At 37.0% G+C, this 72,089-nt stretch overlaps 3 protein-coding genes across 3 annotated transcripts in view; 2 read left to right on the forward strand and 1 right to left on the reverse strand.

The window, feature by feature from the left end:
- Positions 1-13,342: 13,342 nt before the first annotated feature.
- Positions 13,343-44,054, forward strand: LOC140169458 (ankyrin repeat domain-containing protein 61-like). Its single transcript, XM_072192719.1, is given in 3 exon segments — positions 13,343-13,551; positions 43,035-43,569; positions 43,572-44,054. Coding segments are annotated over 3 exon segments (1,227 nt in total).
- Positions 44,055-49,046: 4,992 nt separating this feature from the next.
- LOC140170202 (uncharacterized) lies at positions 49,047-57,035 on the reverse strand. The gene is made up of 4 exons (XM_072193534.1): positions 56,907-57,035; positions 54,396-54,643; positions 52,121-52,327; positions 49,047-49,976 (listed from the first exon to the last, which is right to left on the reverse strand). The coding sequence occupies exons 2-4, from the start codon at positions 54,618-54,620 to the stop codon at positions 49,815-49,817; spliced, it is 594 nt and encodes a 197-aa protein (XP_072049635.1). The 5' UTR covers positions 54,621-54,643; positions 56,907-57,035; the 3' UTR covers positions 49,047-49,814.
- Positions 57,036-58,176: 1,141 nt separating this feature from the next.
- Positions 58,177-72,089, forward strand: part of LOC140169055 (serine/threonine-protein kinase Chk1-like) — a 16,266-nt gene continuing 2,353 nt past the window's right edge. Inside the window, exons 1-11 of the mRNA XM_072192336.1 lie at positions 58,177-58,276; positions 60,429-60,514; positions 61,137-61,236; positions 62,421-62,544; positions 62,959-63,093; positions 64,821-65,009; positions 65,963-66,067; positions 66,979-67,065; positions 68,198-68,297; positions 69,692-69,872; positions 70,646-70,777. Of these exons, the coding sequence (XP_072048437.1) occupies positions 60,450-60,514; positions 61,137-61,236; positions 62,421-62,544; positions 62,959-63,093; positions 64,821-65,009; positions 65,963-66,067; positions 66,979-67,065; positions 68,198-68,297; positions 69,692-69,872; positions 70,646-70,777 (1,218 nt within the window). The 5' untranslated portion in view covers positions 58,177-58,276; positions 60,429-60,449. The remainder of the gene's footprint in view (positions 58,277-60,428; positions 60,515-61,136; positions 61,237-62,420; positions 62,545-62,958; positions 63,094-64,820; positions 65,010-65,962; positions 66,068-66,978; positions 67,066-68,197; positions 68,298-69,691; positions 69,873-70,645; positions 70,778-72,089) is intronic.

The raw sequence follows: 72,089 nt of genomic DNA on the forward strand, positions 1-72,089 counted from the left end.
CAGTTATCAGAGAAAACCCAATCAAATATCTTTGCGAATTCATTCTTAACCGCGATGTTGGCAGATGCGAACAAATATTGAAAGAGATGAACTGGCCAGAAATGGTAGCCATCGAAAAAGCTCGCGCCGGAGGAGTGATGGACATGAAGGAGTTACCTATGCACGCCTTATTCAACATGTTCCAGTTATTGAAAAGACGGGACCGTGGAAAATACTATAACAAATTCCACAAGATTTTCAGCCTTCTATTGAAATATGGGTAAGTAATGGTCAATGAATGAGTTCCCACATTTACATTCCACTAGCGGGACACCCGCGCTACGCGCGGGTCCCCGCTAGATGAGTAAATGGGAGCGTTCACTAAACAGGAGGAATTACTGAACAGGTAGAATCATTGAAAAGGTAAATTTTATTTATCTGAACCTGACCCTCTTTAAGCCTACGTTTCCATTTTAACTTCTTTCTTTCTTTTTAGTTTTTTCTACATGGGCCAATTTTGTTCCATTAAAAAAAAAATTCTGCTGCTAAGCTTCCGATTTTCCGTTACCATGTTTTTTTATTTATTCAACCCCGTTCCTGTTATTTTCTAAATCTGTCCTTTCTTACATTTCCATTTTAGCTTCTATTTTATTTGCTGCCAGAGGATGTTTAAAGACATTCCCACAACACAATGGGGTTTCTGACCTTGTATGTCTGGCTTTTGTACACATGAGACACAGTTGACTGTACCTTGCATTGGGACTGTGTGCAAATATCTGGTGTTTTCATTCTATTATTTTAACATTCAAAACATCGAGACTTAGGAATAAAATTAATGCAGTGGGACAATATGAATGTTTCCTGTAAGAAAATCAAATATCAGTCCTAAGTCTCAACTATTAGCTTGTTGGCTGCAGTTTTAAAATGACCATTTTGTGTGTGTGGCAATGGGGACTTTGCCTTTAAAATTAGGTTATATTGATCAAATTTCCCAATCATAGTGCATTGTAGGAATGCCTTTAAGCCTCCTCTGATTTGCTGCATAGCTTGTGATTTCCCGTTTTCATGTTATTTATTTAATTCTTTCCTCAGTTTAATAGCTTTTTTATTTAAACTTCCTGATTTTATTATAGCTTTTTTTCCCCTTACATTTCCTGAAGAGTTTCTTTCTTTCCTTCTTTAGCCTATCATTTTGTGACTAAGTATAACCCACATACTCGTACAGCCTGTTTGTCCTCATTTTGTTTTCTTTTTTATTTATAGTAGGCCTACCTCTTCATGTTGTTTGTACTTTTTAAAACACATCTGTTTCCCGTATTTATTACGCTACGGTCGTTCACCCGTAATATCATTCATTACGTGACTCTGCGTCGTTTACGCGTGCCATGGCGTAGTGCTGCGTTACCCGCGCGGTATCAATGCGCTACGCGAGCGGCTAGGCATTAGATACGCCCGTGCGACGCGCAGGCCTAGCTTAGTAACTGACTCGTTTTTTTTGTTTACCTTGGATAGCAACGGACCACATTTTCACTGATTTTGAGGCCAATTTTTGACCGTTTTCAACCAAATAAAGTTTAAACACGTTCCCGTATATTCCTCGATCTCCCGTATGAATTTGGCGACATTTGGATCGAAACTGACGGAGCCTTTATAGTGATACATAGATACATACAACATTTGCCTATTTATAGTAAGACTAGCGGGACACCCGCGCTTCGCGCGGGTCTCGCTAGATGAGTAAATGGGAGCGTTCACTATAACAGGAAGAATTACTGAACAGGTAGAATCATTGAAAAGGGACATTTTATTTATCTAAAATCTGTCTCTTCTTACATTTTCTTTTTTAGTTTCTTCTGCTTAGCTTGTGATTTTCCGTTTCCATGTTATTTATTTATTTAACCCCGTTCTCATTATTTTCTAAATCTGTTCTTTCTTACATTTCCCTTTTAGCTTTTATTTTATTTGCTGCTTGTGATTTCCCGTTTCCATGTTATTTATTTAATTCTATTCTCATTATTTTAGTTTCTTTTTTCTTACATTTCCTGATTAGTGTCTTTCCTTCTTTGTTTCGTTATCATAATCCCGTGACCCGTCCATGTACCTTTTTGGTCTTTATTTTTCCTTCATTCCGTATTGTCATGTCCACTGGTCTCTGGCTCGCAAGTCGTGTGGCTCTGCGTCGTTTACGCGCGCATTGGCGTAGTGCGCATTACGCACGCGGCGCCGACGCGCTACCGGCCAGCTGCAGTGACGCGTAGGCTGACAACCGATTTTCATAACAAAAACCCGTTTTTTACCCATATTTTCACTGTTTTTGCAGCCAATTCTTGACCGTTTTCAACCAAATAAAGTTTAAACACGTTCCCGTATATTCATCGATCTCCCGTATGAATTTGGCGACATTTGGATCGAAACTGACGGAGCCTTTATAGGCATACATAGATACATACATACATAGATACAACATTCCCCTATTTATAGTAAGACTAGCGGGATACCCGCGCTTCGCGCGGGTCCCCGCTAGATGAGTAAATGGGAGCGTTCACTATAACAGGAAAAATTTCTGAACAGGTAGAATCATTGAAAAGGTACATTTTTATTTATCTAAATCTGTCTCTTCTAACATTTTCTTTTTTAGTTGATTTTTTAGTGATTTTCCGTTTCCATGTTATTTATTTATTTAACCCAGTTCCCATTATTTTCTAAATCTGTTCTTTCTTACATTTCCCTTTTTTAGCATATTTATTTTATTTGCTGCTTGTGATTTCCCGTTTCCATGTTTTTTATTTAATTTTGTTCTCATTATTTTAGCTTCTTTTTTTTTTTCTTACATTTCCTGAATAGTTTCTTTCCTTCTTTGTTTCGTTCCCGTTTCATTTAGTTACTTTAACCCGTTGGTCTAATTACTTGTACCTTTTTGTCCTCATTTTAATTTAATTTTTCTTTATAATACCGCTTCATCCCGTGACCCGTCCATGTACCTTTTTGTCCTTTATTTTTCCTTATTATCATGTCCACTGGTCTCTGGCTCACAGTCGCGTTGCTCTGCGCCGTTTACGCGCCCATTGGCGTAGTGCGCATTACGCACGAGGCGCCGACGCGCTGCCGGCCAGCTGCAGTGACGCGTAGGCTGACAACCGATTTTCGTAACAAAAAACCCGTTTTTACCCATATTTTCACTGTTTTTGCAGCCAATTCTTGACCGTTTTCAACCAAATAAAGTTTAAACACGTTCCCGTATGATTCATCGATCTCCCGTATGAATTTGGCGATTCTTGACCGTTTTCAACCAAATAAAGTTTAAACACGTTCCCGTATGATTCATCGATCTCCCGTATGAATTTGGCGACATTTGGATCGAAACTGACGGAGCCTTTATAGGCATACATAGATAGATACATACATACATAGATACATAGATACAACATTCCCCTATTTATAGTAAGATGATAGGCCTACAGCTAATTTAGTCCGCACCAAAAAGTCGTGCGGTAGACTCTATGCATGCTCTTTCACCTGTGTAGAAACTGTCTTCCTTCCTTCATTCCTTCCATATACGTGCTTACCTCAAATGGCTGAGTATGATCAACGCACGGGCTTTACGTGCACAGTTTACCTATGCACGATCCTGGAACCTAGGATTGATTGCAGATATCAGAACCGGGGATGGTCCCCTTCTCTTTTCGAATAGCTCCGACACTTAACGTGCACAGGGTTGGACTCTTCCTGTACACGGGACCAACGGCTTTACGTGACTTCCGAATCACGGACGAAGCACATACACTACCTATATCTGCACGTGATAAGTAGTGTATGGGGGCGAGAAGAAATTCTTCAATTAAATTCTGAAATTAAATTTCTGAACTGAATTGAAGGATTCCTGACCATATAGGAACTTTTTGGGAGGGAAGAGAATTTTCACCTAAGGCAAGCCCAAGGCTCGAACCCTCGTCGATCGTATCTCCCGGCCGGCAGCGCAGCGCAACGCCTTAACCACTCGGCCATCTCGTCTTGACCACGTGAAATATTAATAGGGAAAATGCCTTAGCATAACAAAGAGTAAGCCCGAAATCTCAGTGAAAACATGAAAAGCTACGTAGCGTAAACGGTCTCGTTTGCATAACAATGAACAACTTCAATAAGAGGCAACGCCCTTTATATCAATTTAGTTGATACCTGGTTTCTCATGAACATAAGATATCAAAACACGAGAGTACAAATTGGCTGCGCTGGGCCGCCCGCTCTGGCTGAGCTGTAACCTGAGTGGCACGGAGCCAGGCGAACCAACTCAAGCCGGGTCCTGCAGCCTGAGTTTACCTGCGTTTGGCTGTGCTAACTTATATGTGACCGTCCACCACGAAACGCTCGTAAAGTCGGCATTGGTCAATTTGTTTTCTTCCGAGTTTAGAAAATATCATACATAAGCTTTACAATGATATATCATTTGACTTCAAACGATATCCAGAAGCGGAGTTATGGTTTGTTAAACTTTGCTCCTTCAGCAAAAGGTACACTATTTCGGTGCTACATTATTTCTCTATTTCCACATTGCTGGTATTAAATATCAAATGGTCATAATTATTGGCGGTCACTTCAAATCATCCCAAGTCAACGAGGTTCAGGAATGTCCTCTCATTGTTAAATGTTCCCAGATGATGCTTGTGGGTTTATAAGAAGTTGCGATCCCAAAGAACTTCAGAGTATTCTTGATACTTTCTGACAAGCCAAATTTGTACCTAGGTACCCGTTTTGATTATGTGTGTGCTCTGTGGTATTTTAGCTTTGGTGAAAGCCCAGTTAAGGTAGCCACAGACAGCAACCCAGCCGTTTCTGAATGTGACTTTGTTCTCCTGAAAGGTCCTCTTGGTCGCTGATGATGGTACAAGTTCGATGTTGCAGGGACCTAATCACCCCGAGTTTTGTATTAGGGATGATGAGAGTCAAATTCCGTATGAGTTGGTTTCCTGTAAACCGTGGACTTGAGTGACTTGAGTGACAGTCCAAAGCTCTCTTGTTATCCACACACCTGGGTAAACTTGATATTTGAGTCTACCTCGTTGATGAATTTGTAAAATGAGGCAACCTCGTTCCTATCAATAATAACAAACGTATCATCAACGTATCGCAGCCACAGTTTAGGAGGGTTCCCATGATTTATCTAGCACAGTCTGGTCAAAATTCTCTATATAGATGTTAACAATATAATAGAAGAATTTCAATAAATTATGAGAAATACGTGGTCTTGAGACAGATCGATAAGAGTTCAATAATTTAGTCCACAGATAAATCCGTTCGGTCATGATGTATAAGTGGAAAAACAAAGGTCCACACATTAGACTAAAACCTATTTCAGGTCAAAATTTGCAACTCATTGATGAATCGATTTTTTATATCTTTTATCCATGCAGGTACGATATTGACCTACAAGATTCCCAAGGCAATTCTGCTCTGCATATCGTATTAGCAAGACATAATAACCATGATCAAGATGATGATCAAGATGATCAAGATGATGATCAAGATGATCAAGATGATTTCAAACATTACGATGATTATGCAGTCGAATTCGTCAAAGGCCTTTGCGAAAGCGGTGCTCAAGTCAACGCTGAGAACCACCGACAGCAATCACCTCTCCACATGGCTGCTGCGTCTAACATGCCGTCTTGTATTGAAATTCTGATCGAGTACGGTGGCTGTATTAACCAGACAGACTACAGAGGGAAAACCCTCTTATCGTGGCCCTGGAACATGGATGTTTTGAAAGTTCTCATTGTATTCTACGCCATAAGCCAGATTTACATATGCGTACATCGCAGCAAGCAACAGCCTTACATTTTGCTGTTAAAACTGGGCGACTATTCCCGGGACTAGACATATTTTACAATGATGACGTCTCAGCTGCATTATTAAAGAGGTTACTTGAACTTGGCGCGGATCCAAACGAACAAGACATCGAAGGCGATACACCACTACACATAGCGGCACGGACACACGCATCCGCTCTTATGATTAAATTACTCCTACGATATGGAGCTAACACCAAATTGCATAACAAACGTGGGGTCACTGCTTTCTATGAACTACTCTCCAATAAGAAAATATTCAATCTTGAAGCACCGTCTGATGTATACCGGAATTGGCATGATCGGGTCCGGTATGAGATTTTGCAGCGCGCCAATACAAAGATACTTCGCATAATGAGAAGATACGCTAATGACGAATTTAATACGGACACTCCCCTACCAGAGACTCATCAGTTTAAATATATAGGGTATGCACCACTACTCATAGCCAAACGTATCGGGAATATAGAATGTTTCGAAAGGGGATTTTTAGAACTTTTAAAGTACGTTTATCCGGAACAAACCATAAATTTTCATCTATTTTTCCCGCATTTCTTAGTACATTTACCCCGTAATAGACCACGAATTTTACAAGACAGTAATATCAAACCCCCATGGGTTCTACAGACAGAGAAAGCAAACATTAATGATTTACTAAAAGAAATAGTTGGAACGGAAAACAACCCCGATACATTGCAGACACACTGCGTTCAGAAGATTAGAAGTTGTATCGGGATTCATAAGTTTGTGGATAGTACCCAGGATAGTAGGGCTACTGTGGCGACACTGGGCTTGCCAAAAGCATTAGAAGACATTATATGTAAACACACCCGTACTATCCCGGACCCACCAGTTTCAAGATATACCGGCATTTTTCTTTGCGCTTTAGGGCCATCTTAGAAGTTTTGAAGCACGTACAGGGTGTCCCAAAAAAAGAGGCCCCTCGTTGCGCCCTCTTTTTCTCTTATTTCAGAAAAGTTGATATTTTGCTATGTAAAGAAACCTTGAGTTGTTAGCTTTAATAAACCAAAACAATTATATCAATCGGCTCTTTTAAAGAAATGTACCCGTTTTCACTCTTTTGGGGTTTATGGGCAATGGATTTTGTTAATAGTGTCATTAATTTGTGGGTAAAATGGATGCCGAATGGGACTTCTTTTGCTTTAGGGTTCATACCACTAAATCCGCGTGTGAAGCGGTTTCCGGTAAAAGTTTATCACGACTATAGTCCCAACTTTGCATAACAAATGTGCAAAATCGGTACAATATTAACAATTTTAGTGTTGCAAATCGTGTTTTGCTAGAACTTGTGAATGTGATCTCTACTAATTTGAACAGAAAACGCGAAAATTTGAGTGATGTTTACGATGATGAGCGCATGAACACGCGAGGCTAAAACGCGGTTAGCAGTCAGACGTAAACACGGGAAAATCGGGTCTTTTTATATAGCGCTATTTTTCTCAAAAAGTTGACCTAAAATATGGTGTCATTTTCAGATATGTTATGCAGAATTTTGTTCTGATTAAAATGATATCAAATATATATTTCAAAGTAAGACGTAACTCGACTTATAGCCTAAAACGTGACCCCTGTTTTGCACGTAAAGTCTATGGAAAGCTATTTGGTGGCATGTACCCTTTACTTGCAATTACTTATTTTTTCTTGGTTATTTATGCCTTTTTGTTTTATTATGTTTCTTACTTTCTTACTTTGTTGTTTCTTGCTTTCTTTTTTTATTTACAACATAAGTCATTTCTCTTTTTAGGATAAAAGGTATAGCCCTAAAAGGCTGTTTGGTTTGTCTTTGGTTCTTCTGAAGTGAGTTTACTGTGATGCTCTGCCCTCTACCTGGTTGCCTCCATGGAGAATGCAGGTTTCAGCCCTGGTCCTCATTGCATCAATTGCGTTGCGTACCATCCTTGTGCGCCGGATACTAGCAAATACATTCAGTAATACGTTTGCGAAGATCTTGGATTTTGCCACAAAGGAAAAAAAATCAAGTGGTGTGAGGTCTGGTGATCGTGCAGGCCACTCCACAGCATGAGCCATCCCAACCACTCTGTTTGCTATCCGTGGACAGAGTGAAAACGGGTAATTTTATTCAAAAGGGCATATCTTCAAAAGTTGTGAACCGATTGAAATAATTGTTTTGATTTATTAGAGCTAACGATTAAAGGTTTCTTTACATGCCAAAATATATTTAATCAACTTTTCAGAAATAGGAGAAAAAGAGGGCGCAATGAGGGGCCTCTTTTTTTGGGACACCCTGTATATCCCGAACAGATGTGTATCTGATCTAGCCATTGAAAAATCAGTGCTAACAACATCGGCTGACGACAAGAAATTTTCTCGAAAGCGTTCCCGTTATTAACAGAAATAAACAAGTAGTGTTGAATTTAAAAGGGCATTTCGTGATCCACAGCCTCATCCCCCACTTTTCTAAAAAAAAGTTGAGATTTTTATATCACTGGAAACCTCTGGCTATATAATGTTTATGTACAAAATATTTCTTGCAGATTAATTCGTTTAGCAAAGATATCGTGAAATTTGAATTTCGTTCTGGTGCACCAGAACGAAATTACAACGCATTGTCTATGGAGCAGTGTAATACACATAATCATGCATAACTCGCGAACGCAAAATCGGAATCAACTGACATTTTGGTAATATGCTTTTTTCGTGGATATGTAATGAAAAATGACATAAATAGAGGATGCTAGGATCACGAAATACTCCTTTAAGTTTGAATTACTTTCATCTGATGATTAAAAATCGTCACTCTGCTACGATAATTGCAACTCATTTTTCAGTCAATTTTTAAAAGCCTTTTGCCCAAATTATGCCACTAATAGCATGTGCCGTTGTAACAATGCCTAAGTCATTTACCAATCAATCATAAAGGAGATTTTTAGGTTAATTGGGCAACTTTTACAGGTTACAAATGACGTGTTAGGCATTTTAACGCTAGGAACTCAAGTGTTTGTGGAGTACCGTAAAATGGGGTAACTTCGGTCAGCGGGGTAACTTTGGTCGGTCAAATATATTTTTTTAAATGGTCATATTTTCGTACAGCAATATTGTTTTTAGTCATATTTGGTGTCAATTTGTTAAGAAATATGTTTGGAAGAAATAATAGTCGCTCATGTGTAATTTCCTTGAAATTTACGAAAAAAGCGGGATTTTTGACCAAAATCAGCAGTTTTTTACATTTTTTTTCAGAAAAAAATAAAATCGATATTTGTGAGCAAGGATGTGTGTTTGATTAATTTTGCAAGGTGTCAAATGTCACAAAAAACAACAACTTGCCCATATTCAGCGAAGATCAATTTTTTTGATTTTTTTTTCTTCATGGAATGTAATACTGTGACCAAAGTTGCCCCAAAGGCGGGGTAACTTTGGTCAGGTCATTTTTAACCCCTAGGGCACCCTTACAAAATTATTTAAAAATCTTTTTCAACTTCAAGGTGTAGAAGGGAACCCTAATGTCACAAAAAAGAGTTAATTAGAAATATAATTGGTTTTGTTTGGAAGCAGTGGTTTAAAAACTCTGAAAAGTGCCCAAAGTTACCCCATTTTACGGTACGTAGTGACAGGTCAAAGTCACTGAAAGTCACGTAATCACCATAAACACAAAACGTTTTAAAAAAGGTTTTATACAGGTTATATTTTTGGTTTTTGGTTTTGGTAAGAACGTTTTAATAACATTAAATGTCGGGTTATACAAAGGTCATGAAAACGTTTAAAACGTTTTGTTTGAAAACACACCACACAAATATTCAAAAGTATTTGTAAAATGTTTTAAAGATGTTATTGTAAAATATTTTTTGCAAACATTTTTTTGCCAACATTTAAATAACATTATGTTAGAATATTTGCAGTAAGTTATCATAAAATGTTTTTGAATGTTATGAAAACGTTTTATAACCCAATATTTAAACGTGTTTTGGCAAACTTTTCTATCCTTTTGCGAATGATGTCGAAAACGTGTTGTGTTTGCTGGGAATCTGATTATTCCTGATCTCCCGATGTGGACCTCATCTTCATTGAATGAAGTAAGGCTTTTGATAAAGTAAGTCATCCTCCTCAGGAATAAGTTGTATATTCATGGCCCTTGTGACATTAGATTTCCTCATTTTACGTTCAATCACTTTCAGTGTGTCCAATTTAGAGAGGCCTCTTCTTAAGGGATGTGGTATGAACGTTTGGACAGTATTTAATGTGGGACATTAGAGCACATCAGACATATCGAATTGCATTCTGAATACGAAGAATGTCCTTCTGATATCAAATAATTTTGATTTTTGAAATTCGCAATGTAATACACATTTTATGGCAAATGATTAAAAATTGATATTTTTGATATATAACAGTCCTCGAAGTAAATTTGATAAATCTAATGATATATTCTTAAAGTGTATGTAGCTGGGATGAAAAGCCGACGATCAATTGAAAATATTGACCTTTCGTATTGAAGATAGAGATTTTTTTTCAGTCCCAAAACACCAAACAAAATTAGGTCTTTTTGGGAAAAAACCCATATCTTCAATATGAAAGGTCAAAATTTTCAATTGATCATCGGCTTTTCCTCCCAGCTACATACACTTTAAGAATATATCATTAGATTTATAAAATTTACTTCGAGGACTGTTATATATCAAAAATGTGAAAAATATCAAATTTTAATAATTTGCCATAAAATTTGTATTATATCGTGAATTTCAAAAAATGAAAATTATTTGATATCAGAAAGACATTCTTCGTATTCAAAATGCAGTTCAATATGTCTGAAGTGCTCTCATGTCCCACAAAAAATACTGTCGAAACGCTCAAAACGCTCATTGCAGATCCCTTAAGGATGGTCTTAACCCTGGAACTATGGAATCTTTCGGGCTAAATTATTAGTCTAAAGAATATAAAAGTATACATTTTTAGACTGGAAATGACTTGCTGAATTCATCTGTGAGGTCCAATTTGGGCCAAAATGCTCATTTTGGAGAAAATCAAAAAAACGGGTTTTTTGCCCAAATTTTTCGTGTAACGTAACAAAAAAAATTGTTTGGCCAAAAATTTTTTTATTAATTTTAAAAACTAGATAAAAATATCTAGGGACCGTTTTTTATTTTTTGAATTTTGACCAACTTTGAGAAATTAGTACGAAAAAAGGTCAAAAAATGCAAAATTTTCAAAGAAATCATAAAAAAGCCTGATTTTCGCCCAAATTTCAAATATTTTTGTTGAAGTTGGTCAAAATTCAAAAAAAATGAAAAAACGGTCCCTAGATATTTTTATCTAGTTTTTAAAAATTAATAAAAAACATTTTTTTGGCCAAACAATTTTTTTGTTACGTTGCACGAAAAATTTGGGCCAAAAACCTGTTTTGGGGGATTTTCTCCAAAATGAGCATTTTGGCCCAAATTGACCTCACAGATGAATTCATCAAGTCATTTCCATTCTAAAATGTATACTTTTATATTCTTTAAACTAATAATTTAGCAGTTATGAGGCCCGAAAGTTTTCATAATTCCAGGGTTCAGACCAACCTTAATGGTTGCTTGTTTTATTATTAGGGCTCCCTCAGGGCTCGATTTGAGGCCCCTTATTATTCAGTATATTTGTTTTTGATTTCCTAATCATGTTCAGTCCTTTCTGCCCCATACGCTGATGACACTCTAATAGAACTATAATAAGTTTGGAAGATGACACCAATATCCCAAGATGCAATTCAAACATGTGAGTGGTTAAAAATGGTAAGTATTGTATGACGTGAAATCGTGAAGTCAAATCCAAATAAATGTACGTCTTTTAGAAATAAAAGTTTTTGTATGTCATTATTTTACCATGTTGATGGGCTATTCCGCTTAAAATCCTTACACCCCTGTGGAAGACATGATCTTAATCATCCACGCATATTTTGGGTCCTTTTCATATCTCGAAATGCAAAGAAGCTATGACTCCCCGGGTGTTGTCAAATAAAAGAAAAAAAAAGTAAACAAGTAAGGTAATTACCCACCGAGGTGACACTCCTCATAAGATTAGTAGATAATTAAATCTGGTCAACCAGAAAAACTCACTTTTGGTCAGATGGAATCACCGACGTTTCGGCCAAAACCTTTGGCCTTCAGCTGGGTGGATGATTTAGGGTCATCCGAGGTCAATCGATGAGGAAGTTGCTTGATGACCCGATCCCAACCATGTCACAGATTAACTCTAACGCCCCCGCTCCTGTTGAGGGACGGTTGTTCGGCTCGTACCGTTCAAACCAACGGGGTTCACGGTCCAAAATGACAACGTCGTCAATGTCAAAACTGTGACCACTGCCCATCAAGGTGTTTGTAGACAGCTGAATCGTTGCCACTTGAACTGGTGCGTCTTGTTGGGACATGCGACTCTGCAGTGGTTGGCCGGTTTCACCAATGTAATGTTCTTGGCACACCTGATCTTCAGCGCACTGGACACCATACACAACTCCTCATAAGACCTCACCCGGGCCAATATTCATATTTTGGCCCTCTCTCGAAATGTAAAAAATTTACGAACTCCCCGAGTGGTGTCGAATGAAAGATAAAAAAGTAAACAGAATATAAAAAAAATTATTACACAACGGGCGCGGGGTGACGCTCCCGGGTCAATATTCTATTTTGGGTCCTTTTCTTATCTAGAAATGCCAAGAAGGTATACCCCGAGTGGTGTCAAATGAAAGTAAAGAATGTATTAAAAATTAAGATCATTTGCACACCAGCATGGGATACATTCGTCAGAAGACCTGGGACTGGGTAAATATTCATATTTTGGGTCCTTTTCATATCTTAATGCCAAGAATGTATGACCCCGAGTGGTGTCAAATAAAAGAGAAAAAAGGTAAAGAATTGAATAAAAAATAATTTCTCCACCGGGTGATAATCCTCATAAGACCTGGGTCAAAGTTTTGTATTTGGGGTCCTTTTTCATACCTCGAAATGCCAACAAATATTGATTTCATAGTAAGTTCTTATGGTCCCAATGGCTTGCCATACATTATACGTAGGCCTACGCGATGACGACGCATAGTAAGTTCTTATGGTCCCAATGGCTTGCCATATACATTATACGTAGGCCTACGCGATGAAAACGCGTCGCGTGAAGCGGCCAGTAACTTTGGTTGCACAAAAACAAACTCAGTCGTCGCTTGCATGCTGCGGCTAGCCGCTGACAACATAAACATTATATAGGCTAGGCCTAGGCCTATAATTAACATACAGATTGTTCAGTAACGGCTAAGCTTGAAATAGGCCTGGGTCTACCTAGACAGGGAATGTTGCCGGCTGGTATGGAATAAACGCAAGAACAAGCCGCGGTCACTGCGGTACTGTGCCATGGGTTCAGTAACTTCTACCAATAATGCCTCGGTCATGCCGATCGGCAGTTCGTCGGCATATAAATTACGCATGAAAAAAGACCCAATAAAATGCCTTTGCGAATTAATTCTTGACCGCGATGTTGGCAGATGCAAAAAAATATTTCAAAAGATGAACTGGCCAGAAATGGTGGCCTTCGAAGAAGCTCGCGATGATTATCGACGGAATGAGGACCCTCAACTATGGCTTTCGATAAAACTGGATACTGCATTCAGCCGTCTTGACGGCAGAAAAGGAGTCATGGACTTACCTATGCACGCCTTACTGACAAGCAGTCACACCGGAAAATATGATAAAAAATTCTACAAGCTATTTAAACTTCTACTCAAACATGGGTAAGTATTTTCACTACGTAAACTATGTCACTATGTGGCCGGTCAAGCAATAAATACAGTATAAAATTAACTTGAAAGTGTTTGATGTTATTTACAAGTGCGGTGTGTTGCTATCTGCTGAAGATGGCATGAATGTGTTGCTATATACTGAAGATAACATATATCTGTGTTGTTATCTGCTAAATCTGAATTTGTGTTGCTATCTACTGAAGATATACTTGTGTTGCTGTTTATTGCAAATATCATGAATTTGAGTTGCTATCTTCTGAAGATAGCATGATTTGTGCTGCTATCTACTGAAGATAGCATAAATTTGTTGCCATCTACTGAAGATAGCATTAATTTACTTTAGTATTGCTATCTTCTGACTATTGCAGGAATTTATGTTGCTATCTTATTGAAGATAGCATGCATTTATTGCTATCTACTGAAGATAACATGAATTTGTGTTACTGTCTTTTGAAGAGAGGGTGAATTTTTGTTGCTATCTACTGAAGATAGCAGGGATTTATGCTGCTATCTACTGAAGATAGCATGCATGAATTTGTCTTGCTATCTACTGAAATAGTATGAATTTGTGTTGCTATCTGCTGAAGATAGCAGGAATTTGTGGAGCTATCTGATAAAGATAGAATGCTGGTGTTCTTATTTATTGAAGATTGCGTGAATTTCTTGAAAATAACACGAATTTGTGTAGCAATCTACTGAAGATGACAGGAATATGTGTTGGTATCTGCTGAACATAGAATTTGTGTTGCTATCTGCTGAACATTGCTATCTGCTGAAAAAAGCACTATCTACTCAAAATAAGATTTGGGTTGCTATATACTGAAGATAACATGAATTCATGTTGCTATCTACTGAAGACAGCATGTATTTGTGTCTTCATCTGCTGAAGATTGAATGAATTTGCGTTGCTATCTACTGAAGACAGCATGGATTTGTGTTTTCTTCTGCTGAAGATTGAATGAATTGCATTGCTATCTACTGAAGACAGCATGGATTTATGTTTTCATCTGCTGAAGATTGAATGAATTTGCGTTGCTATCAACTGAAGACAGCATGTATTTGTGTCTTCATCTGCTGAAGATTGAATGAATTTGTGTTGCTATCTACTGAAGACAGCATGGATTTGTGTTTTCATCTGCTGAAGATTGAATGAATTTGTGTTGCTATCTACTGAAGACAGCATGGATTTGTGTTTTCTTCTGCTGAAGATTGAATGAATTTGCGTTGCTATCTACTGAAGACAGCATGGATTTGTGTTTTCATCTGCTGAAGATTGAATGAATTTGCGTTGCTATCAACTGAAGACAGCATGTATTTGTGTCTTCATCTGCTGAAGATTGAATGAATTTGTGTTGCTATCTACTGAAGACAGCATGGATTTGTGTTTTCATCTGCTGAAGATTGAATGAATTTGTGTTGCTATCTACTGAAGACAGCATGGATTTGTGTTTTCATCTGCTGAAGATTGAATGAATTTGCGTTGCTATCTACTGAAGACAGCATGGATTTGTGTTTTCTTCTGCTGAAGATTGAATGAATTGCATTGCTATCTACTGAAGACAGCATGGATTTGTGTTTTCATCTGCTGAAAATTGAATGAATTTGCATTGCTATCTACTGAAGACAGCATGGATTTGTGTTTTCATCTGCTGAAGATTGAATGAATTTGCGTTGCTATCTACTGAAGACAGCATGTATTTGTGTTTTCATCTGCTGAAAATTGAATGAATTTGCTTTGCTATCTACTGAAGACAGCATGGATTTGTGTTTTTATCTGCTGAAGATTGAATGAATTTGTGTTGCTATCTACTGAAGACAGCATGAATTTGTGTCTTCATCTGCTGAAGATTGAATGAATTTGCGTTGCTATCAACTGAAGACGGCATGGATTTGTGTTTTCATCTGCTGAAGATTGAATGAATTTGCGTTGCTATCTACTGAAGACAGCATGGATTTGTGTTTTCATCTGCTGAAGATTGAATGAATTTGCGTTGCTATCTACTGAAGACAGCATGAATTTGTGTTTTCATCTGCTGAAGTTTGAATGGATTTGCGTTGCTATCTACTGAAGACAGCATGGATTTGTGTTTTCATCTGCTGAAGATTGAATGAATTTGCGTTGCTATCTACTGAAGACAGCATGGATTTGTGTTTTCATCTGCTGAAGATTGAATGAATTTGCGTTGCTATCTACTGAAGACAGCATGGATTTGTGTTTTCTTCTGCTGAAGATTGAATGAATTGCATTGCTATCTACTGAAGACAGCATGGATTTGTGTTTTCATCTGCTGAAAATTGAATGAATTTGCATTGCTATCTACTGAAGACAGCATGGATTTGTGTTTTCATCTGCTGAAGATTGAATGAATTTGCGTTGCTATCTACTGAAGACAGCATGTATTTGTGTTTTCATCTGCTGAAAATTGAATGAATTTGCTTTGCTATCTACTGTAGACAGCATGGATTTGTGTTTTTATCTGCTGAAGATTGAATGAATTTGTGTTGCTATCTACTGAAGACAGCATGAATTTGTGTCTTCATCTGCTGAAGATTGAATGAATTTGCGTTGCTATCAACTGAAGACGGCATGGATTTGTGTTTTCATCTGCTGAAGATTGAATGAATTTGCGTTGCTATCTACTGAAGACAGCATGGATTTGTGTTTTCATCTGCTGAAGATTGAATGAATTTGCGTTGCTATCTACTGAAGACAGCATGAATTTGTGTTTTCATCTGCTGAAGTTTGAATGGATTTGCGTTGCTATCTACTGAAGACAGCATGGATTTGTGTTTTCATCTGCTGAAGATTGAATGAATTTGCGTTGCTATCTACTGAAGACAGCATGGATTTGTGTTTTCATCTGCTGAAGATTGAATGAATTTGCGTTGCTATCTACTGAAGACAGCATGGATTTGTGTTTTCATCTGCTGAAGATTGAATGAATTTGCGTTGCTATCTACTGAAGACAGCATGGATGTGTGTTTTCATCTGCTGAAGTTTGAATGAATTTGCCTTGCTATCTACTGAAGACAGCATGGATGTGTGTTTTCATCTGCTGAAGTTTGAATGAATTTGCGTTGCTATCTACTGAAGACAGCATGAATTTGTGTTTTCATCTGCTGAAGATTGAATGAATTTGCGTTGCTATCTACTGAAGACAGCATGGATGTGTGTTTTCATCTGCTGAAGTTTGAATGAATTTGCGTTGCTATCTACTGAAGACAGCATGGATTTGTGTTTTCATCTGCTGAAGTTTGAATGAATTTGCGTTGCTATCAACTGAAGACAGCATGGATTTATGTTTTCTTCTGCTGAAGATTGAATGAATTTGCGTTGCTATCTACTGAAGACAGCATGGATGTGTGTTTTCATCTGCTGAAGTTTGAATGAATTTGCGTTGCTATCTACTGAAGACAGCATGGATTTGTGTCTTCATCTGCTGAAGATTGAATGAATTTGCGTTGCTATCTACTGAAGACAGCATGGATTTGTGTTTTCATCTGCTGAAGATTGAATGAATTTGCATTGCTATCTACTGAAGACAGCATGGATTTGTGTTTTCATCTGCTGAAAATTGAATGAATTTGCGTTGCTTTCTACTGAAGACAGCATGAATTTGTGTTTTCATCTGCTGAAGATTGAATGAATTTGCGTTGCTATCTACTGAAGACAGCATGGATTTGTGTTTTCATCTGCTGAAGATTGAATGAATTTGCGTTGCTATCTACTGAAGACAGCATGGATTTGTGTTTTCATCTGCTGAAGATTGAATGAATTTGCGTTGCTATCTACTGAAGACAGCATGAATTTGTGTTTTCATCTGCTGAAGTTTGAATGAATTTGCGTTGCTATCTACTGGAGACAGCATGGATTTGTGTTTTCATCTGCTGAAGATTGAATGAATTTGCGTTGCTATCTACTGAAGACAGCATGGATTTGTGTTTTCATCTGCTGAAGATTGAATGAATTTGCGTTGCTATCTACTGAAGACAGCATGGATTTGTGTTTTCATCTGCTGAAGATTGAATGAATTTGCGTTGCTATCTACTGAAGACAGCATGGATGTGTGTTTTCATCTGCTGAAGTTTGAATGAATTTGCCTTGCTATCTACTGAAGACAGCATGGATGTGTGTTTTCATCTGCTGAAGTTTGAATGAATTTGCGTTGCTATCTACTGAAGACAGCATGAATTTGTGTTTTCATCTGCTGAAGATTGAATGAATTTGCGTTGCTATCTACTGAAGACAGCATGGATGTGTGTTTTCATCTGCTGAAGTTTGAATGAATTTGCGTTGCTATCTACTGAAGACAGCATGGATTTGTGTTTTCATCTGCTGAAGTTTGAATGAATTTGCGTTGCTATCAACTGAAGACAGCATGGATTTGTGTTTTCTTCTGCTGAAGATTGAATGAATTTGCGTTGCTATCTACTGAAGACAGCATGAATTTGTGTTTTCATCTGCTGAAGTTTGAATGAATTTGCGTTGCTATCTACTGAAGACAGTATGGATTTGTGTCTTCATCTGCTGAAGATTGAATGAATTTGCGTTGCTATCTACTGAAGACAGCATGGATTTGTGTTTTCATCTGCTGAAGATTGAATGAATTTGGATTGCTATCTACTGAAGACAGCATGGATTTGTGTTTTCATCTGCTGAAAATTGAATGAATTTGCGTTGCTATCTACTGAAGACAGCATGGATGTGTGTTTTCATCTGCTGAACTTTGAATGAATTTGCGTTGCTATCTACTGAAGACAGCATGGATTTGTGTTTTTTCATCTGCTGAAAATTGAATGAATTTGCCTTGCTATCTACTGAAGACAGCATGGATGTGTGTTTTCATCTGCTGAAGATTGAATGAATTTGCATTGCTATCTACTGAAGACAGCATGGATTTGTGTTTTCATCTGCTGAAAATTGAATGAATTTGCCTTGCTATCTACTGAAGACAGCATGGATGTGTGTTTTCATCTGCTGAAGTTTGAATGAATTTGCGTTGCTATCTACTGAAGACAGCATGGATTTGTGTTTTCATCTGCTGAAGATTGAATGAATTTGCGTTGCTTTCTACTGAAGACAGCATGGATTTGTGTTTTCATCTGCTGAAGTTTGAATGAATTTGCCTTGTTATCTACTGAAGACAGCATGGATGTGTGTTTTCATCTGCTGAAGTTTGAATGAATTTGCGTTGCTATCTACTGAAGACAGCATGGATTTGTGTTTTCATCTGCTGAAGATTGAATGAATTTGCGTTGCTTTCTACTGAAGACAGCATGGATTTGTGTTTTCATCTGCTGAAGTTTGAATGAATTTGCGTTGCTATCTACTGAAGACAGCATGGATTTGTGTTTTCATCTGCTGAAAATTGAATGAATTTGCATTGCTATCAACTGAAGACAGCATGGATTTGTGTCTTCATCTGCTGAAGATTGAATGAATTTGCGTTGCTATCTACTGAAGACAGCATGGATTTGTGTCTTCATCTGCTGAAGATTGAATGAATTTGCGTTGCTATCTACTGAAGACAGCATGGATTTGTGTTTTCATCAGCTGAAGATTGAATGAATTTGCGTTGCTATCTACTGAAGACAGCATGGATTTGTGTTTTCATCTGCTGAAGATTGAATGAATTTGCGTTGCTATCTACTGAAGACAGCATGGATTTGTGTTTTCTTCTGCTGAAGATTGAATGAATTGCATTGCTATCTACTGAAGACAGCATGGATTTGTGTTTTCATCTGCTGAAAATTGAATGAATTTGCATTGCTATCTACAAGACAGCATGGATTTGTGTTTTCATCTGCTGAAGTTTGAATGAATTTGCGTTGCTATCTACTGAAGACAGCATGTATTTGTGTTTTCATCTGCTGAAAATTGAATGAATTTGCTTTGCTATCTACTGAAGACAGCATGGATTTGTGTTTTTATCTGCTGAAGATTGAATGAATTTGTGTTGCTATCTACTGAAGACAGCATGAATTTGTGTCTTCATCTGCTGAAGATTGAATGAATTTGCGTTGCTATCAACTGAAGACGGCATGGATTTGTGTTTTCATCTGCTGAAGATTGAATGAATTTGCGTTGCTATCTACTGAAGACAGCATGGATTTGTGTTTTCATCTGCTGAAGATTGAATGAATTTGCGTTGCTATCTACTGAAGACAGCATGAATTTGTGTTTTCATCTGCTGAAGTTTGAATGGATTTGCGTTGCTATCTACTGAAGACAGCATGGATTTGTGTTTTCATCTGCTGAAGATTGAATGAATTTGCATTGCTATCTACTGAAGACAGCATGGATTTGTGTTTTCATCTGCTGAAGATTGAATGAATTTGCGTTGCTATCTACTGAAGACAGCATGGATTTGTGTTTTCATCTGCTGAAGATTAAATGAATTTGCGTTGCTATCTACTGAAGACAGCATGGATGTGTGTTTTCATCTGCTGAAGTTTGAATGAATTTGCCTTGCTATCTACTGAAGACAGCATGGATGTGTGTTTTCATCTGCTGAAGTTTGAATGAATTTGCGTTGCTATCTACTGAAGACAGCATGAATTTGTGTTTTCATCTGCTGAAGATTGAATGAATTTGCGTTGCTATCTACTGAAGACAGCATGGATGTGTGTTTTCATCTGCTGAAGTTTGAATGAATTTGCGTTGCTATCTACTGAAGACAGCATGGATTTGTGTTTTCATCTGCTGAAGTTTGAATGAATTTGCGTTGCTATCAACTGAAGACAGCATGGATTTATGTTTTCTTCTGCTGAAGATTGAATGAATTTGCGTTGCTATCTACTGAAGACAGCATGGATGTGTGTTTTCATCTGCTGAAGTTTGAATGAATTTGCGTTGCTATCTACTGAAGACAGCATGGATTTGTGTCTTCATCTGCTGAAGATTGAATGAATTTGCGTTGCTATCTACTGAAGACAGCATGGATTTGTGTTTTCATCTGCTGAAGATTGAATGAATTTGCATTGCTATCTACTGAAGACAGCATGGATTTGTGTTTTCATCTGCTGAAGATTGAATGAATTTGCGTTGCTATCTACTGAAGACAGCATGGATTTGTGTTTTCATCTGCTGAAGATTGAATGAATTTGCGTTGCTATCTACTGAAGACAGCATGGATGTGTGTTTTCATCTGCTGAAGTTTGAATGAATTTGCCTTGCTATCTACTGAAGACAGCATGGATGTGTGTTTTCATCTGCTGAAGTTTGAATGAATTTGCGTTGCTATCTACTGAAGACAGCATGAATTTGTGTTTTCATCTGCTGAAGATTGAATGAATTTGCGTTGCTATCTACTGAAGACAGCATGGATGTGTGTTTTCATCTGCTGAAGTTTGAATGAATTTGCGTTGCTATCTACTGAAGACAGCATGGATTTGTGTTTTCATCTGCTGAAGTTTGAATGAATTTGCGTTGCTATCAACTGAAGACAGCATGGATTTATGTTTTCTTCTGCTGAAGATTGAATGAATTTGCGTTGCTATCTACTGAAGACAGCATGGATGTGTGTTTTCATCTGCTGAAGTTTGAATGAATTTGCGTTGCTATCTACTGAAGACAGCATGGATTTGTGTCTTCATCTGCTGAAGATTGAATGAATTTGCGTTGCTATCTACTGAAGACAGCATGGATTTGTGTTTTCATCTGCTGAAGATTGAATGAATTTGCATTGCTATCTACTGAAGACAGCATGGATTTGTGTTTTCATCTGCTGAAAATTGAATGAATTTGCGTTGCTTTCTACTGAAGACAGCATGAATTTGTGTTTTCATCTGCTGAAGATTGAATGAATTTGCGTTGCTATCTACTGAAGACAGCATGGATTTGTGTTTTCATCTGCTGAAGATTGAATGAATTTGCGTTGCTATCTACTGAAGACAGCATGGATTTGTGTTTTCATCTGCTGAAGATTGAATGAATTTGCGTTGCTATCTACTGAAGACAGCATGAATTTGTGTTTTCATCTGCTGAAGTTTGAATGAATTTGCGTTGCTATCTACTGGAGACAGCATGGATTTGTGTTTTCATCTGCTGAAGATTGAATGAATTTGCGTTGCTATCTACTGAAGACAGCATGGATTTGTGTTTTCATCTGCTGAAGATTGAATGAATTTGCGTTGCTATCTACTGAAGACAGCATGGATTTGTGTTTTCATCTGCTGAAGATTGAATGAATTTGCGTTGCTATCTACTGAAGACAGCATGGATGTGTGTTTTCATCTGCTGAAGTTTGAATGAATTTGCCTTGCTATCTACTGAAGACAGCATGGATGTGTGTTTTCATCTGCTGAAGTTTGAATGAATTTGCGTTGCTATCTACTGAAGACAGCATGAATTTGTGTTTTCATCTGCTGAAGATTGAATGAATTTGCGTTGCTATCTACTGAAGACAGCATGGATGTGTGTTTTCATCTGCTGAAGTTTGAATGAATTTGCGTTGCTATCTACTGAAGACAGCATGGATTTGTGTTTTCATCTGCTGAAGTTTGAATGAATTTGCGTTGCTATCAACTGAAGACAGCATGGATTTGTGTTTTCTTCTGCTGAAGATTGAATGAATTTGCGTTGCTATCTACTGAAGACAGCATGAATTTGTGTTTTCATCTGCTGAAGTTTGAATGAATTTGCGTTGCTATCTACTGAAGACAGTATGGATTTGTGTCTTCATCTGCTGAAGATTGAATGAATTTGCGTTGCTATCTACTGAAGACAGCATGGATTTGTGTTTTCATCTGCTGAAGATTGAATGAATTTGCATTGCTATCTACTGAAGACAGCATGGATTTGTGTTTTCATCTGCTGAAAATTGAATGAATTTGCGTTGCTATCTACTGAAGACAGCATGGATGTGTGTTTTCATCTGCTGAACTTTGAATGAATTTGCGTTGCTATCTACTGAAGACAGCATGGATTTGTGTTTTCATCTGCTGAAAATTGAATGAATTTGCCTTGCTATCTACTGAAGACAGCATGGATGTGTGTTTTCATCTGCTGAAGATTGAATGAATTTGCATTGCTATCTACTGAAGACAGCATGGATTTGTGTTTTCATCTGCTGAAAATTGAATGAATTTGCCTTGCTATCTACTGAAGACAGCATGGATGTGTGTTTTCATCTGCTGAAGTTTGAATGAATTTGCGTTGCTATCTACTGAAGACAGCATGGATTTGTGTTTTCATCTGCTGAAGTTTGAATGAATTTGCGTTGCTATCTACTGAAGACAGCATGAATTTGTGTTTTCATCTGCTGAAGATTGAATGAATTTGCGTTGCTATCTACTGAAGACAGCATGGATGTGTGTTTTCATCTGCTGAAGTTTGAATGAATTTGCGTTGCTATCTACTGAAGACAGCATGGATTTGTGTTTTCATCTGCTGAAGTTTGAATGAATTTGCGTTGCTATCAACTGAAGACAGCATGGATTTATGTTTTCTTCTGCTGAAGATTGAATGAATTTGCGTTGCTATCTACTGAAGACAGCATGGATGTGTGTTTTCATCTGCTGAAGTTTGAATGAATTTGCGTTGCTATCTACTGAAGACAGCATGGATTTGTGTTTTCATCTGCTGAAGATTGAATGAATTTGCGTTGCTATCTACTGAAGACAGCATGGATTTGTGTTTTCATCTGCTGAAGATTGAATGAATTTGCATTGCTATCTACTGAAGACAGCATGGATTTGTGTTTTCATCTGCTGAAAATTGAATGAATTTGCGTTGCTTTCTACTGAAGACAGCATGAATTTGTGTTTTCATCTGCTGAAGATTGAATGAATTTGCGTTGCTATCTACTGAAGACAGCATGGATTTGTGTTTTCATCTGCTGAAGATTGAATGAATTTGCGTTGCTATCTACTGAAGACAGCATGGATTTGTGTTTTCATCTGCTGAAGATTGAATGAATTTGCGTTGCTATCTACTGAAGACAGCATGAATGTGTGTTTTCATCTGCTGAAGTTTGAATGAATTTGCGTTGCTATCTACTGGAGACAGCATGGATTTGTGTTTTCATCTGCTGAAGATTGAATGAATTTGCGTTGCTATCTACTGAAGACAGCATGGATTTGTGTTTTCATCTGCTGAAGATTGAATGAATTTGCGTTGCTATCTACTGAAGACAGCATGGATTTGTGTTTTCATCTGCTGAAGATTGAATGAATTTGCGTTGCTATCTACTGAAGACAGCATGGATGTGTGTTTTCATCTGCTGAAGTTTGAATGAATTTGCCTTGCTATCTACTGAAGACAGCATGGATGTGTGTTTTCATCTGCTGAAGTTTGAATGAATTTGCGTTGCTATCTACTGAAGACAGCATGAATTTGTGTTTTCATCTGCTGAAGATTGAATGAATTTGCGTTGCTATCTACTGAAGACAGCATGGATGTGTGTTTTCATCTGCTGAAGTTTGAATGAATTTGCGTTGCTATCTACTGAAGACAGCATGGATTTGTGTTTTCATCTGCTGAAGTTTGAATGAATTTGCGTTGCTATCAACTGAAGACAGCATGGATTTGTGTTTTCTTCTGCTGAAGATTGAATGAATTTGCGTTGCTATCTACTGAAGACAGCATGAATTTGTGTTTTCATCTGCTGAAGTTTGAATGAATTTGCGTTGCTATCTACTGAAGACAGTATGGATTTGTGTCTTCATCTGCTGAAGATTGAATGAATTTGCGTTGCTATCTACTGAAGACAGCATGGATTTGTGTTTTCATCTGCTGAAGATTGAATGAATTTGCATTGCTATCTACTGAAGACAGCATGGATTTGTGTTTTCATCTGCTGAAAATTGAATGAATTTGCGTTGCTATCTACTGAAGACAGCATGGATGTGTGTTTTCATCTGCTGAACTTTGAATGAATTTGCGTTGCTATCTACTGAAGACAGCATGGATTTGTGTTTTCATCTGCTGAAAATTGAATGAATTTGCCTTGCTATCTACTGAAGACAGCATGGATGTGTGTTTTCATCTGCTGAAGATTGAATGAATTTGCATTGCTATCTACTGAAGACAGCATGGATTTGTGTTTTCATCTGCTGAAAATTGAATGAATTTGCCTTGCTATCTACTGAAGACAGCATGGATGTGTGTTTTCATCTGCTGAAGTTTGAATGAATTTGCGTTGCTATCTACTGAAGACAGCATGGATTTGTGTTTTCATCTGCTGAAGATTGAATGAATTTGCGTTGCTTTCTACTGAAGACAGCATGGATTTGTGTTTTCATCTGCTGAAGTTTGAATGAATTTGCCTTGTTATCTACTGAAGACAGCATGGATGTGTGTTTTCATCTGCTGAAGTTTGAATGAATTTGCGTTGCTATCTACTGAAGACAGCATGGATTTGTGTTTTCATCTGCTGAAGATTGAATGAATTTGCGTTGCTTTCTACTGAAGACAGCATGGATTTGTGTTTTCATCTGCTGAAGTTTGAATGAATTTGCGTTGCTATCTACTGAAGACAGCATGGATTTGTGTTTTCATCTGCTGAAAATTGAATGAATTTGCATTGCTATCAACTGAAGACAGCATGGATTTGTGTCTTCATCTGCTGAAGATTGAATGAATTTGCGTTGCTATCTACTGAAGACAGCATGGATTTGTGTCTTCATCTGCTGAAGATTGAATGAATTTGCGTTGCTATCTACTGAAGACAGCATGGATTTGTGTTTTCATCTGCTGAAGATTGAATGAATTTGCGTTGCTATCTACTGAAGACAGCATGGATTTGTGTTTTCATCTTCTGAAGATTGAATGAAGTTGCGTTGCTTTCTACTGAAGACAGCATGGATTTGTGTTTTCATCTGCTGAAGATTGAATGAATTTGCGTTGCTATCTACTGAAGACAGCATGGATTTGTGTTTTCATCTGCTGAAGATTGAATGAATTTGCGTTGCTATCTACTGAAGACAGCGTGGATTTGTGTTTTCATCTGCTGAAGATTGAATGAATTTGCGTTGCTATCTACTGAAGACAGCATGGATTTGTGTTTTCATCTGCTGAAGATTGAATGAATTTGCGTTGCTTTCTACTGAAGACAGCATGGATTTGTGTTTTCATCTGCTGAAGATTGAATGAATTTGCATTGCTATCAACTGAAGACAGCATGGATTTGTGTCTTCATCTGCTGAAGATTGAATGAATTTGCGTTGCTATCTACTGAAGACAGCATGGATTTGTGTTTTCATCTGCTGAAGATTGAATGAATTTGCGTTGCTATCTACTGAAGACAGCATGGATTTGTGTTTTCATCTGCTGAAGATTGAATGAATTTGCGTTGCTATCTACTGAAGACAGCATGGATTTGTGTCTTCATCTGCTGAAGATTGAATGAATTTGCGTTGCTATCTACTGAAGACAGCATGGATTTGTGTTTTCATCAGCTGAAGATTGAATGAATTTGCGTTGCTATCTACTGAAGACAGCATGGATTTGTGTTTTCATCTTCTGAAGATTGAATGAAGTTGCGTTGCTTTCTACTGAAGACAGCATGGATTTGTGTTTTCATCTGCTGAAGATTGAATGAATTTGCGTTGCTATCAACTGAAGACAGCATGGATTTGTGTTTTCATCTGCTGAAGATTGAATGAATTTGCGTTGCTATCTACTGAAGACAGCATGGATTTGTGTTTTCATCTGCTGAAGATTGAATGAATTTGCGTTGCTATCTACTGAAGACAGCATGGATTTGTGTTTTCATCTGCTGAAGATTGAATGAATTTGCGTTGCTTTCTACTGAAGACAGCATGGATTTGTGTTTTCATCTGCTGAAGATTGAATGAATTTGCGTTGCTATCTACTGAAGACAGCATGAATTTGTGTTTTCATCTGCTGAAGATTGAATGAATTTGCGTTGCTATCTACTGAAGACAGCATGGATTTGTGTTATCATCTGCTGAAGATTGAATGAATTGCGTTGCTATCTACTGAAGACAGCATGGATTTGTGTTTTCATCTGCTGAAGTTTGAATGAATTTGCGTTGCTATCTACTGAAGACAGCATGGATTTGTGTTTTCATCTGCTGAAAATTGAATGAATTTGCATTGCTATCTACTGAAGACAGCATCTAGATTTGTGTTTTCATCTGCTGAAGATTGAATGAATTTGCGTTGCTATCTACTGAAGACAGCATGGATTTGTGTTTTCATCTGCTGAAGATTGAATGAATTTGCGTTGCTATCAACTGAAGACAGCATGGATTTGTGTCTTCATCTGCTGAAGATTGAATGAATTTGCGTTGCTATCTACTGAAGACAGCATGGATTTGTGTTTTCATCAGCTGAAGATTGAATGAATTTGCGTTGCTATCTACTGAAGACAGCATGGATTTGTGTTTTCTTCTGCTGAAGATTGAATGAATTTGCGTTGCTATCTACTGAAGACAGCATGGATTTGTGTTTTCATCTGCTGAAGATTGAATGAATCTGCGTTGCTATCAACTGAAGACAGCATGTATTTGTGTCTTCATCTGCTGAAGATTGAATGAATTTGCGTTGCTATCTACTGAAGACAGCATGGATTTGTGTTTTCATCTGCTGAAGATTGAATGAATTTGCGTTGCTATCAACTGAAGAGAGCATGGATTTGTGTCTTCATCTGCTGAAGATTGAATGAATTTGCGTTGCTATCTACTGAAGACAGCATGGATTTGTGTTTTCATCTGCTGAAGATTGAATATTTGCGTTGCTATCTACTGAAGATAGCATGGATTTGTGTTTTCATCTGCTGAAGATTGAATGAATTTGCGTTGCTATCTACTGAAGACAGCATGGATTTGTGTCTTCATCTGCTGAAGATTGAATGAATTTGCGTTGCTATCTACTGAAGACAGCATGGATTTGTGTTTTCATCTTCTGAAGATTGAATGAATTTGCGTTGCTTTCTACTGAAGACAGCATGGATGTGTGTTTTCATCTGCTGAAGTTTGAATGAATTTGCGTTGCTATCTACTGAAGACAGCATGAATTTGTGTTTTCATCTGCTGAAGATTGAATGAATTTGCGTTGCTATCTACTGAAGACAGCATGGATGTGTGTTTTCATCTGCTGAAGTTTGAATGAATTTGCGTTGCTATCTACTGAAGACAGCATGGATTTGTGTCTTCATCTGCTGAAGATTGAATGAATTTGCGTTGCTATCTACTGAAGACAGCATGGATTTGTGTTTTCATCAGCTGAAGATTGAATGAATTTGCGTTGCTATCTACTGAAGACAGCATGGATTTGTGTTTTCATCTTCTGAAGATTGAATGAAGTTGCGTTGCTTTCTACTGAAGACAGCATGGATTTGTGTTTTCATCTGCTGAAGATTGAATGAATTTGCGTTGCTATCAACTGAAGACAGCATGGATTTGTGTTTTCATCTGCTGAAGATTGAATGAATTTGCGTTGCTATCTACTGAAGACAGCATGGATTTGTGTTTTCATCTGCTGAAGATTGAATGAATTTGCGTTGCTATCTACTGAAGACAGCATGGATTTGTGTTTTCATCTGCTGAAGATTGAATGAATTTGCGTTGCTTTCTACTGAAGACAGCATGGATTTGTGTTTTCATCTGCTGAAGATTGAATGAATTTGCGTTGCTATCTACTGAAGACAGCATGAATTTGTGTTTTCATCTGCTGAAGATTGAATGAATTTGCGTTGCTATCTACTGAAGACAGCATGGATTTGTGTTATCATCTGCTGAAGATTGAATGAATTTGCATTGCTATCTACTGAAGACAGCATGGATTTGTGTTTTCATCTGCTGAAGTTTGAATGAATTTGCGTTGCTATCTACTGAAGACAGCATGGATTTGTGTTTTCATCTGCTGAAAATTGAATGAATTTGCATTGCTATCTACTGAAGACAGCATCTAGATTTGTGTTTTCATCTGCTGAAGATTGAATGAATTTGCGTTGCTATCTACTGAAGACAGCATGGATTTGTGTTTTCATCTGCTGAAGATTGAATGAATTTGCGTTGCTATCAACTGAAGACAGCATGGATTTGTGTCTTCATCTGCTGAAGATTGAATGAATTTGCGTTGCTATCTACTGAAGACAGCATGGATTTGTGTTTTCATCAGCTGAAGATTGAATGAATTTGCGTTGCTATCTACTGAAGACAGCATGGATTTGTGTTTTCTTCTGCTGAAGATTGAATGAATTTGCGTTGCTATCTACTGAAGACAGCATGGATTTGTGTTTTCATCTGCTGAAGATTGAATGAATCTGCGTTGCTATCAACTGAAGACAGCATGTATTTGTGTCTTCATCTGCTGAAGATTGAATGAATTTGCGTTGCTATCTACTGAAGACAGCATGGATTTGTGTTTTCATCTGCTGAAGATTGAATGAATTTGCGTTGCTATCAACTGAAGAGAGCATGGATTTGTGTCTTCATCTGCTGAAGATTGAATGAATTTGCGTTGCTATCTACTGAAGACAGCATGGATTTGTGTTTTCATCTGCTGAAGATTGAATATTTGCGTTGCTATCTACTGAAGATAGCATGGATTTGTGTTTTCATCTGCTGAAGATTGAATGAATTTGCGTTGCTATCTACTGAAGACAGCATGGATTTGTGTCTTCATCTGCTGAAGATTGAATGAATTTGCGTTGCTATCTACTGAAGACAGCATGGATTTGTGTTTTCATCTTCTGAAGATTGAATGAATTTGCGTTGCTTTCTACTGAAGACAGCATGGATGTGTGTTTTCATCTGCTGAAGTTTGAATGAATTTGCGTTGCTATCTACTGAAGACAGCATGAATTTGTGTTTTCATCTGCTGAAGATTGAATGAATTTGCGTTGCTATCTACTGAAGACAGCATGGATGTGTGTTTTCATCTGCTGAAGTTTGAATGAATTTGCGTTGCTATCTACTGAAGACAGCATGGATTTGTGTTTTCATCTGCTGAAGTTTGAATGAATTTGCGTTGCTATCAACTGAAGACAGCATGGATTTATGTTTTCTTCTGCTGAAGATTGAATGAATTTGCGTTGCTATCTACTGAAGACAGCATGGATGTGTGTTTTCATCTGCTGAAGTTTGAATGAATTTGCGTTGCTATCTACTGAAGACAGCATGGATTTGTGTCTTCATCTGCTGAAGATTGAATGAATTTGCGTTGCTATCTACTGAAGACAGCATGGATTTGTGTTTTCATCTGCTGAAGATTGAATGAATTTGCATTGCTATCTACTGAAGACAGCATGGATTTGTGTTTTCATCTGCTGAAAATTGAATGAATTTGCGTTGCTTTCTACTGAAGACAGCATGAATTTGTGTTTTCATCTGCTGAAGATTGAATGAATTTGCGTTGCTATCTACTGAAGACAGCATGGATTTGTGTTTTCATCTGCTGAAGATTGAACGAATTTGCGTTGCTATCTACTGAAGACAGCATGGATTTGTGTTTTCATCTGCTGAAGATTGAATGAATTTGCGTTGCTATCTACTGAAGACAGCATGAATGTGTGTTTTCATCTGCTGAAGTTTGAATGAATTTGCGTTGCTATCTACTGGAGACAGCATGGATTTGTGTTTTCATCTGCTGAAGATTGAATGAATTTGCGTTGCTATCTACTGAAGACAGCATGGATTTGTGTTTTCATCTGCTGAAGATTGAATGAATTTGCGTTGCTATCTACTGAAGACAGCATGGATTTGTGTTTTCATCTGCTGAAGATTGAATGAATTTGCGTTGCTATCTACTGAAGACAGCATGGATGTGTGTTTTCATCTGCTGAAGTTTGAATGAATTTGCCTTGCTATCTACTGAAGACAGCATGGATGTGTGTTTTCATCTGCTGAAGTTTGAATGAATTTGCGTTGCTATCTACTGAAGACAGCATGAATTTGTGTTTTCATCTGCTGAAGATTGAATGAATTTGCGTTGCTATCTACTGAAGACAGCATGGATGTGTGTTTTCATCTGCTGAAGTTTGAATGAATTTGCGTTGCTATCTACTGAAGACAGCATGGATTTGTGTTTTCATCTGCTGAAGTTTGAATGAATTTGCGTTGCTATCAACTGAAGACAGCATGGATTTGTGTTTTCTTCTGCTGAAGATTGAATGAATTTGCGTTGCTATCTACTGAAGACAGCATGAATTTGTGTTTTCATCTGCTGAAGTTTGAATGAATTTGCGTTGCTATCTACTGAAGACAGTATGGATTTGTGTCTTCATCTGCTGAAGATTGAATGAATTTGCGTTGCTATCTACTGAAGACAGCATGGATTTGTGTTTTCATCTGCTGAAGATTGAATGAATTTGCATTGCTATCTACTGAAGACAGCATGGATTTGTGTTTTCATCTGCTGAAAATTGAATGAATTTGCGTTGCTATCTACTGAAGACAGCATGGATGTGTGTTTTCATCTGCTGAACTTTGAATGAATTTGCGTTGCTATCTACTGAAGACAGCATGGATTTGTGTTTTCATCTGCTGAAAATTGAATGAATTTGCCTTGCTATCTACTGAAGACAGCATGGATGTGTGTTTTCATCTGCTGAAGATTGAATGAATTTGCATTGCTATCTACTGAAGACAGCATGGATTTGTGTTTTCATCTGCTGAAAATTGAATGAATTTGCCTTGCTATCTACTGAAGACAGCATGGATGTGTGTTTTCATCTGCTGAAGTTTGAATGAATTTGCGTTGCTATCTACTGAAGACAGCATGGATTTGTGTTTTCATCTGCTGAAGATTGAATGAATTTGCGTTGCTTTCTACTGAAGACAGCATGGATTTGTGTTTTCATCTGCTGAAGTTTGAATGAATTTGCCTTGTTATCTACTGAAGACAGCATGGATGTGTGTTTTCATCTGCTGAAGTTTGAATGAATTTGCGTTGCTATCTACTGAAGACAGCATGGATTTGTGTTTTCATCTGCTGAAGATTGAATGAATTTGCGTTGCTTTCTACTGAAGACAGCATGGATTTGTGTTTTCATCTGCTGAAGATTGAATGAATTTGCGTTGCTATCTACTGAAGACAGCATGGATTTGTGTTTTCATCTGCTGAAAATTGAATGAATTTGCATTGCTATCAACTGAAGACAGCATGGATTTGTGTCTTCATCTGCTGAAGATTGAATGAATTTGCGTTGCTATCTACTGAAGACAGCATGGATTTGTGTCTTCATCTGCTGAAGATTGAATGAATTTGCGTTGCTATCTACTGAAGACAGCATGGATTTGTGTTTTCATCAGCTGAAGATTGAATGAATTTGCGTTGCTATCTACTGAAGACAGCATGGATTTGTGTTTTCATCTTCTGAAGATTGAATGAAGTTGCGTTGCTTTCTACTGAAGACAGCATGGATTTGTGTTTTCATCTGCTGAAGATTGAATGAATTTGCGTTGCTATCAACTGAAGACAGCATGGATTTGTGTTTTCATCTGCTGAAGATTGAATGAATTTGCGTTGCTATCTACTGAAGACAGCGTGGATTTGTGTTTTCATCTGCTGAAGATTGAATGAATTTGCGTTGCTATCTACTGAAGACAGCATGGATTTGTGTTTTCATCTGCTGAAGATTGAATGAATTTGCGTTGCTTTCTACTGAAGACAGCATGGATTTGTGTTTTCATCTGCTGAAGATTGAATGAATTTGCATTGCTATCAACTGAAGACAGCATGGATTTGTGTCTTCATCTGCTGAAGATTGAATGAATTTGCGTTGCTATCTACTGAAGACAGCATGGATTTGTGTTTTCATCTGCTGAAGATTGAATGAATTTGCGTTGCTATCTACTGAAGACAGCAGGGATTTGTGTTTTCATCTGCTGAAGATTGAATGAATTTGCGTTGCTATCTACTGAAGACAGCATGGATTTGTGTCTTCATCTGCTGAAGATTGAATGAATTTGCGTTGCTATCTACTGAAGACAGCATGGATTTGTGTTTTCATCAGCTGAAGATTGAATGAATTTGCGTTGCTATCTACTGAAGACAGCATGGATTTGTGTTTTCATCTTCTGAAGATTGAATGAAGTTGCGTTGCTTTCTACTGAAGACAGCATGGATTTGTGTTTTCATCTGCTGAAGATTGAATGAATTTGCGTTGCTATCAACTGAAGACAGCATGGATTTGTGTTTTCATCTGCTGAAGATTGAATGAATTTGCGTTGCTATCTACTGAAGACAGCATGGATTTGTGTTTTCATCTGCTGAAGATTGAATGAATTTGCGTTGCTATCTACTGAAGACAGCATGGATTTGTGTTTTCATCTGCTGAAGATTGAATGAATTTGCTTTGCTATCTACTGAAGACAGCATGGATTTGTGTTTTCATCTGCTGAAGATTGAATGAATTTGCGTTGCTATCTACTGAAGACAGCATGAATTTGTGTTTTCATCTGCTGAAGATTGAATGAATTTGCGTTGCTATCTACTGAAGACAGCATGGATTTGTGTTATCATCTGCTGAAGATTGAATGAATTTGCATTGCTATCTACTGAAGACAGCATGGATTTGTGTTTTCATCTGCTGAAGTTTGAATGAATTTGCGTTGCTATCTACTGAAGACAGCATGGATTTGTGTTTTCATCTGCTGAAAATTGAATGAATTTGCATTGCTATCTACTGAAGACAGCATCTAGATTTGTGTTTTCATCTGCTGAAGATTGAATGAATTTGCGTTGCTATCTACTGAAGACAGCATGGATTTGTGTTTTCATCTGCTGAAGATTGAATGAATTTGCGTTGCTATCAACTGAAGACAGCATGGATTTGTGTCTTCATCTGCTGAAGATTGAATGAATTTGCGTTGCTATCTACTGAAGACAGCATGGATTTGTGTTTTCATCAGCTGAAGATTGAATGAATTTGCGTTGCTATCTACTGAAGACAGCATGGATTTGTGTTTTCTTCTGCTGAAGATTGAATGAATTTGCGTTGCTATCTACTGAAGACAGCATGGATTTGTGTTTTCATCTGCTGAAGATTGAATGAATCTGCGTTGCTATCAACTGAAGACAGCATGTATTTGTGTCTTCATCTGCTGAAGATTGAATGAATTTGCGTTGCTATCTACTGAAGACAGCATGGATTTGTGTTTTCATCTGCTGAAGATTGAATGAATTTGCGTTGCTATCAACTGAAGAGAGCATGGATTTGTGTCTTCATCTGCTGAAGATTGAATGAATTTGCGTTGCTATCTACTGAAGACAGCATGGATTTGTGTTTTCATCTGCTGAAGATTGAATGAATTTGCGTTGCTATCTACTGAAGATAGCATGGATTTGTGTTTTCATCTGCTGAAGATTGAATGAATTTGCGTTGCTATCTACTGAAGACAGCATGGATTTGTGTCTTCATCTGCTGAAGATTGAATGAATTTGCGTTGCTATCTACTGAAGACAGCATGGATTTGTGTTTTCATCAGCTGAAGATTGAATGAATTTGCGTTGCTATCTACTGAAGACAGCATGGATTTGTGTTTTCATCTTCTGAAGATTGAATGAATTTGCGTTGCTTTCTACTGAAGACAGCATGGATTTGTGTTTTCATCTGCTGAAGATTGAATGAATTTGCGTTGCTATCAACTGAAGACAGCATGGATTTGTGTTTTCATCTGCTGAAGATTGAATGAATTTGCGTTGCTATCTACTGAAGACAGCATGGATTTGTGTTTTCATCTGCTGAAGATTGAATGAATTTGCGTTGCTATCTACTGAAGACAGCATGGATTTGTGTTTTCATCTGCTGAAGATTGAATGAATTTGCGTTGCTTTCTACTGAAGACAGCATGGATTTGTGTTTTCATCTGCTGAAGATTGAATGAATTTGCGTTGCTATCTACTGAAGACAGCAAGGATTTGTGTTTTCATCGGCTGAAGATTGAATGAATTTGCGTTGCTATCTACTGAAGACAGCATGGATTTGTGTTTTCATCTGCTGAAGATTGAATGAATTTGCATTGCTATCTACTGAAGACAGCATGGATTTGTGTTTTCATCTGCTGAAGATTGAATGAATTTGCGTTGCTATCTAATGAGGTTAGCATGGATTCGTGTTTTCATCTGCTGAAGATTGAATGAATTTGCGTTGCTATCTACTGAAGACAGCATGGATTTGTGTTTTCATCTGCTGAAGATTGAATGAATTTGCGTTGCTTTCTACTGAAGACAGCATGAATTTGTGTTTTCATCTGCTGAAGATTGAATGAATTTGCGTTGCTATCTACTGAAGACAGCATGAATTTGTGTTTTCATCTGCTGAAGATTGAATGAATTTGCGTTGCTATCTACTGAAGACAGCATGGATTTGTGTTTTCATCTGCTGAAGATTGAATGAATTTGCGTTGCTATCTACTGAAGACAGCATGGATGTGTGTTTTCATCTGCTGAAGTTTGAATGAATTTGCGTTGCTATCTACTGAAGACAGCATGGATTTGTGTTTTCATCTGCTGAAGTTTGAATGAATTTGCGTTGCTATCAACTGAAGACAGCATGGATTTGTGTTTTCTTCTGCTGAAGATTGAATGAATTTGCGTTGCTATCTACTGAAGACAGCATGAATTTGTGTTTTCATCTGCTGAAGTTTGAATGAATTTGCGTTGCTATCTACTGAAGACAGTATGGATTTGTGTCTTCATCTGCTGAAGATTGAATGAATTTGCGTTGCTATCTACTGAAGACAGCATGGATTTGTGTTTTCATCTGCTGAAGATTGAATGAATTTGCGTTGCTATCTACTGAAGACAGCATGGATTTGTGTTTTCATCTGCTGAAAATTGAATGAATTTGCGTTGCTATCTACTGAAGACAGCATGGATGTGTGTTTTCATCTGCTGAACTTTGAATGAATTTGCGTTGCTATCTACTGAAGACAGCATGGATTTGTGTTTTCATCTGCTGAAAATTGAATGAATTTGCCTTGCTATCTACTGAAGACAGCATGGATGTGTGTTTTCATCTGCTGAAGATTGAATGAATTTGCATTGCTATCTACTGAAGACAGCATGGATTTGTGTTTTCATCTGCTGAAAATTGAATGAATTTGCCTTGCTATCTACTGAAGACAGCATGGATGTGTGTTTTCATCTGCTGAAGTTTGAATGAATTTGCGTTGCTATCTACTGAAGACAGCATGGATTTGTGTTTTCATCTGCTGAAGATTGAATGAATTTGCGTTGCTTTCTACTGAAGACAGCATGGATTTGTGTTTTCATCTGCTGAAGTTTGAATGAATTTGCCTTGTTATCTACTGAAGACAGCATGGATGTGTGTTTTCATCTGCTGAAGTTTGAATGAATTTGCGTTGCTATCTACTGAAGACAGCATGGATTTGTGTTTTCATCTGCTGAAGATTGAATGAATTTGCGTTGCTTTCTACTGAAGACAGCATGGATTTGTGTTTTCATCTGCTGAAGTTTGAATGAATTTGCGTTGCTATCTACTGAAGACAGCATGGATTTGTGTTTTCATCTGCTGAAAATTGAATGAATTTGCATTGCTATCAACTGAAGACAGCATGGATTTGTGTCTTCATCTGCTGAAGATTGAATGAATTTGCGTTGCTATCTACTGAAGACAGCATGGATTTGTGTCTTCATCTGCTGAAGATTGAATGAATTTGCGTTGCTATCTACTGAAGACAGCATGGATTTGTGTTTTCATCAGCTGAAGATTGAATGAATTTGCGTTGCTATCTACTGAAGACAGCATGGATTTGTGTTTTCATCTTCTGAAGATTGAATGAAGTTGCGTTGCTTTCTACTGAAGACAGCATGGATTTGTGTTTTCATCTGCTGAAGATTGAATGAATTTGCGTTGCTATCAACTGAAGACAGCATGGATTTGTGTTTTCATCTGCTGAAGATTGAATGAATTTGCGTTGCTATCTACTGAAGACAGCGTGGATTTGTGTTTTCATCTGCTGAAGATTGAATGAATTTGCGTTGCTATCTACTGAAGACAGCATGGATTTGTGTTTTCATCTGCTGAAGATTGAATGAATTTGCGTTGCTTTCTACTGAAGACAGCATGGATTTGTGTTTTCATCTGCTGAAGATTGAATGAATTTGCATTGCTATCAACTGAAGACAGCATGGATTTGTGTCTTCATCTGCTGAAGATTGAATGAATTTGCGTTGCTATCTACTGAAGACAGCATGGATTTGTGTTTTCATCTGCTGAAGATTGAATGAATTTGCGTTGCTATCTACTGAAGACAGCATGGATTTGTGTTTTCATCTGCTGAAGATTGAATGAATTTGCGTTGCTATCTACTGAAGACAGCATGGATTTGTGTCTTCATCTGCTGAAGATTGAATGAATTTGCGTTGCTATCTACTGAAGACAGCATGGATTTGTGTTTTCATCTGCTGAAGATTGAATGATTTTGCGTTGCTATCTACTGAAGACAGCATGGATTTGTGTTTTCATCTTCTGAAGATTGAATGAAGTTGCGTTGCTTTCTACTGAAGACAGCATGGATTTGTGTTTTCATCTGCTGAAGATTGAATGAATTTGCGTTGCTATCAACTGAAGACAGCATGGATTTGTGTTTTCATCTGCTGAAGATTGAATGAATTTGCGTTGCTATCTACTGAAGACAGCATGGATTTGTGTTTTCATCTGCTGAAGATTGAATGAATTTGCGTTGCTATCTACTGAAGACAGCATGGATTTGTGTTTTCATCTGCTGAAGATTGAATGAATTTGCGTTGCTTTCTACTGAAGACAGCATGGATTTGTGTTTTCATCTGCTGAAGATTGAATGAATTTGCGTTGCTATCTACTGAAGACAGCATGAATTTGTGTTTTCATCTGCTGAAGATTGAATGAATTTGCGTTGCTATCTACTGAAGACAGCATGGATTTGTGTTATCATCTGCTGAAGATTGAATGAATTTGCATTGCTATCTACTGAAGACAGCATGGATTTGTGTTTTCATCTGCTGAAGTTTGAATGAATTTGCGTTGCTATCTACTGAAGACAGCATGGATTTGTGTTTTCATCTGCTGAAAATTGAATGAATTTGCATTGCTATCTACTGAAGACAGCATCTAGATTTGTGTTTTCATCTGCTGAAGATTGAATGAATTTGCGTTGCTATCTACTGAAGACAGCATGGATTTGTGTTTTCATCTGCTGAAGATTGAATGAATTTGCGTTGCTATCAACTGAAGACAGCATGGATTTGTGTCTTCATCTGCTGAAGATTGAATGAATTTGCGTTGCTATCTACTGAAGACAGCATGGATTTGTGTTTTCATCAGCTGAAGATTGAATGAATTTGCGTTGCTATCTACTGAAGACAGCATGGATTTGTGTTTTCTTCTGCTGAAGATTGAATGAATTTGCGTTGCTATCTACTGAAGACAGCATGGATTTGTGTTTTCATCTGCTGAAGATTGAATGAATCTGCGTTGCTATCAACTGAAGACAGCATGTATTTGTGTCTTCATCTGCTGAAGATTGAATGAATTTGCGTTGCTATCTACTGAAGACAGCATGGATTTGTGTTTTCATCTGCTGAAGATTGAATGAATTTGCGTTGCTATCAACTGAAGAGAGCATGGATTTGTGTCTTCATCTGCTGAAGATTGAATGAATTTGCGTTGCTATCTACTGAAGACAGCATGGATTTGTGTTTTCATCTGCTGAAGATTGAATGAATTTGCGTTGCTATCTACTGAAGATAGCATGGATTTGTGTTTTCATCTGCTGAAGATTGAATGAATTTGCGTTGCTATCTACTGAAGACAGCATGGATTTGTGTCTTCATCTGCTGAAGATTGAATGAATTTGCGTTGCTATCTACTGAAGACAGCATGGATTTGTGTTTTCATCAGCTGAAGATTGAATGAATTTGCGTTGCTATCTACTGAAGACAGCATGGATTTGTGTTTTCATCTTCTGAAGATTGAATGAATTTGCGTTGCTTTCTACTGAAGACAGCATGGATTTGTGTTTTCATCTGCTGAAGATTGAATGAATTTGCGTTGCTATCAACTGAAGACAGCATGGATTTGTGTTTTCATCTGCTGAAGATTGAATGAATTTGCGTTGCTATCTACTGAAGACAGCATGGATTTGTGTTTTCATCTGCTGAAGATTGAATGAATTTGCGTTGCTATCTACTGAAGACAGCATGGATTTGTGTTTTCATCTGCTGAAGATTGAATGAATTTGCGTTGCTTTCTACTGAAGACAGCATGGATTTGTGTTTTCATCTGCTGAAGATTGAATGAATTTGCGTTGCTATCTACTGAAGACAGCAAGGATTTGTGTTTTCATCGGCTGAAGATTGAATGAATTTGCGTTGCTATCTACTGAAGACAGCATGGATTTGTGTTTTCATCTGCTGAAGATTGAATGAATTTGCATTGCTATCTACTGAAGACAGCATGGATTTGTGTTTTCATCTGCTGAAGATTGAATGAATTTGCGTTGCTATCTAATGAGGTTAGCATGGATTCGTGTTTTCATCTGCTGAAGATTGAATGAATTTGCGTTGCTATCTACTGAAGACAGCATGGATTTGTGTTTTCATCTGCTGAAGATTGAATGAATTTGCGTTGCTTTCTACTGAAGACAGCATGAATTTGTGTTTTCATCTGCTGAAGATTGAATGAATTTGCGTTGCTATCTACTGAAGACAGCATGAATTTGTGTTTTCATCTGCTGAAGATTGAATGAATTTGCGTTGCTATCTACTGAAGACAGCATGGATTTGTGTTTTCATCTGCTGAAGATTGAATGAATTTGCGTTGCTATCTACTGAAGACAGCATGGATTTGTGTTTTCATCTGCTGAAGATTGAATGAATTTGCGTTGCTATCTACTGAAGACAGCATGGATTTGTGTTTTCATCTGCTGAAGATTGAATGAATTTGCGTTGCTATCTACTGAAGACGGCATGGATTTGTGTTTTCATCTGCGGAAGATTGAATGAATTTGTGTTGCTATCTACTGAAGACAGCATGGATTCGTGTTTTTATCTGCTGAAAATTGAATGAATTTGCGTTGCTATCTACTGAAGACAGCATGGATTTGTGTTTTCATCTGCTGAAGACTGAATGAATTTGCGTTGCTATCTACTGAAGACAGCATGGATTTGTGTTTTCATCTGCTGAAGACTGAATGAATTTGCGTTGCTATCTACTGAAGACAGCATGGATTTGTTGTTATTTATTGAAGATAGCATAAATTTGTGTTGATATCTAATGAGGTAGCATGTATTTGTTGAAGATAACATAAATTTGTATTGCTATGTACTGAAGAGAGCATGAATTTATGTTGCTATCTACTGAAGATAGAATTAATTTTAATTAAAAAGATAACGGACCCTGGACGGAACCTGCCTCCAGTTCCAAAATCAAAACCACAAAGGGTAAATTTATAAATGAAAATATCAATACATGTCTCACCATGTGAAACATTTCAAAATTACGTATCATTTATGATACATAGATTATATATATCAAAAACACTTTCTTCAGAAATAAATGTCTACTGAAGATAGCATTTATTTGTGTTGCTATCTAATGAAGATAGTATGAATCTGCGTTGCTATCTACTGAAGACAGCATGGATTTGTGTTTTCTTCTGCTGAAGATTGAATGAATTTGCGTTGCTATCTACTGAAGACAGCATGGATTTGTGTTTTCATCTGCTGAAGATTGAATGAATTTGCGTTGCTATCAACTGAAGACAGCACGTATTTGTGTCTTCATCTGCTGAAGATTGAATGAATTTGCGTTGCTATCTACTGAAGACAGCATGGATTTGTGTTTTCATCTGCTGAAGATTGAATGAATTTGCGTTGCTATCAACTGAAGAGAGCATGGATTTGTGTCTTCATCTGCTGAAGATTGAATGAATTTGCGTTGCTATCTACTGAAGACAGCATGGATTTGTGTTTTCATCTGCTGAAGATTGAATGAATTTGCGTTGCTATCTACTGAAGATAGCATGGATTTGTGTTTTCATCTGCTGAAGATTGAATGAATTTGCGTTGCTATCTACTGAAGACAGCATGGATTTGTGTCTTCATCTGCTGAAGATTGAATGAATTTGCGTTGCTATCTACTGAAGACAGCATGGATTTGTGTTTTCATCAGCTGAAGATTGAATGAATTTGCGTTGCTATCTACTGAAGACAGCATGGATTTGTGTTTTCATCTTCTGAAGATTGAATGAATTTGCGTTGCTTTCTACTGAAGACAGCATGGATTTGTGTTTTCATCTGCTGAAGATTGAATGAATTTGCGTTGCTATCAACTGAAGACAGCATGGATTTGTGTTTTCATCTGCTGAAGATTGAATGAATTTGCGTTGCTATCTACTGAAGACAGCATGGATTTGTGTTTTCATCTGCTGAAGATTGAATGAATTTGCGTTGCTATCTACTGAAGACAGCATGGATTTGTGTTTTCATCTGCTGAAGATTGAATGAATTTGCGTTGCTTTCTACTGAAGACAGCATGGATTTGTGTTTTCATCTGCTGAAGATTGAATGAATTTGCGTTGCTATCTACTGAAGACAGCAAGGATTTGTGTTTTCATCGGCTGAAGATTGAATGAATTTGCGTTGCTATCTACTGAAGACAGCATGGATTTGTGTTTTCATCTGCTGAAGATTGAATGAATTTGCATTGCTATCTACTGAAGACAGCATGGATTTGTGTTTTCATCTGCTGAAGATTGAATGAATTTGCGTTGCTATCTAATGAGGTTAGCATGGATTCGTGTTTTCATCTGCTGAAGATTGAATGAATTTGCGTTGCTATCTACTGAAGACAGCATGGATTTGTGTTTTCATCTGCTGAAGATTGAATGAATTTGCGTTGCTTTCTACTGAAGACAGCATGAATTTGTGTTTTCATCTGCTGAAGATTGAATGAATTTGCGTTGCTATCTACTGAAGACAGCATGAATTTGTGTTTTCATCTGCTGAAGATTGAATGAATTTGCGTTGCTATCTACTGAAGACAGCATGGATTTGTGTTTTCATCTGCTGAAGATTGAATGAATTTGCGTTGCTATCTACTGAAGACAGCATGGATTTGTGTTTTCATCTGCTGAAGATTGAATGAATTTGCGTTGCTATCTACTGAAGACAGCATGGATTTGTGTTTTCATCTGCTGAAGATTGAATGAATTTGCATTGCTATCTACTGAAGACGGCATGGATTTGTGTTTTCATCTGCGGAAGATTGAATGAATTTGTGTTGCTATCTACTGAAGACAGCATGGATTCGTGTTTTTATCTGCTGAAAATTGAATGAATTTGCGTTGCTATCTACTGAAGACAGCATGGATTTGTGTTTTCATCTGCTGAAGAGTGAATGAATTTATGTTGCTATCTACTGAAGACAGCATGGATTTGTGTTTTCATCTGCTGAAGACTGAATGAATTTGCGTTGCTATCTACTGAAGACAGCATGGATTTGTTGTTATTTATTGAAGATAGCATAAATTTGTGTTGATATCTAATGAGGTAGCATGTATTTGTTGAAGATAACATAAATTTGTATTGCTATGTACTGAAGAGAGCATGAATTTATGTTGCTATCTACTGAAGATAGAATTAATTTTAATTAAAAAGATAACGGACCCTGGACGGAACCTGCCTCCAGTTCCAAAATCAAAACCACAAAGGGGTAAATTTATAAATGAAAATATCCAATACATGTCTCACCATGTGAAACATTTCAAAATTACGTATCATTTATGATACATAGATTATATATATCAAAAACACTTTCTTCAGAAATAAATGTCTACTGAAGATAGCATTTATTTGTGTTGCTATCTACTGAAGATAGTATGAATCTGTTTCTATTTGCTGAAAATAACATGAATTTGTGTTGCTGTCTATTGACGATAACAATAATTTGTGTTGCTATCTACTGGAGACAGCATGAGTTTGTGTTGTTAACTGATTAGAATTTTCCACTGAATTTCTAGAATTCTCCACGAACAAATGGGGATAAATATCAGAACAAGTGGAAACCTATGTCTGATGACAAACTATTAACTTTTAACCAATTTCATGGACTATCTACTGACAATAGCATGAATTTGTGTTGCTATCTACTGACAATAGCATGAATTTGTGTTGCTATCTACTGACAATAGCATGAATTTGTGTTGCTATCTACTGACAATAGCATGAATTTGTGTTGCTATCTACTGACAATAGCATGAATTTGTGTTGCTATCTACTGAAAATAACATAAATTTGTGTTGCTGTCTATAGAATATAATTATGTTGCTATCTACTGACAATAGCATGAATTTGTGTTGCTATCTACTGAAGATAGCATTAATTTGTGTACATACCTAATCAAAATGAACAGTATATTTCATCAAAACAAACAGTTACGGGATCAAAAATAAATGAGTAGGGATTCTATTTTTTTTTTTTTTAATGTATAGGCCTAGTATGAAATTAAGAGTGAAAATCCTCAATGAATATGATTTTTTTTGTATCTTTTATGCAGGTACGATTTTGACCTTCAAGACTTCCAGGGCAATTCTGCTTTTCACATAGCAATGGCAAGAGGACAGTTGTACAATGTCGCCGTCTACGAAGCCAAATACTTGCGAAAACACAAACATTACACGATCAAATTCGTCAAAGGCCTTTGCGAAAGCGGCGCTCAAGTCAACATTCAGGATAACCAGAAGCAACAGTCACCTCTCCACCTGGCTGCTAAGTATAACATGTGGTCTTGTATCCAGATTCTTATAGAGTACGGTGCCTGCGTTAATAAGCCAGACTACAGAGGGAAAACCCCTCTTATTTTGGCCCTGGAACATGGATGTTTAGAAAGTTTTGCCTGTCTTCTATGCCATAATGCAGATTTACACATGCGTACATCACAACAAGCAACAGCCTTGCATTTTGCTGTCAATACCGTAATGGCTAAATTTGATGCCTTCGCTGTTCGGAAGTTACTTCACCACGGTGCGGATGCAAACGCACAGGACATCAATGGTGATACTCCACTACACATAGTGGCACGGACACAACCATCAGCTGGGACACAACCATTATAGTACGTTTACTACGATATGGTGCTGACCCCACCTTACTTAACAAACGTGGGGTCACTGCTTTCTATGAATACCTATCGAACGAGAAAATATTCAATCCCGAACTACCGAATGATTTCGAGTTACAACGCTCACTACTGGAAGAACAAGCTATAACAGCATTCTTAGCTTGTCTACCATTCAACCGGCCACGCATATTACGAGATGCCGATGGCAACTTTCCATTGATTTTACAGATGGAGAGGTTTCACCTTTTTGACAATTTAATAAAGCGATTCGGAACAGAAAACAACCCCGAAACATTAGAGACACAGTGCGTTCGGAAGATTAGAAGTTGCATCGGAATTCATAAGTTAGTGGATAGTAGTGTTACCGTGTGGAGATTAGGCCTGCCAAAACCAATTGAAGACATTGTATGTAGTGACAGATATAGGAAGGCAATGGAAATACCCATACCCCGATAAGGCCTAAAAAGTGATTGGCGTAACCCGATTGACCCTAAAAATAGGCCCGACCCTAAACGTTTTTCTTATCTTTTTACAAAAAGAGAAAAAAAAAATCCGACTGACATACCTTAATTTTTAATATGTTAAGCCAATGAAACAATTTTTTAGGCTTAACTTTATACATAGGCGGATAGGCCTATAAATTTAATGCACTTATAAAGTGAGTAAATACCAACAAGTTATACATGAGTCTGGACTCTTTTATCATATCCCCTAGGTGTAATTCTGAAAGAAATTAACCATATTGGAATGTCATGCTTGGGAATAAAAAAGTGTAATTTTTTAATTCTGACTTCTGAAGCTAAAAATCAATCAGTAATTGGCAACTATGGTGGCAAGGTTTACACTACTGGCTAATTCCAGTTGAAAATCATACACCCTGTATGGAAGACATGACTTTAGTCTTCCAAACAGGGAGTGTGAATTTCAAATGGGTTCACCTGAATGAGTAACTCTATTGAATTTGAAATCTACACTCCATGTGTGGAAAATTAAGGTCAAGTCTTCCATACAGGGTGTATATGGATTTCAACAGGAATAGTATAATTTACACATTATCTAAAATAAGGTATCTTTACTATGTGCACGAATTAACAATATTTTACCCTCCAGTTGTGACATACAAATTAAACATGGCACAATCCGGATTCAGAAGTCAGACTATATACATGTTTAATTGTTCATACACCAAAAACAATATTAAATCAACTACCATAATACACTAATCATTGAAAGTCCATTTTTAATGAAAAACTTAACATTGATTTTCAAATAAATTATGCAAATATAATGACCAGTTTGACAACTATATATCAACAAATTGTAAGTTCATTGAATGAGTTTATAATGTATCTATTCAAATAACCCCCAGTCAGAACTCTTGCCCCCCTGTTGCCCCCAGTAAAAACCCAAAATTACGAAAATTTTCACCCTTTGTGGCAATTTTGCGCAAAATTGGTTAATTTCCCCCTTGAAATTCACTTTGCCCCCTCAATACATGTACCCCACTGGCGCCGCCACTGCCTGTGCGGTCTTTGTAAAAAGCCTTTAGGGGTCCAACAAAATCAGTTGTGTATCAGGGTCCGTTGTTTGAAAGGGCTAAAAAAAATATTGGTGGTAGGCATGATTTTGGCCTTAAGTTAATGTGATGATTAAATTATACACTAATTTTGCCCAACATTAAGGGATGGGGTATAGCATTTGGACAGTATTTATTGTGGGACATTAGAGCACATCAGACATATCGAATTGCATTCTGAATACTGAAGAATGTCCTTCTGATATCAAATAATTTTGATTTTTTGAAATTACAATGTAATACACATTTTATGGCAAATGATTAAAAATTGATATTTTTGATATTTAACAGTACTCGAAGTAAACTTTATAAATCTGATGATATGTACTTAAAAAGTATGTAGGTGGGATGAAAAGCCAACGATCAATTGAAAATTTTGACCTTTCGTATTGAAGATATGGATTTTTTTTCCCAAAACACCAACAAAAATTAGGTCTTTTGGGGAAAAAATCCATCTCAATATGAAAGGTCAAAATTTTCAATTGATCGTAGGCTTTTCCTCCCAACTACATACACTTAAGAATATATCATTAAATTTATAAAATTTACTTCCAGGATTGTTATATCTCAAAAATGTGAAAAATATCAAATTAAAAAATTTGTCATAAAATTTGTATTATATCGTGAATTTCATAAAATGAAAATTATTTGATATCAGAAAGACATTCTTTGTATTCAGAATGCAATTCGATGTCTGATGTGCTCTCATGTCCCACAAAAAATACTGTCGAAACGCTCATTCCAGATCCCTTAAGGTGTGGTTTTGTGTTTGTCAGACCAATTTTCAATTTTGCACTACTTTTTCACAATTTTAAGGTGAAAGTTTTTGTTTACCAGGCCGACAACTGTCAATTTTACATTTTTAGGGGGTTAAGGAGAGTTTTCTTTTGAACAGGGTGGTTTTAAGGGGGGGTTGACATTTCCATAATTGACCGTCAAAAGTTCATCGTAGTTTATGATGCCTGTTACACATTGGAACTTCGCACTGTACATGATGCAAAAGAGGTACTTTTATTCGTACGCGATACGGGAAATTATTTCATGCTTCGGATTTTATCAGAATGACTCAGTTTGAAAAGGTCTATTGATTAATGCCAAATCAAGTATCAAACATTAAAACAATTATCATTAACACTTTTATTATGTACAATGGGCTATACCAGTTGAAATCCATACTCTCTCTGGGGAAAACAGACCTAAATTTTCCGCATACAGAGTGTGAATTTCAAATGGCGTCACCTAAATCGATGACACCCTCTGTGTGGGGGTGTATAAATAGCCCAAACCATAAATTTGAAAGCTTTTACACTCTTAGAAAAAAAGGTTCAACTTAGAATTGAAAGCCAATGGGGTTCTTTGTAGAACCAACAAAAGTTCTGTAGCCAAGAAAAAGGTTCTTTGTAGAACCTTAGGCTTAAAGAACCTTTAAGGAACCTTTAAGAAAGAACCTTCAAAAGGTTCTAAGTAGAACAGAAAAAAATGTTCTTTATCCAAGAAATGATTTTTTAGTACCAAAAAGGGTTAACACTACTTTTTACTTTTCTTAACTTTGTGGTGAGTCCCTGAATGAATGAATTAGAATGTCCCTAGGCCTATTTAAATCTTTAAGGTTCTTTATAGAACTTTTTAAGGTTCTTTTTAGAACCTTATTACTGCTTAGGGTTCTGCATACAGGACATAAAAAGGTTCTAAGTTGAACCTTTTTTTCTAAGAGTGTACATGTTAGAAACTTAAACTCATTCAAAGTGTTACAATTAGTAAACCAATTTTCAACAGCAATTTAAATAATGTTAATTCATTCAGAATAATCTACTTTTGGACCAATATTTTATAAACATTGTCTACTACCATTCCATATGCTCAATGACTCAATATATATAGAGTATCGATTGCAGTACCAGCGTGTGTAATGTATGTGCGATTCTGATGTGCGTACTCTAGAGTACCGTCCCACACAGGTACTGTAGAGTACCAATGAAGTAGCTGAGCAATCTAACATTGCCTCTGATTGGTCAATTACATGATATTTTCACTTTAATCACCAATCAGAATGGAGCTTTGCAAATAATTCACCCCAATTTTTTTGTGTGGTGAAATTATTCTAACAGTGTTGCTGATTGGGCCAATTGATAATGAAAACTTCTTTTGGGCCAATCGGCAGGTAGTTCTCATGGGGTTAACAGCAATAACTTTCATACAGTATAATCGTAGTCAGTGCTATGTAAGTCATGGAAGTATATAGAAACACTGTAGAAAAACTCTATAAGAGGGCGCACCACCAAAGCACTCCACGATCTATGTACCAGTGAAATTCGGTTAAAATAGTCCACCGCTTATTTCAGCTTGTTGCGGCTTTATTTTCTATAGATATTGTCAAAATTCGCTCGTTTTCAGCTCATTTGCTTCCGACAAGTGTCTGCATGAAAGAATCGGAGAAAAAAATCCCAATATTTTATTTCAGAGGTGAAGTTTTGGCGCGAATTTGAACAACGTCCGGTTTCAAAAATTGAGTGATTTTTAGGGTTAAATTTGCACCTTTTTCTTTATGCCAAATAGCAAAAAAAGTAGATGGTCACCAATATATTCTGTTAAAAGAATAATATTCTACACGTGATAAGCTTTAATTTGATACCAAACTTTTGATCTATATTACGTTTTTGCAGTGACAAAAGCGGCATCCAAACGCGTCGCGTATTTTCCTGTGTTATCCAATGGCACAATCATTGGTGGTGCGCTCTCTTATAAGCGGCTTTTAAAGTGTGTTGCTATGTACGCGCATTTTACAAAAAAACATAGAATAAGGGCGAAATCTTAATAAATCATTTTATTTCATTCGCAAATGCTTGAAATAACGTTTGTGATTAGTTTTAGCAATAATTTTTTTTTTTTTATCCAATAATACAAGTCTCTGACGTTAAGAAAAGCATCAAAAATCTACTTATATGAGCGCTTTTGCTATAGATTTATACCAAATCAGAATAACGTATAAAACGTGTATTTTTGCTTAAAATGCCAAAATAAAAGTAGGCCTAGTTTGAAGATAGAGAACGAGAGGGGGGGGGGGGTAATTTGACTCAATTTTGTAAATAGGCCTATGTTTAAGGTATTCAAAATATTTGTACACACATAAAGTACTTTTCACAATTAAAAAGATTAAAATTAAAGACTATCTTTTTGCATAAAACATTCAATTTTGTGTCCAACCTCTGCAAACTTCTGCATGTTGATAAACACGTTGAAATTTGGGTCTTTTGGTGATTCGGAGCTGATTTTAGAGCATCATTTCTTCCGAACGGAATGGCGCAGAGGGATGAAATCTTGGGAAATGACTAGAAACTGTCTCTAGTTTACTTCAAAATGTAAAAAATGGATTTTGATAACTAATGACGTTTATAAGAGGCGCACCACCAAAGCACTCCACGATCTATGTACCAGTGAAATTCGGTTAAAATAGTCCACCGCTTATTTCAGCTTGTTGCGGCTTTATTTTCTATAGATATTGTCAAAATTAAACTCGTTTTCAGCTCATTTGCTTCCGACAAGTGTCTGCATGAAAGAATCGGAGAAAAAATCCCAATATTTTATTTCAGAGGTGAAGTTTTGGCGCGAATTTGAACAACGTCCGGTTTCAAAAATTGAGTGATTTTTAGGGTTAAATTTGCACCTTTTTTCTTTGCGGCCAAATAGCAAAAAAAGTAGATGGTCACCAATATATTCTGTTAAAAGAATAATATTCTACACGTGATAAGCTTTAATTTGATACCAAACTTTTGATCTATATTACGTTTTTGCAGTGACAAAACGGCATCCAAACGTGCGTATTTTCCTGTGTTATCCAATGGCACAATCATTGGTGGTGCGCTCTCATAACTTGCATGGCTCTGATATTAATTTGCAAGTTTCTTTGTCAGTGGTGTGTGCATGGAAGTATATAGAATAGAAACACTGCAGAAAAACTATAACCTTGCCTGGCTCCGACATTAATTTGCAAGTTTCTTTGTCAGTGGTGTGTAGATAGAAACACTGTTGACAAGCCCTAAAACCTTGCGTGGCTTAGACATTCATTTTCAAGTTTCTTTGTCAGTGTGGGGGTGTATGTGTATCCCATTTCAATAAATTGATCATTTTATAAAAACACTCCAAAAATGCTATTAAGGGGGCGCAACACTAATTCAGAGTCCCATAGGATAACGTGTGAATTTGGCCTACTTCAAACGCCATTTCTGACGTCACTGCAATACTTGGCAAAATAAATTTGGTATCAAATTAAAGCTCTGTTTCTCTAGATTCCAAAACTTTTGTCGGCATATATCGATGACCATTGACTTTTTTCGCTATTTTGCGGTGCAAAAAAAAGAGAGCGAAAAATATACTAAACTCACCACTCACATTTCAAAATCAGGTTTTCTCTTAATCCGCCACAGAGAATTGCTTTTGAGATCAATTGTCCAGTTTTTTTCTGCATGTTATCATTAAAGACACTTGTCGAATTCATATGAGCCGATATTGAGTGATTTAAAGTGAACATGTCTATATGGTCGCTACAATCTCATATTCACTATGGACTATATTAGCCAAATTTCGTTGTTGCATAAAATGCGGAGTGATTTAGTGTTGCACCCTCTTAACATCACACCACCTTATGTCCCCGATGCGTCATGATGAAGTATAGTTTGCAGTTCTTTATTGGAGACGGACACATAGAAAACAGGCAAGTTATTCCTCTTATCCTTGATATGAAGAATGCTTGGGTCTGCTTCCAAAAGTCTCTTGCAGATATTTGTATGTCCTCTTTCTGCTGCCTAAAGAAAAAACAAAATAATGAAAATAAGTGAAGTTGTCTTCTTTTTGCAAATGAAGTGTAATTGTACAGATAAACACCAAATCTGCCAGGGATCGCTACATGGGTGCTTCTGCAATGAGCCCTGAAGTGTGCATCTAATCATGGTGGAGTGACCAGCACGTAAATATGCGACACGATCAAGGGAAATGAGTCGGATGTCGCTAACATTGATTTTGAGATATTGGCAAAGAAAGTGTTGAAATTCTTTTGTTTTATATTGTTTTCAGCGATTAATAAATTAACGTAACTTTGCAAAGAAAAGTTTTTTAAATACGAACATGGGGTTTTCAGTTTCTTAAAGCCCTAAATGTCCTCTTTAGAAACATATGTAAAACTCATTTTCGACCAGGGTCGACATGTGACTCATTCCCTTGATCATGTCACATATACCTCCACTCCCCCTGCGCAGCTGGTAGTACTGGATTATGTCATACCAGTAGCAAGAACATGTACTGGACCAATATGGCAGAATAAAAGTTTTTAAGTGAAGTAATATAGAGGGGTTAATGCAGCAGACCTGGGGGCACTCACTAAAAATGGGTGACAGGATGTGCGGCCACATTGACCCCCATTTTTCAACTCCCTCTCACCCAATGACCCTTTTTTTTCTGTCACCAAAAGACCCCCCTTTTTCAAGAATTTAGGACAAATTTCTGAAAATCTCTCACCGAATGACCCAGTTTTTCGTTATTTTCTTCAAATTTTTCAAACAATTTCAAATTTTGATGACTTTTTGAAAAATTTTGTATCAACTTTGATATTTTGACCAACATTTTTTTCCAGTCTCATTGAAAGATCCCTATTTTTGGTAAGATCGCAACTTGAAACAACCCAAGTAGATTGACCTATCCCCAGTATGACATATCTCTTTGGACGATCATTTTCCCCCCTATTCACAATATCATCATCCTTACAGACAAAAGTTCGCACTCCCTTTCGTACGCGTGTTTTTCGATCCGCGAAATTAGGACTTTTTATATTGTATCATGGTTCTTTGTATGATGAAACACGAATTACCCAATTTATTATAGCAACAACAAAATTATGGCAGCATCCATGGAAAGAAGTCATGAAGCCAAGTGCTTCCGAAGCAGATATTGCAGAACTAATTTTGCAAAAGGTTTCTCGAAACACCTAATCAATGATTAAAGCCGTGAAGCTGAGAAGGGAATCGCATGTGCAGAGGAGCTCTCAAATCCAAAGCTTAACTTCAAGTTTAAAACAGGTAAGCATGCGCATGAAGATCGTAATAATTGGAGGCCCTAGCCTGGGGGCCTAGCACCTATTTTCTTATTAAATGTTATGAATTGGTGTCATTCTCTCATAAATATGTATGAGGTATAATAAAACAAATACTACATGGTATTTTCAGGGAAATAGGCTCACTATTTTTCCATCGGTACTGGCTACAGGCCTACTACCCCTTACCCTTCGGGTTTGGGGTGGTAGGCCTGTAGCCAGTACCTCTGGGGAAAAATTGTTTCCCCTGTTTCCCCTCAAACCATGTAGTATTTATATAATACCAGTCTCATCTCAACTTGGAGGTCAAGTCACATGATTTGGGGAATATGGAGAACGTTCTTAAACCATGACACTTTGGGATGATTTGAAGTGACCTCCACTTGAGATGAGTCTGGTATTTATTGTTAGCTATTATGTAAAAAGAGACACACCTAGCAGCCGGCAAGTGCATAGTTTTGATATGGATGTACACAAATACCAATACATTTTTTGGATAATCTTGCCCCCAAAATAAACTCAAACATCTCTTAAAAATCTATAATTGCTTGCAGAAAAGTATAGCAACTTTTTAAAACTTAAAAAGTGAGACTTTCCATTTTCATCAAGAAGACTAGGAGTTGCACCATGGGACAACACTCTATATATGATATCATATCTTATATAATATCTATATGTCCTGCACATGCTGCTCTGTGAAGTGGAGTCACTCCCTCTGACACTCACCTTGTGTAATGGAGACTTTCCATCTTCATCACAAAGATTAGGAGTTGCACCATGGGACAATAAACACTCTATGATATCTACATGTATACTACCCAGCATATGCTGCTGTGTATTGGAGTCACTCCCTCTGAAACTCACCTTGTGTAATGGTGACTTTCCATCTTCATCACAAAGACTAGGAGTTGCACCATGGGACAATAAACACTCTATGATATCTATATGCCCTGCATATGCTGCTCTGTGAAGTGGAGTTGCTCCCCCTGATCTTGTCTGTACATTTGGATTAGCACCTTTTTGCAGCAGCATACTGGTAATTTCTTTGTGTCCATTTCTACAGGCATAGTGCTGCAAAAGTAAATAATATATTACACATTTTTAATAAATCCCCGGAACACTATATATTTGACCTTTAAGTGTTACTTTAAGGGGTACTACACCCATTGCATTTTTTTGCATTTTTTGCATTTTGTGAAGAAATGAGAAAAGAAATTGGACAAAGTGGTATGCAAAATGAAGGGCAAATCTTCTCGTTCAATTGGTGGCATCAGTATCAATGACGCGTACATACTTCTAATGGTATAAGCCAAAAAGTGGTACATCACTGATATTTTAAATTCACTTCATTTTGGAAAGCTTACTATCAACGGATTTTGTTAAAATTTTGGATATGTGTTGCTAACACATTAGGGAAATAATGTTGATATGTAAAATGGGAATAAGTGGTCCCTGATTTCTTTTAATGACTTCATGAACTTGGTGCTCCACAAGAATTTGGTGCTCCACAACTATCAAAAAACGAACCGGTTAAAATGCTTCTATTTTCAATGTTGAGCTATATTTTGTATTTTGAACTTGCGACACTATTTCACTGAAACTTAATTAAGCCATAGGTAACAGGTTACCACAACCACACTACAGCAATGTTGAAAAAGATTGTATTTTTTGTCACCTATACCACCATATTAGGTAGTTTTCCGTAAGCTTCATTTTTGTGATTTTGGTAATTATTTTATATTTATTTGCCCAATCCATCTCAACTAGACAATCTAAATAATTGTACTCACCATTTACATCCCAAGGTACTGAGTATTTTAGTATATCCACCTCACACATTTCCATTATATATCCAGTAACAGACAAAATATCAAAATTGATGCCTCATTATGACATGTATGATATCACAGACTATCACATGTATTCAAAATTGATGCCTGAATTTGACCTGAACCAATTGACCTATAACCTGACCTTTGATGACCTTATAGCCTTTTTTAATCTCTTTTCCTAACAACACATTATAGAAGATACATACATGGTGTAGTATTAAATTGTCTATGTGGAAGAGATTAGGCGTAATAAAATTTATTCAGTGTTATAATCAGTGAGTACATTTCTATAGATAGTATAACAAAGGATTTAATGTATTCTATTCATGTATTCTACTTGGACATATTCAATAGAATAAATTATGGTTTGTTATGAAACACACATCTCAGTTACTAGGATACAGTAAACAAAAAATATATAGGGCTAAAATGACTTACTAAAATGGTTTAAAAACACTTTATTTATAAGTTCATGACATGAGGTGATGAACATATTGATGAACTTTATAAATTTGCAAGAAAAAAAAGAAGAGGGGTACTGATGAAAATCAGGGTATTATTCCCCCTTAAACTTTTTAAACATACAATTTATGCATCTCTTTCAGTCTTGCAGCTCTGGCCCACCCTTATTTAATCATTTTTCAAATGCTGAATCTGTTCAGATCTGCCTCTATTATAATAATCTTTATAGACAGAATCAAACTCTCCACGACCTTTGATTGGTTAGTAGCATGTAAAAGAAAGGTTGATTCATTTGGTGCCGATCAGAGAAAAGGAATCAATGAAAAAAGTGAAAAATTACAGTACTTTTTCCAAGGCAAAAAGCAACTTTTCTAGGCATTGTTGACATGGTGCCTTCAGGAAAGAAAGTTTCCTATTACAACGACCTAACTTTTGAGACGGTTTGTATATTTGAAGACCTGTACAAAATTATTCACGAGCCACGCTGTTTTGCTGCCACTTTTAGGAACTCAATCATTACAACACTTGTAAAAAAAACGTGCCCGAGTTTGATGACGGATGACATCAGATGCAAATGGTCTTTTTTATTCTGTCTTTGATTATAGCGATCTTGTTCTGACTACCATTGGGCTGTTCCAGTTGAAATCCACACTCTCTGTGGAAGATTTTGAAAATATCTTGCACAGAGGGAGTATGTTTTTTAGTTGTAATTCGTCAAGGTTAATCAGCAACAGCTGGAGTGATGTATTCCAAAATTATACTCCCTCTGTTGAAGACTTAAGCTAAATCTTCCACAGGGGTAGTGTGGATTTTAAATGGAATAGCCCAATAGCAAACTAACATACCAAAGGTGCAAACCCTGATTTATCCATGGTATTCGGGTCCTCGCCTTTATCCAGAAACTTCCGCACTCTATCTACCTCACCATCTACAGCGGCGGACCATAAACCCCTCTCAAAGTCCATCTCATCCAGTGTCTGGTATACACTCCTTGGTGCGGTAGATTGTTGACAACAGCTGTCTCCATGGTGATGATGGTTGCTATGGTGACTGGGGTCAGGTTGAGCCATAATCAACTGATGGTTGCCAGAAGCTGTTTCAATTTAACCAGATAACGAAATTTCAATATGTGCCTAATATTCACTCATAAAGTCATGTTGACGTAACTAGGGATTGTGGCGCCTGGGGCAAGGACACAGATTTTTTTTCCCAGGGCGCTCGAGAATCTAAAAAGTGAGGGGGGAGGGATAAAAAATTCAATGAACACATTTGAAGCAAATATATTAATCCTTCAATATGGCCAAACTAAAGGAGGATTTCATGCTCCTAGCTAGTCCGAATAATCAGACCCAGAACAAAATATTAATTTCTGACATGATCGTGTTCTGGGTCTGAACTGTTTTCATTCGAAATCTTGATGGCAAATTGGACAAAGGAAGCACATGGTCCTACTTCACAGTTTTTAATCCCCTATTCATGTTATGCGTGAATCACTCTATTGTGGACAATCCTTTTGATACTCGAGTATTTGGACAAGCGGAACAGTTTTGACAGGCCCCTTTGTCTACCTCTCTGTTTGTAAACAAACGAGGAGCCTCGCCGAATACGAAAGTCAGCGTAATAGTACGGCACTAGCTACTAGCATCCTCTGTTTATGACATTTTTCAGCAGATATCCACGAAAAAATCAACATCATTTCATAATAGCTGTGGTATTTATTAGACTCGCCTGCCAGTCCTATATACACCGTACCTATGTATATTGAGGACTGGCTTACGCCATTTTGGATGTCAATGGGAAATACACACTTAACGATTTGCGCCGGTTAGAAACTTGAAAAAAAATCTTTAAAATTTCATCAATGTATATAAAAGTGGTACCAACATTATTGTGCTTGCTAATTTAAGACTCGGTTGAAACAAAATTAAGGATCGGATGCATTTTAGTGTCCAAAAAGGCAAAATTATCGTCAAAGTTCTGCGAAATCGGCACCCTTGCGAAGGGTTCAGAATTGAATCGAACGAAAATATCCGATCTTTATGATCAAAAACACAAAATTACAACTTTAAACATACTATTGGCAAAAGACATGTAGAATAGAAAATTTGACATCATTTTCTCAAAATATTGAAGAAATTTGCTCACTAGACATCGAAAAAGTACGCAATCCAATTCCCATTCAAACGTGTGGGAAACTGAAAGTGCATAATCCCCACTAGGTATTTATATATATTTGATAACCCAAGAAAGCCTCTATTGAAGCTTCCATTCCATTCATTTGAACATTGCGACGGGTTGGGACCAGTCTTTTCGAAACTGGCTGCGAGATATATGTAATTTTTTTTTTTTTTTTAAATTTCTTTTCCTCCTGTTCCTTGTTCCTGTGGATGAACAACAAAAAAAGCTAAAAACATAATCTTAAACCGGGATCTCAAATCACTGCATTTTCATAACAATATTAAAAGGGCATTTCGTGATCCACAGCATCATCTAGACGTTCGCCTTTCGTATCTCTTTCCTAGTTGGAAAGGTATAACGTTGAGGAGATAGGAACATGTACAGAAGATCCGGGACCTACTCTGCCATGTTTGGCTGAGTAACGGTACATGAACACGGTCTTTTGTGCCTATGTAAATTAGTCATTGTGTAAAGCTGTGTTTATACCCAGACTGAATCATTGTCGCTAACTACACAAGTTATGTGTGCAATTTTAGAGAACGTTGACCGACAGATAGAGGGTGTCAATATAGGCCTACGTGTCGCTTTTGAAAAACAGCGAATCATGCGCATGCTCAGCAGGCAAATACGACGGCGATTTAGTACACTGACCATGCGTGCGATTCAGGTTTCTCCAAAAGCGATTGAGTATAAATGCATCTTTAGAAATGACCGGCGATTGTGTGTTCTCAAGTGGGTTTTATCATGTTAATTAGTGACCTCGATCAAGCATTGAAATGCTGTCATTTTTTGTACTGGATCGTTCAAGCATCTCCAACAAATTTTTCAATGTAAGTTTCTCTGGCCCTAGTAGAAGTAAAAACGGATACTATGGCCAGAGTTCTAGGGCTAGCATCATCCCCCCACCCTTTTCTCAAAAAAAGTTGAGATTTTTATGTCACTGGAAACCTCTGGCTACATAATGTTTATGTACAAAAAAATTCTTGCAGATTAATTGGTGCCCTTTACTTTATTATAACATTTTCGTACTCAAAATCAAAACCAAATTTATGAAAACATGATGTAGTTCCAGTAACTGTAACCATGATATACTCTCGTCCGTAGTAGATGTTTTATGATAAAGACTGAAGTCTTGCTGGGCTTGCTGGCAAGACTAATCATGATGTACATGTACTTACCACCGGCAATGTAATGTAAAATGTTCCTAGATCTAATTTTTTAGATCATTTTTCTTGCAGAATCACTCTAAAAAAAGTAAAAAAAGCTTAAGCTTACTGCATGGTTTCCCTGTTTGGTCGAAAATTGAAATTTTGTTTTTCCAAGGTATAAATAGCGCGTCGCCCATCTATTTATCTTAGGGGCGCACACCCTTTTAACTTGATTCATGTAATTTTTAAATGTTTTTACTATTTCAGATCCAGCAGTGGAAAGAAAGAGAAAAAAACTTTTACAGATTTGCTAATTTGTCTCCAGGTCTGACAATGCCCATCATTAATAGTAATCAATAGGCTGTTTTCTTTTTACTTACAATCAGGGGCTGTGCAAGAATTGGGGGAGGGGAGCAATTTTTGGCCAGCCGAGAGGGAGGGGGGAAGCAGCACAAATTTATGGGACGCCTTTTAAATGAAACGCTCTAAAGGCTTAGGAAAACAGTACGGAAATGCTTTAATCCTGGGGCTTTAATATGCAAATTTTCATGCTCGCTGCGCTCGCAACATATATCTAGACCTCTAAGGTTTGGGATCCCCAGGCCGAGGGGGGATTTCTGGCGAGCCTTTCGGAGATTTTTAAAATTTCTGAACGGCTCATAATTATTGCACAGCCCTTACACAGAAGCGTAGCCAGCAAAAAAAAAAAAAAAAAGGGGGGGAACTGAAAGAGAAAATCGGAAATCAAAGGCTAGTAAAGGCTAGGAACCCGTTTAACGTTTTCCACCAAAATGCCGATCACGGGGCCAAAATAGTGTCTGTAATGACCAGAGAAGATGAGAAGAAGCATAGGGGCCTACAAAATTTTTGTGAGGTATTAAAACGATAGTTAACAATTTTTTTCGCCCTATTCATCGGCCAAAGCCTTATTTTTGAATTTTGATCAACTTCACCAAAAATAATTGAAATTTGGGCGAAAATCGGATTTTTTTTTGATTTTTTGAAAATTATGCATTTTTAATAATTTTATGTGCAAATTTCTCAAATTTGGTCAAGATAAAAAAAAAAACAGCTCCTAGATATTTTTGTCTAGTTTTTAAAACTTAATAAAAAATTGGGGGATTTTGTGCCCAAAATAACAAATTTACCTCACACATTAATTTATAAAGTCTTTACCATTCTAAATATGTATACTTTTATCTATTTTTATCTCGATGCTTTTATATACCGATATTTAATATCGATATACACCGCACCGCAGTCATAAATAAAATTACGGTATCTAGTGTTGTGCGCCCTTTCGATAATTACATGACTATGTGAAGCTCGTCATACACATATGATTTCGCGCGTTTCATGACTGTGTTATTTTGACAGGTTTTAAATCACAAATTTTGTTGGTAAGTCGTAAGTAGTGACCATTCAAACTTATTAATATTTTAAGTGTTTTCCACAGTGCTTATATGCCTCTTTTTGAAATTCAAGTGCCAACAGATCCTACCATTTTATGAATGTTTTTGCATGGTCGGACTGTGACATGCCCGGGTGACGTGGTGCCAAATTTGGAACCATTTCTGAATTTCGTCATGTCATGCTTTTCATCATGAATGAGATCAGCTTTACATCAGAATCCTAAGCACGAGAAATCTATCCAAAATACACATATACAAATTTATAATGTGATATATTTTACTGTGTTTCAGTCAGCAGGCTTGCAAATATCGTGATTTAAAAAAATTCCCGAAAAAAATGAACAAAAATATATATTGCATAAAAAAAAAATTAAAGTCACAAGTACGGTATACGGTAACAACTTGATCGAGAAGTCTATCCAGTTGTAGTCTAATTCTACCTAAAAGCGGGCAGCCTGATTTCTATAGATCTGCTGCGCATTGAAATTGCATGCCATTCATTGTATTGCATCGTAATTTCATTTGTGACCATGCATGCATGCTATTTTATGTTTACACAACATGAACTCACATGTTTGCAAGCAAATTCGCCGATAATATGTGATCAAAAGCGATCAGAATGTTACAAAAGTACAGATCGCATTCAGCTAGTTCCAGTAACTGTAACTCGGTATCTTTATTTAACATTATGACATTATCGGGCCAGTAAATGTCAGTATGTTGAAGGATAGGACCGAAGACATGCAAGCAGGTCTAGCATTCAGTTTACTTCATATGAGATGATCTTTGGAAAAATACGGCATAATTTGTCATGGTTCTTGCGGAATGCCATGCAGTAAAATACTAAAACGTTGCGGCAAGTCATGATTGACAACTAAAAATCAGTGTGTCGTTGTATCCTCCACTGTCAGTTTCTTATCCACTCACTACGTCCTCACAAAAGCTTTGTGTTGATTACGTAATGTGTTATGGCAAATTGCAATAAGTACAATGAAATAATGAGTAGGGCGGGTTCCGAGGCGGGTTTCTTCTTACGTAACAGTATTGTTCTCAAAAAAAACCCTGGTTCTCTACCAATGGCGCTTTAGCTGAAATACAGCAAGTTAATGTGAGATAGTATAAAATGTAAACCTGTATTTTAGCTAGAGTATCTTGAGCTAAGTCTCATTCCAGGTCACTGATAATCAAAATTGGATTTGAGGATAGAGAACTCCAGCTTCGAATTTGCACACGATAGTTACGCATTCGATGCTAGAGTGCTTTGCTTTGACATGCCGGAGGTTATTTATTCTGTTAAATGTTGAAATTTGGATAAAGTTATTTCAATAAGTCAACTGTAACTTATGAGCAAGATTTGCCGATTTTGGACAGTCTAAAATTTTGCTGAAGTGTTATTTTGGCAACAGGTTTGATGCAAGCGCCTGAACTTCCATTGCTTTACATGGTGCCATGCTTCAGCGAATATGACTAGATTTTAAATGCAATGGTCTCTAGCCTAGTCTAGAATGTGAAGCTATCGGTGAGCAAATTCTTGGCTAGACCATGGAAATAGTAGATGAGAAGGAACCACAACGAACCATCATCGTTCATTTTATAGCAAGTGTGTAGAAGAATTCAAATATCACAGATATACTTTTGTAGGTCCTGTGGTTCTTGAGTTATGTTGTAAAGAGGGCTGAAACAACAACACTTTTGCAAAACATACATAACTCATTAACAACAATAAGTGAAGCAAGTTTTCAAAGTATATGATTTGTAGAATGAATTTTTGCAAACAACAACATGTTATTTTTCAATAATATATTGATTTTAATTTTTTTTGGCTGCTTCGACTAACAATGCCTGGGTCCCATACACATAGATTGTCATTTTATGTATTCATTTGTTACTCAGAAAGGACATCATCAGTGAGCAGTGGCTTGCAAGTGGCAGAGTGACACCAGAACAATAAAGTAGTACAAAGACTACGAACAATAAATAAATTAGTGTGATAATATCACAGACACTACTTCCTACAATAATTACATGCATGTACTGAAAATAAACCATACTGCAAGTTCATTTTGTTTAGGAGGATGGATATTTTGCAATTAAGCTGTTTTTATTTTATACAAATGTATAATTTGTATTCCTTTTTCAGATTGAGTGTATACAACACATAATGGTCACACCGTTTGTCGATGGCTGGGACTTTGTACAGACACTTGGAGAGGGAGCTTATGGCGAGTGAGTACCATAAAGTGGGACATTTTCGCAGGGTTAATTTTTCGCAGGGTTAATTTTTCGCAATTATATATCAACTTTGGACAGTTTAGTGGGTGTTTAATTTGTGTTTCCAAATATATTTACATTTTGGTACTATGTGTAATAAATATTTTCGCTGGGTTAAAAATTTGCGGCTGCCTGTTTGACATCAAACATTAAACCCGCGAAAAGTCTCGCTATACAGTAGTTTGCTTAATGCTCTATAGGCCATAGCTTTTTAAGTTCAACATAAAAAGTCCCAAGTTTTTAGATATTTTCTTAAAATAATAGAGCTATCTCAAAGACTAAGACCAATACTAGGCTTTTTTGTACTCATCTGAATGCATTTTCCAATTTGGTTACAAATATGGTCATGAAAATCTTCTTCCTCCTCTCCTCTCCTCTCTTCTCCTCTTCCACCTCTTCTCCTATTCCTCCCCACGTCGTCCTCTTCTATTCCCCTTTCCTCTTTGTCCTCCTTTCTTCCTTTCATCCTCTCCATTATCTTATTCTTCTCCTCATCCTCATCATCATTCATCAGTCATCGCAGTCACTATCAATTTACGTAACTAACTTGTGAACAACTGTTTTCTTACTATGACAGGGTGAAATTAGCAGTGAATAGAACAACTCAGGAGGCGGTGGCTGTCAAGATATTACATCTAGATAAATCTCCAGGAGCATCAGAGGCAGTGAGAAAAGAGGTTAGTCTACTGTGAATTTTGTTCATTTTGAACAATTCCAAGTAAAAACGAAGTTGGTTTTCTCACGTTTTTAGTGACGTTTCACCACTACAATAGTGGCTTCTTCAGACTGGCAACTCATCACATCTGACTGCTTGCTTTTATAGGCAACAGGAAGCACCATAGAGGGCGTGGTGAGTTGGTCAAAGATGTTGTTGAGTGAGAATGGAGTTGGAATTGTTCAAAATGAACAAAATTCACAGTTGATATCAACATTCCTAATGAACTTGTTCAAAGATTTGAGAGGTTAGTCTAGTTAACAAATTTGGCTTTATAGAATGGTCAATAAATAAAAGCTTACTCCTAGTTAGCTCCATTGATAAAGCATTCGACTATGGTGACACAGGTTGTGGGTTCGTTCGAGGCCCGGTGGTGGTTAGTACACTCACGTGTAAATAATTGAGTTTGCTTTAAATTCCCCTGGACAAGGAACTTACTGCTAATTGTCTATCGTAACCTAAATGCTGATCCTGATTGCAAAAGTCTATTGTGAAATGTCTAGGGTGTGCGCTTCTTAGCTGCAAGTCCCTGTGTTGATTGTTAAATGGTTTTATAGTAGTGGTCAGCGACAGCCTATAAAGTGTGCTGAGGCTTGTGGATCAACGTCTAGGCATTGTGCCTTTGCGTAGCGCACTATAAATCACTGTGCTTCTTCTTTCTAAACATCCCATATGTAGGAAGATGACAACCAGAATCTGATTGTGGTCAGTTTCGATCATTATTATGTTTTTAGAATCTTGCATCCTATACTTTTATACAAAACCTAGCTGTCCCATTAATTCGCCACTCGAACGAACAGTAGCTGCATTTGCTTATTTATGAAGACTATTTATTCTGAAAACAGTAATGATAAAATTGGATGGATATTTTTTGCTAGAGTTTTTAAAAATTGAGGGTGTTCACTTGAGTTTTTAAATATTTCGCTTAACTTTGTCTCGCACAATATTTGAAAACTCCAGCTCAACCCAAAAATTCAGGTATCATGCTCAATCCATCCAATTTTATATCGATCTTGGCACTTAATGATCTGTTTTGAATCATTACCTTATTTGAAGAAATGAGAAAGATAAAGAGTTTGGCGCATTGACACTACACTAGTGGCCCAAGATACCCTAAGGATTGTCATTGTCTTTGTTTTCCTGTAGGTATGTGTCCATCGGATGTTATCGGATCCACAGATCATCAAGTTTTATGGACAGAGGAAGGAGGGAACCATCCAGTATTTATTCTTAGAGTATGCCAGCGGAGGAGAACTATTTGATAGGATAGGTAAGACTAAACCTTAGGCACCAGGGTCTTAGCTAGCCACCCGTCTGGCTGTCATTTGAGACGGCCAGTTTGCTCCTGGGACGGGCGGGAACGGTTTATCGTTTTTCATAAAAACTAAAGCATTAAGCAAATGTTCAGGGTATGTATGATTAAAAGAGCCATCCATAACTATTGAGGCACAGAGCTATAGGGCCAAATTAGACATCCTATTGACGAAAGTCCATTTGTTAGAGGGAGGGGTCAGAAAATCTGATTACGTTTGTACTAGTTAAAATATTGGTTAAAGTTGATTCTTTGTGGTTGAAATTGTCAAGATTTCACAGTTACAATTCAGAGAGGGAGAGATGAGGTCAGCTTCCTAACAAAATCACTTTCATTTATAAGACATCAAACTTTTGGTTTGTACTCTCACAGAACCCGATCTTGGGATGCCGATGAGGCAAGCTCATCGTTACTTCACACAACTCATGGCTGGTGTTGAATATCTACACAGGAAGGGCGTCACACATAGAGACTTGAAACCAGAAAATCTACTGCTAGATGAAAATGGTAAGTTCTGAAGCAAAAAAATGGAAGCATTTTATAGCGTCTTTCAAACTTGTTCAAAGTGCTTTACAATCAATTATTCCACTGTCACAGGGATCCATCAGTTTCATCTGCAAGGGCATAAACGTAGTGTAGCTCCACTCAGCACTTTCATATAAAATTGGATCGATTAAGCCCATATTTTATTGGTTGATACGTCAACTCGCAGCGAGACCAATAAATATTGGGCGTAAAGCATCCAATTTTATCATTATTATGTTTTGGATCCAATATTTTCACACACTTGGATTCATTAAAACATTATAATGATTATAATTATCCCCTGGCTAAGGTGAGGCGAAATGCCTTACTCAAGTCCACAACACAATCCTCTGTTTTTCGCTGCACCACCTGCATAGAAACATGTCTCAGGTTTCAAATACTTGGGTTCTTTATTTCTAATCCAAGAATATACTCTGGTTGAGGATGATTTGTGTTTTTATTGCTTTGATTGTCACTCAGATTGTATGTAAATCCATACACCCCCTATGGAAGACATGATCATAATCTCCCACATAGGGAGTGTGATTTTCAAATGGAATCACCCATCCAGATAACACCATTTGAAACTCACACTCCCTGTGTGGAAGATTAAGGTCTTGTCTTCCATATTGGCTGTATGCATTGCAACTGTAATAGCCCATTGATAAAAATGGTGCTAATTCTTTGATTTACACTCTCCTTTGAAGTTGAGGTCAGTTGTTGATTGAAGATTGAAGTTTCCAAACACAAAAAAAATGTATCGTTTCAAATTGAGAGTAAACCCATGTTAGATTTCTTTTAGTGAGGGAGGTCATCTAAATCAAGACAAAATTGCCAGTTTTAATCGTGACCAAGGATTTTAATTGTCATCCTTATACATTGCTCTCATTCGACCAAAAGTCACCAATTAGAGGTTAATAACTCGCATCGGTTATTTGGAGGGCATTGTGAAAAAAATCTAAACATTTTGCCTTTGGAACCGAGGGATATTCCGAGGTCCAAAGCAAAATGTTTAGATTTTTCACAATGCCCGACATATAACCGATGCAAAGTTATTAACCTCATTCATAACCGTCACTTTGATCTTTTAACTTTACAAAATAACACAAAATTTTCCTCAAAAGTCATGTAAAAATAAACAATTTTTACATCTTCCCTTTCCCAAAATCGATCAGGCTAAAACAAAACGACCAATAACAAAAATGCGTATCAGAATCTGTGCAAATATGGTAGCGCGCAATCCAAATACGGCAGCCAGCGCCACAAGAGTTCGTTGGACGCTGTAACACGGGCGCACGCAGAAGTCAATTGTGTGCGACATTGGAACAATTACGCATTTTGCGGTCAATTGTGAGATATTAATGACCTCGATTTGGGTTCGCGTTTTCACAAATAATAAAATATGATTGGATCGCACGCATCGCGTTTATTAATGAGGTTATGAATGGTCAACAAAAGGGCAAGTCCATCGCAACATCATAGGACTTCTTTCTTCTGATGAAGATGTGCGACACACATCAAAACTTCTGAAAAATCCTAATAACCTAGACTAACTGTACAAACTGCACAGAATGAATTATGGGAAATATTACCAATATGATCAGATCATGATGAATATTCACGAGATATATGGTGTTGGTGTCTAACCAATAAAATCATAGTTCATGTTTACAATAACAAATATTTCATATTGTTTTTCTTTCCCTCAGATAATCTCAAGATTTCTGATTTTGGTTTGGCTACTGTCTTCAGACACCAGGGTAAAGAGCGTGAGTTAGCGAAATGCTGTGGTACCCCACCTTATGTGGCTCCTGAGGTGCTAAAGAAGAAAGAATACAGGGCGGAACCAGCAGATATCTGGTCATGTGGTATCATCCTAGTTGCAATGCTGGCTGGAGGTAATTTATTGAAAATACATCACATGGACAGTGTCTTAACCCCCTGAGCACTACCTGCCGATCTAAGATTGCCTCTGATTGGTCAATTGCATTATATCTTCACTTAAATCACAATGGAGCTTTGCAAATAATTCACCCCAATTTTTTGTGTGGCTAAATTTGCTGTCGTAGTGCACGTTAGTAAACATTGGTTACTGCTCCAAGCCTGGGCTCATACACCTGTTCCGAATTTTGATATGCCATAGGCTTTGTGTTGTGATCAATTCGATCAGTGGTTCGGAACAAAGAAAACGTGATCCAGTTGACCTAGCAACGGTCATATTCTAACATGCACTACGACAGCGAATTATTCTAACAATATTGCTGATTGGTCGAATTGATAATGAAAACTTCTTTTTGACCAATCGGCAGGTAGTTCTCAAAGGGTTAAAAATTGAAGCAGAAAAATCTGTGAAAAAAACAACCAAAATCATAGATCATATATATTTGTCATCCTAATCTTTGACCTGTTTTAACCAGTCAATGTCAGCAAAGGGCTTGGTGCTATTTGCTTTTGACTGGTTGAAACAGGTGAATGATTAGGATGACGCCTGACCTGTAAGTTTGTTTTTGTCACAGGTCTATCTGCTTCGATATTTTAAGGCGCTGTCCACATAATGTTTGCGACACTATGGAATTTGAGCTTTTTTTCACATATTGACCCATGTGAAGCTTGAAGTTGATTTTTATACATCAAGTTTTTATATTATTGGGATCTCAGGCATAAATTTGAAAAACATCAGCTTCTCTTTACTAATATAATCAAGAGTATGAAACATATAATCATGTAATTAAGGTATGAACAGTGACAGTTTACTTAGTATCTGAATGTCAAATTGTACAGTTTTATCATTCAGATCTCTTTCCTAATGTTTTTGTATTTTGCTTTATTTTCACATTTTCTTCTTTTGTAGAGTTGCCATGGGATGAACCTACCTACAGTTGTAAGGAGTATTCTGATTGGTTAGATAAGAAAATGCACCTATCACCATGGAGAAAGATTGATCCATTAGCCTTAGGTAATGATACTATAGGAGATAGTGGACTTGGGTTATTTTTAGCAAATTTCCCTGACAACTTGCAGATCAAAAATAAAACATTCCAAACACGCACTCAGCGCAAAATGTAACAGTTGCGAATTGCAGTGGGCACACAGTCCAGTGACCTTAATTGATCTGCGCAAATTGCATTCACTGGCACTTGGTTGTTTTCACCGGCATGACATAGCTCCGTCCCGGCCTATTATGAAAATGGGTATGATTGACCGATTATTCAATTGCAGGTATTCCGGAAATGTCCAGATATGGGGCTATTAAAAATAATTCTGGAAATGAACAATTTTAGATGGTGAAATTTCAAAGAAAACTAAATATTTCCAGCATAAAAGAGAAAATTTCTATAAAGGATGTGATACCCCCTACCATAGCATGTTTCCCGGACGAGCCCCCATTAATTACAGAATGCCGCACGCAAGTACTCGGCTATCTGTCCAAGAGCCAGAATGATTTTGATGCCTTTGTCCAGGTTTTGGGGAGCAAGTCACTTACTGATATTGAATTTATATCAACTAAACATTTCTTGGAACAAGGAACATAATATTTTATTCTTTTATACAAGAACAAATGTGAAGAATATCATTCATCCAGGTAGTAATAACTATGATTTTGAGATTATAATCTGATCTACCGGACTTGCCAACTGATGTTCTGGCGGCAAAAGTTTATTGACCTGTGAAGCGGGTGTTGTTGTGTCACAGGTCAAAGTTAAGTTAAACTTCTGAGGTATCTTCTTAATCACTAAATAGTAGGGCCCTGCCAAGTTGTGACACAGCCCGCTTCCCTTATTAAGTAAAGGCTCTCGTTTCACATAAATCAATTCTTTTTTTCTCCTCTCTCAAATCTTATTAATGTTTTATTTTTTATTTTTGCAGCTTTTTTGAAGAAAATTTTATGCGAGACACCAAACAGGCGATACACCATAGCTCAAATTAAGAAAGATAGGTGGACCAAATCAAAAGGTAAATGGGGCATTTACAACTTGTTCACAAATTTTTGGCAAATTTTCATAATTTTGGCTACAGGGAAAATTTTTGAAAAAGTTGCACATCCATATACCATAATTGACCTTGAAAAAAAAAAGTGATTGACCAACTGACCGAAAATGCAACCCAAGTTTGCAGCACATCCCGGAATGGTCATTTTTGTACCCACCTCATCAGGAGTGAACATTGGCCATATCAGAGAAGATGATAAAAGAGGAGGTCGCTCGCTGCACACATCAAATAAATAATGTGTGCATCCGCCTATTGATGGAAATAATGATCTAATCCGATTGATCAACTAATACGATAAGCGGCTTTTGCGAGTAACGACTGTCTACCTCTAAACGGCGCATGCCCGGATATTAATTTGTTACGTCAATTGACTGCGAAATATAATTTCTGTATTGTTTGGCATGACCGGCTGCTAAGTATGACCCGAGATCCCTGTGAAAAAGACCCTCATTTTGGATGCACAAAATAGCATTTTTGGACACGTTTGGACAAAAAAAACAGGAGTATATGGAAAAACTGACACACGTTTCAATTACTGATTACACTAGTTTTAAGTTTCCGTAAACTGCCGCAAATATTCAAAAAGTTATCGTTTAAATTTCTTTTCTTTTGACCTTATATTAATTTTACTGGAAAATTAATTATGCTTGACTTTCCATAACTTAACAAAACTTTTGATTTTTTTAATGGGAGTTGCAATATATATAATGCTTTTTCACTCGTTTTAAAATCATGGTCACCCTGGTTAGTATTATTTTTTTTAAGAAAAAAAAGCATGATTTGACTGCCAAATTGGGAATTTAACGATGTACTTCCGTGTATGGAATATTTTCTCCACTAAGAGAACTACCGAATCAGTCGAGCATGGCGGATGAACAGATTACCACAGAGGAAGATTCAAGTGGTATTTTAAGTACCCAAAACAAAGAAAAGTGAATGGAGGTTAACTGTGGGTAATCGGATTATATGTTCGAGCAATCTCCTCTTTTCTCATCTTCTCTGGCCATATAAAACAGGACTCAATTAAATAGGCACTGACTGCAGTAGAGTAAAATTACTAGAAATGTAAGATTCTTCATGTATCCTTTCCTTTCAGGTGTGTTTGGTAAAGTTCCGTCCAGCTCTCCTTCAAGTTCAGGGTCATTCAAGAGGGTCTGCTCTGGCACTGATCTCTCCCCATCACCAGCTCTTCCAAGGTATGTATTGACAGAATTCACACAACAGAAAGCATTAATGAAAATAACACTGAATTAGTTCTTTGTTATTCAGGTATACAGTGACAAATTATCTTACCACACTGAAAAATGGACTGAACACCTTAGACTTCTCCGTAGTCCACTTGCCCATTTTGCATACTCTGGCTATTAAATTTAAGCATAAAATGCTGATTTGTATTAATTTGTGTGCAATTGATAGATTTTCACATCTGATATTTTCAGTCACCCTCTGTTTGTTAGCATCAAGTGGACTACTTACTTTGGGTTGCAGTTCAGATTCTTAACACAGGACTCTATGGAGAGTTAGGCCAATTTCTGGTCTTAACTAAAATTGGCCATGATGTACTGCATCTTTAAATGGATCTGGCTTGTGATTGGTCGCCCAGATATCGCTATTAACTACATCGTAAACAACAATCTATGGAATTTGCGGCATGTTTGTACTGGCGCGAAAATTAAACTCTCAGTGGTGCATGCACATACATTTAGCGCATCTTGTACTACCATGCTTAGTACTTGTGGTTAAATTGGATTGATAAACAAGTATGATTGACAGTGTGTTTTAGAGACCAAAGTCCCAGGGTAAAGTTCTGCTTAAAAGCCTAAATACATAGTCGGATATTTTATTAGGGCTTTCGCGATCAATAAACTGGTAGATTCCAAAATAAGAATTGTTCAGTATTGAAGTGAGCCATTATAATTATGCAAGATATGTTGCATTCAATAACTTTTATTGTCACTAATCATCTAATTATATAAACTCTTTAAGACCATTTTACTATTGAACACTTTAATTTTAATAAATATCAGTATAATTTTGAGTTCAACGGAATGCATTCATCATGATTAATAATAACATAATATTTATCAAAATTCGACTATGGCATTGTCTATGAACACCTCTGAAAATCATTGGTCATTCAGTAATCACACTGGAATGGATTTAAACACACTGGAATGAGCTGACCAGTTCTAATGATATCAGAATACTGCCCTGGATCTTTGCTCATTATAGCAGACACTAGCCACTTGTCACAACACAGAAAATATACTGAAAACCTGATGGTTGTAAAAGTCACCAAAATCTATGTGAAGTTGAGTCAGTAGGCATACTTTTTAGCTCAAGTTAATCACCCAAGTCACTGTACAAATTAACTCAGAGTAACTGAATATCACTCACGTCAGTTGCCTTATATTACCTCAAGTCGCCACGTTGTTGTTTTCAGTGTGATTTTCTGTGTCAAATTTTCATAAATATATAGAGATGGCGAGCTTGACAAGAGACAGGTGTCATGTTCAAATCCTGAACAAGGAAATATTTGTTGCATCTTAAGCTTGTCTTTATTTTTCAAAATTTATCATTTCTGTTATAGGGACAACTCATGCAACAAAGTATCAAGTTCACAACCCATAGCGCAAGCACCAAATACACCTGGGGATGGTAGCTCTAGTACTGTAGATGATCTTGTACATACTATAAGCTTCTCACAACCAGTACATATCAATGATATGTTCCTTAGTAGCCAACTTCAATGCACACCAGGAGCGTCACAGGTAAGATTTGATTTGATTTGATTTGATTTTATTCGGTATCACCATATTGCACATACAATGATACAACAATACAAGGTAAATAGATATAAAATGCATTAAGATAAATAACATATAATACACATAAAAAACAATGCAAGGAGATATCACAGGATAGCCCTTCCAGCCCAAAGGCTTATTTCCGAAGGGGTCCTTTATACATAGAAGGGCAAAAGGCATAAATAAAAACAAAAACATACAAAAGTATTACAAATAAAGAGTTGTATCCAAAGATATTAAAAAGATTAATGACTCAAAATCACACCATACTTAATGCTATCGCAAATCCGCCATCTTAGTTTGACGCTCATGGAGGTAACTTAATGTATACCCCCGGCATTCATCGGCTTTGGTTTTTGTTACTACACGCATCGGTTAAGTCCCAACGCTTGTGTAAACTTACATAATTGCGCACCTGTCACACTAAACATAGCGCGACTAGCATATGTGCCATGCCCAACTGCATGCACACAATTCTATGATTCTATACCAAGCCACTATGATATGAGTCTTCATCAATTGTAAGAAGAACAAAGTAGAGTTATCCCTGTTGAATTTGCTTTTAGTTTTTTTTTATGCATGCAAAGTCTCAACCTCATATGCCTTCAAATGGGATATTGGCTTGTGCTATATGGTCTCGAGCATATTTTCATTGCATCTTTTCATATATAATTATTTAGGAAGGTCCTCCTGGAAACATGACTTACTATTTTGATGTTGAATTTGCACTTTTCCAGACTCCAATGCAGAGACTAGTGAAACGTATGACAAGGTTCTTCACCAAGGTGGATGCAGACGAGACATTGAAGACGTTAGGAAGATGTATAGAGAAATTAGGATACACATGGAAAAAGACCACGCCCAGACAAGTAAGTAAAGACATAATTGCGCTACGTAAATTGAAATGAACAGATGCCCTCATCTTCTATTATCTGTACTCGGGAAAAGTTCATTTAGTCTTTTACTCCAAAAACAATAGAAAACATTGGACTAAATAAAAGCATGGATGGCTATTGAATAACCAAATATTGACTTCTCATTACCCAAAATCTTGTGGGTTGAAACTAGCAGGTGGTCTTATGCTTTTCTGAAAATCATTTGACTATGTAGGTCATATTAAAACACGGTGTCCCGTAACAAAATGCTCTTCCTCCAGCGTAATTGCCGATTACAAAATTTGACATTTATGTAATTATATTATCCACATTATCTTGTCAGTCAGGTTAGCTCAGTTGGTATATTTAAGTACTTGCCTTCAGTTAGGTAAAGATAAATCAAATTCTGGAAATAAAATTTGCAACTCACTTGCAACAGTGCATCCAGTAAATCCAAACTTCATCAGGCATCACATGATTGGTCATGTGACAAACGACTGGGAGGATTTTTCAAAGCTTGGTCCCATGCGCGTGCAGTTGAAAGTGAAGTCCCCCTTTTTTGTTGATGGCTGGCTGCTCCACTATATCCCAAATGGCTTCCCTGACACCCCGCTCAAACCATTTTTCTTCATTATCGAGGATCACAATGTCCTGACTTAACAAAGTATTCCGATGTTTTGCAGTAATTAAAAACTGCAGAGTTTTGGGCTTCACTTAAGCTAGGTCTACGATGTTTTACCCTAGCTCTGAGGGACTATTTGTTCTCTCCTAATTAGTCTACACCACAGTCAGTAGCTGCACAGGTTATGCCATAAACCAAATTACTAGTGATGTGGTCGGCACCGTTTTTTATTGTCGACATGTCGATATAATTCGTATACCGACGTCGACAGTGTGTCGACATAAAAAAAATTCTAAAAAAAAAAAAAAAAAAAAAAAAAATTTTTTTAATTTTCAAAAAATATTTTTGGCCAGAAAATCAAGTTATAGGCCCAAACTGACTTGTTATTCAAGGTTGAAACCAGAGAAATACTGCTACTCAAAAAAAAAATGCCAATTTTTTTTTACAAAGTTGAAAAAGTTGTACATTTTAATTACTTTTGTTTCTATTGAACAGCTAGCAATGCATACTAATTCAATGTGTCCCTGACTGTTCAATAGAAGCAAAGGTAATCAAAATGTACAAGTTCATCAACTTTGTAAAAAAAATTGCCATTTTTTTTTATTTTTTAGTAGCAGTATTTCTCTGGTTTCCAACCTTGAATAACAAGTCAGTTTGGGCCTATAACTTGCTTTTCTGGCCAAA

The sequence above is a fragment of the Amphiura filiformis genome, chromosome 14 (genome assembly GCF_039555335.1).
Source record: "Amphiura filiformis chromosome 14, Afil_fr2py, whole genome shotgun sequence".
NCBI classification, from domain to species: Eukaryota; Metazoa; Echinodermata; class Ophiuroidea; order Amphilepidida; family Amphiuridae; genus Amphiura; species Amphiura filiformis.

Coding starts and splice junctions, on each gene's coding strand:
- LOC140170202 (XM_072193534.1), bottom strand. CDS start 54,620: ATGGCTCAACCTGACCCCAGTCACCATAGCAACCATCATCACCATGGA. Junction 52,328..54,395: donor AATCAGGGTTTGCACCTTTG/GTATGTTAGTTT, acceptor TTACTTTTGCAG/CACTATGCCTGTAGAAATGG. Junction 49,977..52,120: donor GAAAGTCACCATTACACAAG/GTGAGTTTCAGA, acceptor TTTTTTCTTTAG/GCAGCAGAAAGAGGACATAC.